The 72,089-nt window shown below is 34.6% G+C and overlaps 3 protein-coding genes and 1 non-coding gene across 6 annotated transcripts; 1 reads left to right on the top strand and 3 right to left on the bottom strand.

Moving 5' to 3' along the window:
- Positions 1–4,001: 4,001 nt before the first annotated feature.
- TRNAV-CAC (transfer RNA valine (anticodon CAC)) lies at positions 4,002–4,075 on the bottom strand. Its single transcript has one exon. It is a non-coding gene; the product is annotated as a tRNA-Val (tRNA).
- A 673-nt stretch (positions 4,076–4,748) lies between these two features.
- Positions 4,749–34,263, bottom strand: LOC129876032 (serine/threonine-protein kinase VIK-like). 3 transcript variants are annotated; one of them, XM_055951320.1, is made up of 19 exons: positions 33,923–34,263; positions 32,634–32,786; positions 27,260–27,331; positions 26,967–27,056; positions 25,191–25,316; positions 24,882–24,988; positions 24,286–24,660; positions 14,079–14,138; positions 11,726–11,962; positions 10,543–10,617; positions 8,413–8,490; positions 8,205–8,299; positions 7,924–8,044; positions 7,708–7,787; positions 6,956–7,018; positions 6,696–6,808; positions 6,525–6,610; positions 6,112–6,230; positions 4,749–5,162 (listed from the first exon to the last, which is right to left on the bottom strand). In XM_055951320.1, exons 7-19 carry the CDS (start codon positions 24,286–24,288, stop codon positions 5,024–5,026), a joined length of 1,269 nt encoding a protein of 422 aa, XP_055807295.1. In that variant the 5' UTR covers positions 24,289–24,660; positions 24,882–24,988; positions 25,191–25,316; positions 26,967–27,056; positions 27,260–27,331; positions 32,634–32,786; positions 33,923–34,263; the 3' UTR covers positions 4,749–5,023. The 3 variants fall into 3 exon arrangements, with proteins under 3 accessions (XP_055807295.1, XP_055807296.1, XP_055807294.1); XM_055951321.1 differs by lacking the exons at positions 25,191–25,316; positions 32,634–32,786; XM_055951319.1 differs by lacking the exons at positions 25,191–25,316; positions 27,260–27,331.
- On the top strand, positions 16,454–18,750 carry LOC129875983 (elicitor-responsive protein 3). The gene is made up of 5 exons (XM_055951253.1): positions 16,454–16,520; positions 16,750–16,815; positions 17,617–17,755; positions 17,958–18,096; positions 18,586–18,750. The coding sequence occupies exons 1-5, from the start codon at positions 16,454–16,456 to the stop codon at positions 18,748–18,750; spliced, it is 576 nt and encodes a 191-aa protein (XP_055807228.1).
- LOC129875800 (uncharacterized) lies at positions 24,514–28,454 on the bottom strand. Its single transcript, XM_055951036.1, has 4 exons — positions 28,326–28,454; positions 27,260–27,331; positions 26,967–27,056; positions 24,514–24,660 (listed from the first exon to the last, which is right to left on the bottom strand). Exons 1-4 carry the CDS (start codon positions 28,452–28,454, stop codon positions 24,514–24,516), a joined length of 438 nt encoding a protein of 145 aa, XP_055807011.1.
- Positions 34,264–72,089: the final 37,826 nt, after the last annotated feature.

The raw sequence follows: 72,089 nt of genomic DNA on the forward strand, positions 1-72,089 counted from the left end.
TCAACACCTAACAGATCAAGTGCCAACAACTTCACAAGAGTTGGCACTATGTTGGTGCATGAATTCTGAAAAAGAAGGTGTAAATCAAACCGCCCAAACAACAAAAATGTATGTGTGTATCTTAAATAGTTTGAATCTAAAATTTTACATTATTAAAAGACTCCAAATTGGATAATGAGTGTATAAAATCAAAGAGTAGCATGAGTTTACCTAGCTGAACATACTAGCCATAAACATCTCATATTTCGTCTTGAGACCAACTACTTGCCAGTTACATATCCTTGGAATCTGATCTCCCTCTCTAACCGCAATTTTGTGATCCACTATTGATGCATACTCATACATCCATGCATTTAGTGCGTAGGACATGCCTCCCAAATGATACAATTATTTAACAATTGTAAATTCTCATACTTTTTATCAATTTGGAGTACACCAGTTGACCCCATGAAAATTGTTTATATCGATCATCCTCAACCATTCTAAAACCACCAACTGGTATGGTTATACACCAAGTTGAGAAAAGAGAAACGTATGAATGAAGTATAGAATAACCATTTGAAATGAATTGCCCAACATAAAGCGCTGAACCAAATGAGATTTATTAATACTAGATTTGTTGTCGAAAAAATACTTCTCTAACAACCCGCTAGGAGGAGAGTGTAGATATGCAAAATCTGCGATATTATTCGTGCATCTCAAATTGATAATGATGGAAAATTCTTTGATAGAAAAATATAAAATGTTCCCCTGAATATGGCGAATGTCCAAATCATTAGGGTTATTGTGCTCCAATTGAAGAAGCAAGAGGTATTTTGTAATTTGGCCGTGGAAATTACTCTAAGGGATGTTGAGGTAGGGACAAAAGATGATTTGTCAAAATAACTCAATACCTTCTTCTCTTATCGACATCAGTCACAAAATCTGGGTTATAAGATGTACCAAACCTCATTGAGTGAGTGGAAATTTTTTTGATAACATATTTCATATCCTGCATTAATAACACAAAATCAATACTTAAAAGATTATAGATACATAACAGGGGGAAAACAGTGATGTCTAATAATTATATTAATTAAATATGATACACAGAAACAACATGATACACAAAAGTAGATGCCTGAAACATACAAGTTTATTGAGTAATGCGTACAATAAGAATGTATCAATATCAATTTCAATAAAATGTATAAGTATCAATTTTAATCAAATATATCAGTCTCAAGATACATATTCTTACCATTATAAAAAAAGGTGTTGATACATCTCAAACTATGATACATAATGAATGATACATGTGTAATTGAAATTAAATCTACTACAATGTAGTAAGAATGATACATTAGTTTGAGACTGATACATGTTATTAAAGTTGATACATTAGATACAGATTGGTATATTATTTGTAGACTGATACATTAATTTGATATTGATACAAAAGATTAATACTGATACATTATTTTTAGATTGATCCAAAGGATTAACACTGATACATTAATTTGATATTGAAACAAAAGATTAATACTGATACATTATTTGTAGATTGATCCAAAGGATTAACACTGATACATTAATTTGATATTGATACAAAAGATTAATACTGATATATTAGTTTGATATTGATACATTTGATCAAGACTGATAACAACAAATTAAAACTAATGTTCATGATACATTGTATTTAAAATCAAAATTAAGTAGATACATAATAATAAATTAAACTTTTGGTAATTTTGGGAGTGTAGTTACAAATTTCACTTTTTCCCCCTTTTTTGGAAGCTTTTTCAAAAGCTTCCTCAGCGTCAGACTCTGAACTCGAACATTCATCCTTCTTACTCTTCGCCATTTGCAGATTCTTCGTGACTAATGACTATTTTCCTTGATTGGACCTATTTTCATGAAATGCATAATCATCAACATCAGAAACACTAGGTATTAGAATTCGATTTTGAGAAATTAATTGGGTGAGTCCAATACTAAAGGATGGATCGATTTTCATATGAATCAGTAAATTTTGGACGAATTTGAAGCAAAAAAATTGAACATTAAACTACTAACTTGAAAAATATTGTTGAAAAAATATTTTCACCTCTTTAGTAACTAAAATCTATGAAGAATAGAAGGAGAAAGCAGTTGAAACTCGAAAATAGAATATTGGTTGTAACCTCTGATACGTGAGAGTGATTTGAGGCGAGAAATTGGGGATTTGATTCCTTTTTGTGTTGTGAATCCGGAAAAATGGTGAGAGAGGACGCGAGAAATAAGGGTTTTGGAAGAGAAAGAAGGATTTTAGGTTATATTTCAGGAATGTGAAGAGAGAGAAAGAATAGTAGAGATTTTGGTATAATTTTGAAATGGTTGAAACTTTTAGCAAATATGATAATAAAAGATGTGTACTTTGGTAATTATCCATTTAGTTGGACTCTAATAAATGAGTCCATTTTACTATATGATCCAAATAACTTAGTTCATCTTAAACTCGGGGCTTATGTCGCATGTCAAATGATACACCATGCAATATCATATAAATGAGCGAATGAAATTATGTTGTGTGTAAAGGGATGTAACATAATAAAACATATAATCATGCTAAGTGTACATATAACATGTTCTAATCAATCAAATTAAAGTGTCACCAAATCAAATATGATTGGTTGATAAGTAAAAAGGCGGTCAATCAATATATATAATCATAAATAGGGGTCCTCGTAGGGATTAAAATCCATAACAAGAAGTGTAAGAGAGCTAATTGATCAAAATCAAAAATTTCTTTTCAAGCATTCAAACATCCAAGATCAAGATTAATAACATAATAAATCAAGATTTAAAGTACGTTCAAGCCGAAAATTTATTTTCATTGCACAATGCAACCTTCCAAGTATTCTTTATGAGTAATTTAAATTCAAATTCAAGACTAAGTTATCAATCCCTTGAATCAAAATTGAAGTCAAACTCAAAGACAATTAATATGCTTATTGGGAAGATCAATGGGAGGAATATTATATGATAAAGATAAAAATATTCATTGTATATACCATTAAAGGATGTAGAGCAGTGAATGAGACTGTTTTTTTCTTAATTAGAGGTTTCGGATTCGAACACCGAATATGAAAAAATCTTTGATAGGAAGTGTTTTCCCTAGAATGGAACCCAACACAATGTGAATCCAGATTAGTAGAACTCTAAAGTGGGTACTACATATCGAATGGAAACCAAAAAAAAATATTTATTGTATATTAAAATCAGATACGACATTTTGTTACTCAATTTCAATCTTGATTATTTTCTTGACGCAAAATTTGTCGTCTACAAATGCAAGTTGAGGAAGCAAATTGGCATAGCAATCTTAAATTCAATACAACTTCCTCTTACTGAAAAGAAAATAAAAAATTCAACTTATGCAATAATCGAATTTGACCATCTTATGGTAGGGATTTTCGAGTTTTGGGGCAAAGTCAAGAATTTGAAATTAATGGGTTCTAAATTGTATTTTATAATTTTTTAATATTATTAAGTTTTAAATTAACAATTTTTGCAAATACAGTGTTTGGACCAAGATTACTTGGTTCAATCAAATCCGTACCCTATGCTTGTGTTTAATGTAATATACATTTTGTGGCAAAAACTTGAATACAAAATACAAGTGTCAAATATCTTACTGGTACTGTCTTAAAAGCCCCTAGTGCTAATACACCAATTAAAGAATGTTCCCCAAAAAATAATACAGTAATTGCAGAAAGTCAATTAAGAAAGAGATAAGGCATAAGTATCTTCTAAACTATGCTCAAAATCCCAGTGACATACCTTAGTTAAACTAAGTTCCTGTTACTCCCCTACCCCAAACTCATTCTTTCTGTATTTTCATACATTTTTTGTGTTGACTATGACATATTCAACCTGGTTAGTTGATTGCGTATCGCGGGATTTCGGTCATAAGCCCATTAAGAAACAATTTAAAGGGGAAAAGAAGAATGCAAAAAAAAAAAATTAAAAAAAAGGAATGTCTGAGCCCGGGTTCGAACCGGGGACCTCTAGTGTGTGAGACTAGCGTGATAACCGACTACACCACCCAGACCTACTTGTTTATAAAATGTCACTCATATGTATTATTATGATGATTCTCTTGTCTTGATATGCTAAGCGGCTCGACAAAGCCAATGGTCACAAATTGCATGATTTTAAAATTTTTTTGATTAAAAGCTTGGTAGTAGATTAAACATAAGTAAACAAAAACCAGATGGCAAATAAACCTAATAATTAATCACTTGACAATAGAGAGTTGCTCGGATGGTAAACACCCCTCACTTTCAACCCAAAGGTTGTGAGTTCAAGGGAGCAAAAAGGTGGGAACTCCATGGGAGAGGTATTTTTTAAAAAAAACAAATTATCACTTAAATACAACATTGATTCGTTATCTATCTTTCGCTTGAAAACGGGAGGACTATATATTTAAGTTTAAGGTTATCTATCTTCTATGTTGATTTTCCAACAATTGTGACCTGTCTCAGTAGAATGAAAATTTTATGTGATTTTCTGCAAAAGGACATATATTTGATAGATTTTCAATCATATATTACCAAGGACAGATACATCAGTCTGATAAATTAGATTTGTCTATCTCAACTAAAAAAGATGCCACAACTATATATTACATTGGCACAATAGTTCAAGTATAGTAATTATAAGATGAGTTTAATTGCTATAGGTTAAAATTGTGAAAAAGTTCTACACTGCTAGATCACTTAAAAGTGAATTACATGTAACTTTTCATGGCAAGCATGGGTTAGTAACCGGCAAAACATGATAAATAAGTTGTTATTAAAGGTAAAATAACATTAGTGTACCACTGCCGGTGTATACAAGTTAAACTCTGACAAAATTTGCTGCAAACTCACGTTATTTATGTATTCTTCAAATCTGAAAGGGCTATGCAGAAGCTCCTTCGTAACCAGAGAAATGAAATGAAATGAAATGAAATGCAATGCAATATGTGATACATCAGACCAGCTTCAGAAGATTCAACTTATAATATCGTACAGCTACAGAATGTTCCCAAGACTATCTTATCCTGCATAGACTCGTGGATTTTCTCAAGACGATCAATTATTTCTTGAAATGAGGGTCTACGATCAGGGTTCTTGTGCCAGCATTCACGAAGCAACCTGCACACAGTCATGTCAGTTTCCGTTATGTGTCTAGTTTTCGATGAATTTATTAAAGAAGTACCTAAGCACTCAATCTTATATATGCTATGAAGAACAATCAGCAATTAAAAAGCAAGTGGTTATAGAAATCAAAATGAGCACCATAGGATAGCATATAAAAGGAGGAACCAACTCTCCCGTGATTGGAGTGAGTGCCTAAGATTTTCCAGCACATAAAAGGAACTATCAGCTTGACACCCAGAAAAAACGGGGGAAAAAGAAACTTGATACTCCATTGTTTCTTATAGTTATAGCGTTTTATCACTTCTACAGGAGGCAAAAGCTAAGAACCAAACAGCCACATTTACGCCCTCTAATGTACTGACTTCCAGATTCTTGCCACAGAAACGAATCTGAGAATGCTACTGCATACTGCCGATAGGCTTGCAACATCTTTACCTTATTTTCTTAGAAGCAGAAAACAAGTTGCATACAGTTTTCTTTTCCCCGCTGTATAATTTAGACAATAAAAACAAAGAAGCAATAAGAAAAAGAGAGACTAGAACAAACTAGCATTTGTTTTTTTTTTCTTTCGAAAACTCATTCCTTTACAACAGAAAAAGGTGAGTCATTAATTTGATTCTTCTCACAAAATAGATTCTTTCACCTTTCAAAATCAGGAAACATTTCCAAGATTTTGCAATCCAAACAAGTTCAATATTAGCACACATTTTTGCAGCAAAAGTAATCAAAAAACACACAAATTTCAGTAAAAACCACCCAAAAATACTATATTTTTACTTTCCCCCAAACCTTCAAACGCAAAATGTACCCTGCATCATTTAGACACACATGAAATACAAACTATGACAGTTAGACTTTGATGATCACCACATAGGCATAGTTCTTGTTAGCAGAAACAGAAAAATGGTAAGGTTTGGAAATGCAGCAAAAATGAACAACATACGTCTTGATTTGCTCAGGAAATATGTATGACGCGAGATGTGGCCGATAATCCTCGTATGCTGTCTTATCTGCCACTTGCTCTGCAGATTCCTCCCTATTTGATGGTCCTCCTAGGAACATCTGTAGTGCAGAAGCATATGCCTAGCTTTTATTTTATACTTGAAAGAAATTAATGTTGCAAGGCCAAGAATATGCTGATATAAAAGATTATCAAAATGTATGTGGATTGTTTTCCTAGCTATATTACTCTTATGATCGGGGCCTAAATTCTCACAGCAAGATTTGAGAGCACAGAACCAAGTCAGCATCTAATAGGTGCAACACAATTTTTCCAAAATAAACTATGATGATAGGTAGAGGAAAGTTGTGTAGTCATGTATTCCGAGTAAATGTAAGCATATAAGCTCAACTCACCTCGTGGACGATTAGAGCAAATGAAAAAACATCAACACTCTTCCCATATGATTCTCGACGGTAAACTTCTGGAGCCATGTATCGATCTAAATAAACATGGACATAATTATGTTTTGGGAGTCGACTGACTAAGGAAAAGGAAATATAGATTAGCATAGTAATACACTGTACATGATCCAGTCCCTCCAGTCATTTTGTAACCATAAGAATCCTTCTGTTGTGCAATTTTACTGAGTCCAAAGTCTGTGACTTTAAGATGCCCTGCTTCACCCTGCAATACATTTCTGCAGGAGTAGAAAGTTGATATAATAGCCGCGCAGAATTACGTAATATGAATGATAAAAGTATTTTGTACTCCCTGGATTGACAAGTACCAATAGGTTTTGATGTGAATGAGCTGAGTTAAATGTAGCTAGTGAAACTGCCAGTACCTAGGAGTCAAATCCCTATGGATAATAGCATGAGGCTTATGCTGATGTAGATAATTCATTCCTCTGCAAACACAAACAGAGAACTTAGGATAAAGCTTCTTTAAAAAGTATGTATGACATAACCGCGAAAAATGAGGCTGACAACTATTTTCAATGTTTAAGAAGACACTTCCATAATGAGAAGTAACAAGCTGAAAATAACTAACCAAGAATTACTTCCACTATTATGTAAACGAGGTAAAGGACAAATAAAGCCAGCAAGGATGTCTACGAATTCTCATCCTTCTATCAATCTTTTTGGCAGTTGATACTTGCATTAAAAAGTTTGAGGATTGTACTTAGTTGTCTACACCTTTCAACATCCGAGGAAGTCTACCGATGGTCATGGCCGAATAATTTTTAAGGGGGATATTTGGTCATTGCTTGGTTCTGTTCAGATATAGTACAAACTCTATAATAAGCACATATTACATATATCAATTAAGAACTCGGGCTATAAAAGATCTGATCCATATGTCATCTGTGACTGATCAAATGTATCTTGGCATAAAATGCATAGTAAGGATAAAAGCACATTAATGCATGGAAGAGTGCTTCTTTTCCTCTTTTCCAGCTTAATAATTGCACATAGTAGATGAAAACTTAATGATTGCATTTATGGAAAAGAAATTACAAAATCATAAATTGAAAAAAGGTGCAAAGTGGAGGGAAAACACTTGAATTAGAGGCTAATTTATCATCGAACCTTATACCTTGCAATATCTAATGCATAAGCAACTGCTGTCAGTGGATCAAGTCTTCCTTTCTTTCTCAATTGGTCATACAAGCTTCCCTAGATTTCCAATTTGTAGAAATATCAGTGCGAGTTTTACTAAAAGCTCAGTTACTCGTATAATAACACCTATATTTCAAAGCTAAGGAGCAATATCACGTGATCAGAGTGCTCCTGAACATCATACAAGACTTACATTTCGAAGATACTCAGTGAGAAAGATCAATCGATCAGATTGCTTTAGAACCCCGAGAAACTGCACAATATTGGGATGGCGCAACTTTTGCCACAATGCTAATTCCTTCAAAAAAGCGTTCCTGTGAAGCTCTCAATTATGGATGTTATGAGTCCGAATGTTGAAGCCAAGTTGACCAAGTTATTGTTACTCTACATCATATTAATCCAAAATCTGGAAGAAAAAAGTATTGCTTATGTGAATTTTTAAATTACAGCTCTGTAAAAAATCAGTTAACTTACTTCACCATTGGGTTTGATGCAATGGAAGCGCGAATGGTTTTTGCGGCAACTTCTGTACCGCGCCACTTTACTAAATAAACTTCACCATATGCGCCCTGCTATTTGCAATCACAGTCATAAATAGCCAAAACAATGTAAAGTGAATTGAAACATTAAAAGAACATAGTCAAGTTGATATTTGCCTTGGCTTCTGGGTAAGAGAAATTACTTCTCCAATAAGAGTTGCATCCTTCATGTCCACTTCACTATGACCAATCATACAACATGGTGTATCAGAATCACCCAACTACGTCAAGCAAAAGGAAATGAAGGTAAAAAGAAATGTTGATATCATACAAGATTTCTGCCACAAAAATAACGACAACATTGTGGTAAAGAACATGCAGTTCTGACACGGATCCTATCCACATCAACTCATCCAGAAGGTATACCTATGAGCTGGGGATCATTGTTACTTAGCTTCCTTTATTTATTTCTCAAACTAATAAGTAAGCTGATCACAAGATTATACGACATGGATTAGGTTAAATGAGTTGGAATTCAAACTAGAATTCGTTCTGACAGAAAATGGATTATGCAGGGATCTCTTCCCTCAAGTTTTTCTTGCAAATTATTTCATACCAAAGACTTGGAGCAGCTGAAATACTTCTTGAGAGTGGAAGTAACAAAAAGAAAGAACTTTTTTTCCTATTTCTGAGAAAGTATGTGCTTGATCTAGTTGCAGAAACCAGAAAGATGGGAGCCAAGCCTTGTATCACACTGATGGTTCGTAATGTACATCTTACAAATGATAATGGTGATTCTTCTAATGATCCAGAAAAATACAAAAAATTAGTTGGGAGATTGAACTATCTCATAGTGACCCTTCCGGATATTTCCTATGTAGTTAACATTGTTATAGTTATGTCTGCACCTAGAGTCAAACACTAAGGCAGCCTTAGAACAAATCTCGTTAAAAGGAGCTCTTGGACTTGGCATATTATATAACAACCATAGGCATAATCGTATTGAGTGTTTCATAGATGTTGATTAGTGCTGGATCGAGACTAGACAGAAGATTCACCACAGGCTATTGTGTCTTTGTTGGTGGGAACCTCATGGAACAGTACAAAACAAAGTATTGTATTTCAATCCAGTGCAGAACCAAAGTACAAGGCTATGGCTCAGTCCACATGTTAAATAATGTGGATACATCACATTTTAGCTGAAATTGGTTTGTTCTTTGACACTAGCAAAACTCTGGTGCGATAATTGGGTGGCGCTAAACAATGCCACAAATCAAGTGTCTATGAAAGGACGAAACATATTGAGGTTGACTGTCACTTGATCTGTGAGAAGACTCAAGAGAACCTCATCTCTACTGGCTATGTGAAGACATGTGAGCAACTGGGTGATATATTACCAACACTTCAAATGGAACTCTGCGTGGATAATCTTTGTAACAAGCTGGACTAATTAACATCTATGCTCCAACTTGAGGGGGAATGTTACAGGATATACATAGATACCTAATGTAAATATGCTTTCTCATGTAATATACATAGCACAATTAAAGGTAGAGATTTCTAAGATTTTTTCTTATTTTGTTTCCTTGAATAGAATAACTTGTACATGTATCATAAATTACAGTAAACTCGAGTTATCATTTACTGGGAAGAAGCTCCAACCAAAGTCGCCTACTTTGGATGGATGGCAACACATGAAGCATGTTTTATGCAGGACAAATTGCAAAGAAGAGGATTTAGCTTATGTGGATGGTGTTATTTGTGAAAAGAAAATGGCGAGATAGTACATCATCTCCTATTACACTGCAAATTTGTTTGGCAGATTTGGTGTATATTTCTTAACTTGTATGGATCCAGTGGGTCATGCCAGCAAATGATCTCAAATGATTTTGATGTAATGCTAGATTTCATGGATTCCTTACATCCTTGGGGGATTCCTATCTAGTGACGTACTTTCTTGGTGCTGAGTTTATTATCAATAATACCTTTACATACAAAAAAAATTTACCTCTTATTGTTTGAATAATATTATAAGGAAATTCTCCACATTATTGTTTACTTACACCGGTAAAGTCACATCTAAAAAGTATTGTGTCCTGAAAAAGACCAAAGATGCTTAGAGTGACTGGCCAATATATAAGTTAGAAATATAAACCTGTTATTCTTGCATCAGCTTTCTAGTCAATCTTAATAGGATAGTTTCTTTTTGAAGCATGTATAGCAAGAAATGTAAATTACCCATTATGTTTCCAAGAAGTACTACACGACAAAATTATCATTCAGAGTATACTACGGCCCCGATCATATGGATGAGGAAAAAAGTTAAGACATACCGGATCATAACCATGATGGGCCTCTAGAATCTTGCAGACATCCTCATGACCAAAGTTACGGGCATCGGAGAGTGGCTGCACGATATTTCGATCAAAGCATACACTAACAATTTGTTGAAAAACAAGCTATAGTCCTACACTATAACCTTAATAAGATTGTTAGAATAAATATAGCATGGAGGCAATCAATACTACTACTCCTAGATTCAGATACTCCTCCTTCTAGCCATCTTACTATCTCATCTGTAATCATCTTTATTCCTTTTCTTTTTTTTTGAGTTTTGAATTGCTGACAAATCCAATACTTACAGTTCATCAGTTGTTGTATAGTAGTATAATACAGTCAAAGCAAATAAGAAAAGTGTTTTTAAATGACAACAAACAATATAGTCTATGTAAATATCATTTCAACAACAAAGTACAGTACAATAAAAACGATAAGAAACAACAATCAAAAACAGGCTGTAAAGGTAATTGTTGGTTTTTTTAAAAGATGCGGCAGCAAAAACGGGTTGAAAATGTCTCTCAATTTTCACCGACCAAATTTGATAGTTTTTGAAGGTGAAAATTTGTGAGGCATTGAAAGAGAAATTGTTGCTTGCCATGGTTGAAAATAGGTTCAAAATAGCCCTGGCGGATTAAAAATGGATTGAAAATTACCCTAGCGGGTTAAAAATGGATTGAAAATAGCCCTAGCAAGTAAAAAATGGGTTGAAAATAGCCATAGCAAACTGAAAATGGGTTAAAAATAGCCCTAGCGATTTAAAAATGGGTTGAAAATAACCCTGGTGGGTTAAAATGGATTGAAAATAGCCCCGGCGGTTTAAAAATGGGTTGAAAATAGGCCTGACGGGTTAAAAATGAATTTAAAATAGCCCTGACGGATTAAAAGTAGTTGTTTAGAAGAACTCATAGATCCCGTAAGATCAATTAGGTTCTGATACCACTGTTGGCCTTTTTAAAAGATGGGGCAGCAAAAAATGATCTCTCAATATTTTTCTTACAACAAAAAATCTCCATAGCTCAAAATTCAAAAACCTAAAATATCTCAACAAACTAAAACAACCTAATAAAATTTTAAAATCCAAATCATCCTAAATAATTAGGCTTAAAAAAATTACTGCAGTAACTTAAAGCAATTTTCAATGGTCATTAATCTTAATTGTAAGAAGTTGCAGCTTACAGTTCGACCCCAGCGATCTGTGGAGTTCACATCTGCTCCTTTCTTAAGAAGTAGAACAACAATCTCTTCACAACCTTCGGAGGCAGCTAAATGAAGTGCTGTTCTCTTATCATAGTCAACCAAATTGGGTTCCACTCCTTTCTCAAGCTCTTGCATCACTCCCTCTTTGTCACCAAGACCTGAACAGTGCAGAAGACGATAAGGACCTCCTGAGTCCATTCTTTGAGGTAGCATCTGCTGCTCAAAATGAACCATTAACCAAAGTGAGTCTATAGTGTCAGAAAAAACTTCACTAGGTAATCGAACAGAAGCAAGTGCAACATGTAGACAACATCCACTATAGCAAGCAGGGGTGGAGACACATTGGATCAATTCACCAAGAAATTTAATTAAATATATGTAGTTAAATATATTTTTTTACAAGAATAACATGTACAATACACTGTTTTAAAAAATAATGCAAGTAAATAACAATTTGGATTGAAAGTAAAGCCTTGGAACCCCCGAACTCAAGGCCCAATGCTGCATACAAGACAAATTGTGACAATAAGTTGACACCACTCACAAATTCTTTTGCATGCCCTAAGGCAAGTGTTTCCTAAAATATTGTTCTATTTGCAACTAATAATTTGCTAGCATAGTTGATTATTTGATTCATGTGATTACCATAACATAGTTTTGACTATTTAATTCACATGGTCATTGAACCATAGCTGACTTTTCAAGTTCATTATATTCTCTTATATTACATTTACTTCAGTATGTTTTAATTCACTTACTTGCAAATATAACCCTGTTTTTCAACTCTAAATAATTAACTCTATTATAAAATGAAAAACCCTATAAAACTAATATTTGTGAAGGATCTATAAAATATGGACAAGTTAAACGTATGAATCTGAAATAAAAGGGCATATCTTCAACTCAATCGTACTACAACATGGTTTGCTTTTACCTCCAAGAGGGGTATATATATATATATATATATATATATATATATAGTCATTTATTTTTTTCTCTTTTCTATCTTGACAACATGGAGATAGAGAGGCTATTTCCGGAAGACTCATATATATATGTTTGGTTGGTTTGGAAGGAGAATTAATCAACATATAAAATTCAGCTGAAATGTGGTCAGGCCCTTCCTCGGACCCCGCGCATAGCGGGAGCTTTAGTGCACCGAGCTGCCCTTTTTTATAAAATTCAGCTGAAAAGGGACGACACAGCCTTAAAGTACTATTCCATGTCCTAGAGATCTTCAAGCCTTGGCATTAGAATCCCATAGTTCTTACAAGGAGTGTCCACAGATTGGTTAAGAACCGATCCGAAGCGATTTTTATTTGGTTTTGGTTTTGGTTTTAATTTGGATTTAAGTTTTATAAGACCGATAATATTTGGTTTGATTTTATTTTATTCAAACAAACCGGATAAAAACAAGATAAGTTATAAACATAAACTTTTTAATTATATATATACAATATAGGGACAATTTCAAATATATACAATAAACTAATTAATTTACAACAAATATAGTCATTTTTTATTTACATAAAAAATAACCAAAATCATAGAAAATATACAGTGACTATACAATATAGATTACTTATACATGAGCTATACACTGAATATATATTTTGATACACTCAAAAAACTGAATATAACTTGACTATACATGAAATATGGCCATTTTTTAGTAATTATTTTGGCCGAATGGCCACTAGGTGTAATTTGCGCTACAATATATTGTTTTTATAATGATCTTAAATGTTTTGTATAATTTTATGAACTAACGCTAATTCAAACAAACAATTGAAACTAAGGGATTCTCAAAATAGAAACCATGGAAAAGGGTCAAAAATGCGGGACTATACTGAGAGCCCGTTTGGATGGGCTTTAAGTTGGTCAAACCAACTTATAAGCCTCTTTTTAGCTTTTGGACGTGTTTGCCTAATGCTAACTTTAATCCATAAAGTTCTTAAGTCAAAAATGAAAAGTTAGGATTTCTAACTTTTTTTTCTAAGTACTTAAAAGCCATTTTGTTTGACCATGAAAATTACTTTTATATCCCTTATATTTTTACTAAATTCCCAAACTACCATTTTTATTCTTTTAGCCCTAAAATTCAAATACTTATTTTCAACACAAGCACTTTTATCAAAACACTCAACTGCTTATTTATAAAAATAATTTTCAGCACTTCAAAGTTATAAAAGCACTGCATACGTAAAAGTTACCTTTTTTAAACTCATGGGCTCTAAATTGAAAAAAAGTGCACTCAATTAATAGTTTGGCCATTTTTGTTGAATTTCACATAGAAACAAAAATATTTGCTAGTCCAAAACACACCACTTACCTCGGGAGGAGACAAATGAAGCTCGTTGTCGTCCATGATGAGGAAACAGACTGTAGAACCCTAATATCAGAACCAGAAACAAACAAAAAAAGATTGTTGTACATGAGAAGTGAGCAAAGGAAAGAGAGGAGCTTATATAGCGGTTAATTTTGGGAACAAAATAGAAGAGGGTCAAAATCGGGTACGGAGATAACGAGGGAAATTGGGGCATTTTTGGGGTGTAAATTAATGGACACATTGTGTTCTTCGTCTAGGCTGATCGATGGAGACGAAAATTGTGGGAAATTCTTCGATTTTTTGTTGGTTTCCTGTAAAGCAATTCATTGGCTTATTATGCCGCTGAGCTCCCCACAAACAAGAACAAATTTAAAATCTTCTGTATTGGCGCTTTCCCCATCCTAATATTACACTCATCTCCCTCTGTATTTTAAAGGGAAAAGGCAAAGTAATCCAAATTTTGTGTCAAAATATAAAGAAATTTAAATTGTGAATAAGTCTGTGAGTGTCAATATGTAATATATACCTAAAAAGAAAATTATCCAGCTATAAGTGTAATTTTCCGATACAGACACCCCTCAAGTGTGATAGTAATATGGACAATTATAAAGATATAGTGCTTATTTAAATTAGTAAAACTCTAATATAAATAATGAATATCAAATAAGTAATTAAAAAGGAATAATAAAGATTTTATAGCAAATATCTCTCCCTCTCCAATTACTGATCAAAAATTTCTTGTAGGCTAGGGCACCTACCATTTCCCTGTGGGTGGATCCCATTAGTTTAAGACGAGAGAAAAGCGGAATTATACCATAATTGAAGTAAAATTTTGAAAATTTTGAAAACTAAGTGATGACTAAAATATACACAACAAAATACAATCCGCAAGAACTGATGACATAAGTACAAGTGCGATTAAAATTCAAAAACTATAAATCTGAACACTATAAAGCAAAAGTCGGTCCTATATTATCTTGTTCGATACTTACTCACAAATATTAGATCAACTATATAAAAGACAGAGACTATTAGCAACTAAAGACTATAACAATATATAGGCTCAACACAATATCCGTCTCTAGTTATGATCATCAAGGAAGCAATTAGCTAAAACCAATTTGAGCCAACAACCAAAATCAACTGTGGAGTATTCTACACAATACCTGACTCTGAGTCAATGTTAGATAAGTACGCAATTAACTTCTCCACATTTAAGCACATAATTTCAAGAATCTCAACAACAATGAAGTAATTAAAAGATAATGAATGATTGAATGCAATGCATATGTTATGTATACACCCACTGCCATAGTGTAGCTATCTGGGATCCATGAGGGACTCGTCAAGTCCATATATTGGTTGACGTGCTATTTCAATCATTATAATATTGTCCAGACATATAGCTTTGGTCCATATATGATATATCTATAATAGATAATGTATATGTGTATAACTTTGATATCAATAAAATGCATTGCATAATGCGCAGACGTACAACACCGATCCCAAACAATAAATACTTATATCAAAACAATAAGCTCATAGAGTAACTCAATTCTATTTTCATTTCAAGATCGTCATTTCAATCTTAAGAGTATGAAAACTCGTTATGGATAATTATAAATAAAATAATATATTTATGTTGATATTAGAAATACTATTTGAATAGTTTTATGTTTTGTTCAGAAACTATTTTGTTTAAGCGATTTATCAGTATAAATCGAAAGATGAATAACTTGAACCGAAACTTAAAATAAATCAAATTAAAATTCAAAATAGTGCAACAATCGATTTGTCTACATAACTCGAAAGACGAATAATTCATACCGAACTCAAAATAGTATTGTACTCAAAACCCAAAATTATTAATCTGCCACAAGACAAAATAAGTCTTTGGTCAGTTCACTTATTGACATCGTTTTGAATTTTAGTATTGTTGTAATAGGTGCTTATACATTCAGTTATTTGACAGATCAGAGGTGCTAGTAAATATTTATTAGAATAAAGTTCTCAAATATTTATTCTTTTTTTTTTCATTTGTGGATGATTTTTTTATTGAATTTTCAATATTTAGAATTTTGATAATGTTGGAAGAGTTTAGATTGTGATTTCCATAACTAAAAGCAATAGAGTAACATAACTTGTTCGTTATTAATTGTTTCCCCTTTAAAGAAGTTAATTAAGTATAATTTAATTCTGGATAAATGTCTGTTGTCATTTATTTATAGTGTATATATATACATGCACTAGTAACGTATTATTTAATATATGTTTGCGTAATTTAATTAATTAAAAAAATTAAAAGCTTTTATAATCCTTAAACTTATAAAAGGAGAATTAGAAATGACAAAAAGAAAAGAAATCCTTGTGATAAAATGAAGGGAGGACTTCTTGAAGTTTTTGTTGTAAGTGCTCGAGGCATTACCCACTCAAACATTATTGGTAAGGATTTTAATTATAGTTTAAAAGAATGAATTTTTATATTATCAAGTACTCATATTTTATTATTATTATTATTATACCTAAAAATAGATGTTTATTTTTATTTGTTTTTTTTTAAAAAAAAAAGAGATAATTTATTATTGTATACCTTCTTATGCTTCTTTTTATTGTTGTTTTATCACCCTTTAAAGTCTTTATGTTTACGGTGTATGTTACTTATATTTGTTAGGGAAACCATCCTACTATGTGATTGTTGAATGTGGATCTCAATCCTACACAACAAAAATTTCCTCAGGTTTGTTTTTCGATTCTTTGTTCGATTTGTATTGGAGTTTGACTAATTTAAATTTGTGTCAATAGGGCTCATTCGGAAGTAGCGTTTCTTATCAAGAACTTTTTAATCTTCAAAACTCGAACGCGAGTTTTTTAATTAAGGGAGGAGTAGTGATCCATGATCCGCTGCACAACATCCTTTGATGATAGTACTATGCTAATATTGTGCTGATAAAAAATAATAGATATCCTGTATAATTAGTTGAAGTCCGTACAAATTAATTCTCCCTCTATTTCAACTTGTATTTCATCTTTTCTCTTTTGAATGATTTTCAAAAAAAATTGACAATTTTTATGCAACTTTCACAAATTTGTAAAAGTTTAAATTTATTCAAATATTCAACATTTATACTTCCATGTGATATCAGACAAAACTTGCCAACCCTCTATTTACGAGGCTTAATACATAGATTACCCCAAAGTTTATATTAAAATTTCTTTTACACATTTGTTGATTATCAAAACTTTCACTAGATATATCGTTATTAAATTTATTTATAGTGTAGATTTTAACCATTATTTTTGTGTTCGACTGCTTCAGAAAAAGTAATGTATGTCATACGCCAATATTATCACGATACATGTTATTAGTATTTTTTTTAAAAAAAAAGAAAATAAATATTTAAAATTACAAATATACCCATGTCATTAAAAAGTTTGGTGTGTAAAAAGTTTTATGCGTGTATAAAGGAGATTTGGTTACAAACTTAGAGGAATAATCTTATACAATTAGTAATATAATTTAATTGTTATAATAATGCAGGTAATTCAAAGGAAATCTTATGGAATGAAAAGTTTAAGTTTGAATTGCCAACTAACAAATTAGAAGAATGTGAGTACCTTAAATTAAAAATTATGGATGAAGAATTCTTCACATCTGATGGATTTGCTGGTGAAACCATGTAAGTACTTTCCTTTTTTTTTTAAATAAATATTTTCCTTATATTTAGTTTAAGACCACAAAATTTAATTTTTTTTTTAATTTCTTAAATTCTGTGCTAAGTTAAAACTAGAAAAATAAATTGAAACGAAAGGTGAGTACATAGTTCACAATCTTCATGATTTTCTGTTTTAATTGAAAAGTGTTTTTTTTTTTTGCTTCAGAATAAATTTGAAAGGGATAATTATGGAGGGGAATGAAAAAAGATTTATTGAAGTGATACCAGTAGCTTATAATGTGGTGCTTGAAGATGACACATACAAAGGGCAGATAAAAGTTGGACTCAGATTCACTCCTAGCAATGTATGTATCTTTAATTAATTTGGTATACTATTATTTTTTGTCCCAATTTATGTGCTATCGTTCGATTTCAAAAGTCATTTTTTAAAATTTTGACCATAAATTTCAATATGGAAATTTTAAGTTTCTGAAATAAAATTTATATAGTTTATTTTAAAGAAAAAAAAATGGGGTAGGAGAACTGGGTGAGGGAATTAGAAGGTGAAAAATTAAACCCTTATCTCTCAGACAATTAATCAACTACAACTACTAAGATTCCACAAAACTTACATATTTGAATACTGCGCAAAAAGTAATATTAGAAGTCACGATAATTGACTATTCAAAATGCTTAAAAGACATATGAAAAAATTACGAACAATGAAAAAAGTTATTTGACTCTCGAAATCCAAAAAATACTACATAAATTAAAATGAAGGGAGTAATTATTTTTATTGCTATATATTTTCACTTTCTCCTAGTTTATAAAATATTCTCTCTTTTTTTTCGCAGAAAATTGTACAAACAGTGGGAAAAGAAAATGCTCCAAAGGAAAATGAAAATGGAATTGGGCAAATTATATATAGCAAAATTATTAATCTCTGGCCAAACACCTGGAGAAGCTTTTTAGCTTGTGAGAATGCTAATAGTACTATTGACAAGAATAAGCCAAATTAGAGTTATTTCTTTTTTCTTTATAATAATGTTTAGATAAAAATGATTTCCTTCATATTTTTGACATGGTACTTGTGATATTTTTACAATCAACTCATTTTTTGGGTAGTTTTTTAGATGTTACTTATCATCTAAAAGAGATTGAATAAAGCACAAATTTACCAATTTCAATATGCTAAGGGACTAAAGGGACAAATTCAGGGTCGTCTCAACAAGATTGGGAGCCTAAAGTCAAACATCATCAAAAGACCCTAATTTTTTTTAAGTGATATATATAAATTGAATGACAATACATATCCTGTATAATCCTACAAGTGAGATCTGCCGAAGGTAGGATGTATACAGATTTATGAAGTAAGAAGGTAAACAATGCAACTTGTCAATGAAAAAATATAATATAAAGTTAAAACAATAAAATCTAGCTTGAGAATTTTATAAATTGATATAGCCATATCAAAATAGAATCGCACTAAATCTGATAAATTGATATAATGATATCGAAATAGTGTTGTGTTACTTTGATATAATGATAACTTGTTGCAATGCTTGAAATTTGAAGAAGACATTAAAAAGCAAATTTGGTATTTTTCAAACCAGGCAACAATAGATTTTGCGTAATGTAAAAGGTTTAACCTTTGAGAAACTTCAGAATGTTAAATAATAAAAAAATTGCTCGGGATGATAAGCACCCCTCACTTCCAACCCTAAAGTTGTGAGTTCGAGTTATCAAGGGAGCAAAAAGGGCGGGAGCTAAGATAAAAGAAAATGAAGGATAAGAAAGGTAAATATAGGTAAATATTATTATATCTTCTACCCAAAAAGTTCTTTACAAATTTAATAGTACATGATAAATTTTTTTAAATATATATATATATATATAATACATCTTTAGAAAAAGTTTGGGGCCCATAAAAATTGGAGCCCCAAGCGATTGCTTTAGTGGTCTTATGGTCGAGACGGTCCTGGACAAATTCCCTTTTGGATCAGCAATTATTTGTAAATTCATTATTTTCATGCAATCTAGGTTTATATTAGTTACAAATTTACGATAGTTATTGAAGCAGATGACCCAAATCATATTCAAAACACAAAAAGCAATTGAATAAGGTTCAAATGAGATTCACATATCTTCATATTTGATGCAAGCTAAGCTTCACTTTCGATGTCGTATTCGTATTGTGTATTTTTGGAGAATTCGACAAGCACCTACTGACATTTTTGAAGACTCCGAGCAACATAGGATACAAGAGATCATAGTAAAATTGAATTTATTAATGTGATATAAGAACACGTGATCTATATTCATTGGTCCGGTCTTGGGATGTTGTTCATTGCTTCTTAACCTGTTAACCAAATCGTTATGATAAGTCATGCTTGTCATGTGTTGCCACTTTATTTATCCATTTTGATAGACCGATTTTACTTTACAGTAAAGTGCATTTTCTTTTGTGTGTCATCCTTATTTGTGGTATCCATATTAACCCTCCGATGGGAGAACCAACTTACTACTATTACATAATCTATTAATCAATCAAAATAACTAGTTTTCAATTCAAAGACAAACTTCCATAATTTCAAAACCAAGTTTGCATAAATCACAAGTCATTATCATCAAACATTCGCGAAAATAACCCCCTAGAAATTGAAAGTCATGTACCAAAATATCTATTAGCCTAGAATACGAGGATGCAACTCCAAAATAAAGAACTAAAGAGAGTCTCAGTCCAAAAAATGGACTAAAAAAAATAAAACGAATTCATGGCAGCCCGGCAGAAGTAGCTCATCCTTGGATTCACTTAATGCTAGGATTACAGCTAAGGTCGCGATGTAGCCGATAAAATATGACATGTATTTAACAAAGAAAGAACAAGTGCAGTATCATAACACAAAATCCACAGTGTACTAATAATATCATCGGTATACAATTTTTGTTTTCCCAGGATACCCAGAACAATGCGAAAGTGTTCTGCATGCTCTTCCTTACTCTTGGAGTAGATCAAAATATCATCTACAAAACACAATCACAAAGGAATCCAGAAATGGCTTAAAGACACCATTCATCAAGATCATGAAGGTCGTCGGCGCATTGGTTAACCCAAACGACATCACTAAAAACTCATAATGACCATACAGAGTCCTGAATGTAGTCTTAGGTATATCCTTCAGCCTAATCATCAATCGATGGTACCCTAATCTCAAGTCAATCTTCGAAAACACCGAAGCACCCTGCAACTGGTCAAATAGATCATCTATGCAAGGTAGATGATACTTATTTCAAACAGTAACCTTATTCAACTGCATATAGTCTATACAGATCTTCATACTACCGTCTTTCTTTTTCACAAACAAGACTGGAGCACCCCAAGACGAGGAAGAATAAATCTCTTATTTAGAATTTCCTAGAGATGAGTTTTAAATTCTCTCAACTCCATCGGAGCCATACGATAAGAAGTAATAAAGATTGAGTGGGTGCTCAGATTCAAATTTATGCAAAAGTAAATATTTTTATCCGGAGGCATACCAGGTAGGTCAGTAGGGAATACCTCAGAAAATTCCAAAACCACTAGATTGACTCAATGGAAGAGGACTCCGCACTAACATTCCAAAGATAAGCTAAGTAGGCTAAACAACTCGTTCCCACTAGTCTTCTAGCCTAAATAAATGATATGGTCTTTACTGACTTAGGTCTGTACACACCTTCCACTCTAGACTATTCCTACCCAAAATCTCTAGAGTTATTGCCTTAGAGTTAGAATTTAACACAATATGATAAGGAGACATCCAAGTAATACCAAATATCACATCAAAATCTAGCATAGCAAGTATGAAGACCCGTAAACACCATAGAGCATGAACGATACAAGGGTCAACTTCAAATGTCCATATCTCTCATCACATAAATAATTAGGTAGCCCACCATTGCGACAGGACAGGAGGGGGCTTGCACATCAGCCTACTTTGCCATGATCTACCAAATTAAAAGTCTATGAGTCTTTTTTCCAACGCCACCAAGTTTGCATCAATCAAAGTTTGAAGTAAAAAATTATGATCATGTTATCAGAGACTCTCAGTAGAGTTTTCAGAACCTGATTTTTACGAGTCCCATTTACGAGTCATAAATTGAAGTACGGACCATAAATGGAGCTTGTAAAATCAAAGTTCAAAGATTTGTCTGAATTTCACGGATCCAGTTATGAGTCGTAAACCCAACTACGGACCGTAATTTGGGCCCATAAAGTGAACTTCAGAAACTCATTTTCCAGCTCGTCTTTCCCGAATTCAACCATGGGTCATAAATCAATCTACGACATCACTTGAGCTCATAGAATGAACTTCTAAAACTCAATTGAATTTCAAGGATGGAATCTATGATCCATAGATCAAACCACGAATCGTAGATGACCCTCATGGATTGTTCCATCAGTTTTTAAATAAGGGTTGTTTCGGTCTTTTTCCATCCTTCCAAAGCCTAAGCCACAATATTTTAACTTATTAGGGAATATATTTCATCAAGTACTCGGTTTTCTTTCTCTTATACACTCTCAATTCCCCAAATTCAGAAAAACAAACCGTAAAAAAAGCAAAGCTAGGGTTTCAAGGCTTTCAAACAAGTTCTTCCTTCAAATCTCAATCTTTCAAGTGTGTGAGGTTTCAATGAGAGTATTCTTCCACCCTCGTGCCTAATTTGTGTTTACTTTCAAAGGTCTTACTAAATAAGTTAGAACCCAAGTTAGGATTTTAACGTAGTTCACAACTTTCTTCATAAGCCTGTGTTCTTGATTTGGTTTACTTCAATTTTAAATCTTATTAAAGTAGTTTAACATGACTTCTATGATTTCTTGAATTTTGATGGCTTTTAAGCATGAAATTAGCATGATACAAATTTCAATTTCAATATGGACTACTCGAGATATGATTTTTTTTTAGCTTAGCCTCACACTTGATTCATACAGATAGATAGTTTAGCAATTTATGAACATTAGTATATGAACATTAATTTGGGAGGATTATTTAGCACCGAAAGCACGCGGAATTAGAAAATCCAAATCTCATAACTACGTGCCATCGTAGGATTTGAGTATGCCGCCTTGTCGGTCAACTTCTTTATCCCTTTTTCTTTTTTTTACTGAACAAGGATTATATAATGTAGAAAGGATTTATGATGTTATATGTTTTATCTATTTAAGTGTCGATAATTTAGCCAATAAAATTTTTCTATTTAGAGTTGATATACCTCATTATAAAAGTGAATTATATATATCCCTTGTGTTATACAAATGGCTCACATATACTATTTTCTTCACTAACGAAATAAAAAAAGTTAATTTAGCCAATAAAATTTCTCTATTTAGAGTAGGTATACCCTTATTATGTTATATATAAATGGTAAACATATATCATTTTTCTCTAACGGGAGTAAAAAAGTTAATTTTACATTAATTTTTTATTAACTTTTAAAAAAAAAATCCATAGGAGGTATATTTGATGTTTGTCACACATTTTTTTAAACCTTTTTATTTCAACGGCGAATTTGAATTTATTATTTTGATGGTCAAATTTATTTATGTTTCATAATTTTCTTATGTAATTTATTATAGAAGCCCCAATATTTTTTACAGATACAAATGTTAAACTAAAATATAACCGCAAAAAATAATTTTAAATTATAATATAGCCGCAAAAATATTAGTTTTAAATTTTTTTTCTTAATTTTTTCTCCTTTTCACTCTTATTTCTTTCTTTTTATAATTCATATTTTTACAATAAAGAATAAATGGAAAAAATAAAATAAAAATAAGAAATTCAAATAATGATAATCAAAAAAATAATTAGTGTGAAAAAGATTAAATACACTTCTACCTGGATTTCTTAATGAAGGAAAACAGTTTCTGAAAAGTGTTTTTCAATTTTTTATTTTTTATGTTTGGTTGGTCAAATTTTTAGAAAAATACATTCTTTAAAAAGTCAAGATTCTTAAAAATGAAGAAAATGAGTTTTCATCAAACAAGGATAAAAAGTTACATAGGAGACATTGCAAATTTATTATCTTTTCCAAAGATCCGCCACCCCCGAACCACAACTCCCCACACTATCCCGCTCAAAGAGTGTTTTGCTAGAATACATATAAATGATTTTGGGATAATATTTTTTCCCTTACTTACCGAACACTGAAAAATAAATACGAAACTTACTTATTTTCTAACAAAACATTCTTCAGGAAATATTTTCCTTCATTCCAAACACAGAGTTGAAAGTGAAGAGTATCTTGCATCCTTACCAAGAAGGCTCGAATAGTACGAATACGGATTTAACTGGACCCCAATTTTCATACCGGAACCCGAGTGGAAAACCAAAATAGAAAGACTTAGTAAAGGTCCAATAATATTCTTAATCTCCTAATACAATAATTCACATAATGCACTACATAAATAAATGAGTGCAGAAATGCATTCCCAAGTATGCGCCTTAAATACTCCCAACAAATTCCATGTCCTATGAGTATAGAAATGCATTCCTAAATGAGTACAGAAAACTTACCATGGATCATCTGATAAACGAAGATAGCACCTGATTATGTGTTTCAGCAATCTTGATGAAGGTTGTTCAGCTAAAGCACCAACCATATTCCCTAAAACATGGGCTACTTCAAAAAACCTTTCTGATGTGTTACAGATGTAATCCAGACCCACATCATCTAGAAGGATTTTTTACAAAATGAAAGTTGCAACCTGTCAGCATGAATTAATTAGATGCACGAAAATCTAATCAACTCAAGGGAGGATGTAATTGGAAAATGGCTTTGGGGAACCACAAACTGTTTTTTGATAGTTCACTCCCCATCTCCATCGTGCACAAGCAATGCGGAATTATCTCCGTCGAAACAAGAAAACTAATAACTTCAGTGTCATCTACCTGCGCAGAGAATATCAAAAGGAACAAAATGCATTTAAGCTTTAGAATCACAGTTTATTAAGATAGGTTTTGAATACCATAACTAGCATCATGAGCTCCTGAAATTATAACTAAGCATGGTTTCCTTCTCATGTCATTCCCAGTAGATATGATCATGAATGAAATATTTATACTAACAATGGAAGTAGAAGAAGAGATGTGAAATACAGTAGACATATTACCTTCACGAGGGCACCAATGACACCTAAACTTGTAAGCCTCAAATATTGAAGAGGTGTTGACTTGCTTGTTGTATTAAGAAAGGGGTACAGATACAAAGGAATATATGCTGCAAAGTAGAAAATGTCAGAAGGATTTATTCGAGGGAAACCAACTATCACAACTATGATGGATCACAATTACAATATTTATCATCACACAAAAGTCTATCCAGATCTGTTGAACACATCATTGATTATTGTGTCCATTTCTTTGGTTCTTTTTTTATTAAAGATGTACTTATAAGTTATTGAAGGTTACAAAGCATTTACATGAATAATATGGGGCTGGAGTAGTTATCTAAGACAACATTCTTGTGTTGCACCAGCCAGCGCTTCAATGAACCTAACGCCACAAACAAGTAATCTTCATTTCTTCCACTTTATGGACATCATTGACTGCCAGTGATGAACGGTCATTATTACTTGACGGCTGTGAATTCCAAGGAAAAGAAAAGCTAAGTATAATTTTCTTTTTTCTACAAGTAATGGATTAGATAAATCCAAGTATAATGTCTTCATATGTAAATCAAATTCCAATTCTCCTCCAAAGATTTATCAGACGAATGCAGAGTGGCATTAATTTGATATTACTTGGATCTTATTTTTTAACTTGTGTCTGTGGAATTCTTTTTGACGAGTAAATAAGAGTTGTATTTAAGTGAAAAATGATACTAAGCAAGTGCCTGTGGTATAAGACTAAAGAGAGATAACTATGAGGAGTGTTGAGATTTTTGTGTCCGTTTCATTGTTATGGAAAAGAATTTGCATCCACAAGCAACTGCAAATCAACATAAGCAACAGTTTTTTCGTTTTCCAACGACATTCCACCTAAAAGTATGAGTCAGAAAAGGACAAAAAAAGGGCCAAGCTTATTGCCATGGAAAAACAGATAAAAGAACTTTAAAATAAAAGGAAGAGAATCTTCACCATTTAGTAACAATCTGGTCTCAGGGTGAGACGCTACACACTGCTAAATAGAAAGCAATGAAAAACTATTTCAATAGGTACGAATATATAAGATTTGACCTTGACCAGCAAAAACTAAAACACAAAGGCATAGTGGGAATACAATTACATCTTAAAGCATTTATACTATAATAAGTGTAGATATTTGGAAGTAATACTTGTCATGCTCCAAGAAAGAAATAAACTTAAAAGTTAAACCATTTCACTACTAACAAGTATTTTTTTATAAGGAAAATAACAACATACCCAATGAAATTCCACAAGTGGGGTTTAGGAAGGGTAGGATGTACGCAGACCTTACCACTACCTCATAGAGATAGAGAGGTTGTTTCTGAAAGACCCTCGGCTCAAAAGTCACAGTTCCAAGTAAAAGAGAAATATAATATATATAGCATAATGGCACAAAAAACCGAAAAGCGATGCAAATTTTACGGGACAAGAACAATAATAATAGCAAAGTAATGTGATAAAGTGATGATCAAAGGCAATAACAACACAACTATAAAAGCACGCCTAGACCTACAACCACCCTAAACCGGCACAAGGCCAGACACCATTCTATCCCTACTCGCCTTCTACCCTAATCCACGACCTCCACTCCTTTCTTTCTAATTTCATGTCCTCAGTGATATGGAGTAGCATCATATATTGTCTAATCACCTCCCTCCAATACTTTTTTCGGTCTACCCCTACCCCTCCGCATAACCCCAAAATCCAACCACTCGCACCTCCTAATTGGGGCGTCGACACCCCTCCTCTGCACATGCCCAAACCATCTCAGTCTCGCTTCTCTCATCTTGTCTACCACAGATGTCACTCCCACCTTTTCCCGAATAACCTCATTCCTGATCTTATTTTTATTTTTTACAAGGAAAATAAAAATAAAAATTTGAACACCTTCCAGTCTGTTGCATTCACCATCCACCTCTCTTGATACATATAACACAACCCCAAACATATCCAGTTTTCTATACCTCTTTTGACAATAACTCATTACATTAAGATCACCAACAAGAATGTAATAGAAGCAGTATCAAGAATCACAGAGAAAAAGTCCACAAGGAAAAGAAGTTAATATACCTGAAGAAGTGCTAGTACATTACAAACTCCATTGGATTGTGCAGGAGTCGGGATTGGTGGCGAAAAAACAGGGTAGATAGAAACTTTCTTCTGCAAATATGCAAATTAACATTTACAAACTTTTAGAAATAGCTAGTGACTTCCACACTATAGAAATAAGAATCAAATAGTTGACAGAAAATGTCTACAATATAAGTTCAAGAAATACGAATGAAATATTAGAGAGAATAGGATTCATGTGCATTTGAGAGACGAATAAACTTTAGAATTATAATGAAACCCTTCTAAAATACCTGTAGGAATGCAGAGATACTACCAAATGAGTGCCACAATAACGGGGCCAAATCCTGGAAAAGTTCCCTCTTCTGGAAAAGGAAAACAAAGGCAATAAGTGTTTTGAGAAAAATATTAACACTATTTAGCAGAACAACAAAATGATACCCAACCAAAAATGCCAAATTATTTGGTGTTCTACATAAACACAAATATGAGCACATTGCTAAAGAGGAGCCAACAGAAAAATAGGAGTATTAAGGCAGACACCAACTGATTAACCATTGCTCAAAACGAAGAAATTATAATTATGCATCCCGAGGGAGACGCCGGAGTTAAAAAGTCTTGTTTCATCAAGTAGAATACCAATGCTGCTCTAGTTAATCAGTTATGCAACCTTAGTTAGAACACTAGAGTTGAAAACCAGGAACTAACCTCTCTGCTAAGATTCATCAACACATAACAATAGCAAAGAAAGAATATTGTCTTTTTAAGCACGTGTGCATAACTATTCACTAGAATTGAGATGGTAGAAGTAACAATACATTCATAGTTTATTTACTATACAACAGTCAGAAAATTTCTACTTGCTAACTATGAAGCTATAATTTCACATTGATTGGTTTTTCTCTCTCCAAGAATTGAAGCTTCTTCATAATGAAATAGAACGATCCCAGATGAGATTACTTGAACCATTCAGATTATGATAGGTACATGGAATTGAACCTCTGAATCTCTTTTTTCTCCTACTATTCTCAACAAGTATCTAATAGGTAAATTCGTCAGTGAATTTATCCAGTTGAGGCATTCTTGATTGATTGAGACAAAGCGATTCCCTCAATACAGCTTAACTCTGTCAAGCCGATAGCATCACTTTCCATCTCAATTTTTGGCGAATTCAATTACAATTCAACTCTCTCAAGTGACAAGCATTAAACAGACATCAAAACCCTCAATTTTATAGAACTTCACCATAATCAAGGATTGAAATTATAAAAAATCATGCCTGAGGAATTGATAGATTGCATAAAAAGATAGGACAGTAAACTATATATGAAAGTAAACATCTAAATGAGAAGAATAAACCTTGGAAAATTCAATAAGAGCATTTTTACGAAGATTAGGGTTGCGGAGATCAAGTACAAGGTTTTCAGCAGATTGCATTTTTCGATCCTTATTGGCCGGTGCTCTGGCACTGGAAGACGATGACGACATACCTCCTACTCCTCCGAAATTGCCGACACCGACTTAGAGAGACTGAGGTAAGTTTGCCATTCTAAAGCCTCAATCGAATGCTTTTATCGTTTTCTTCCTTTCGCTTTCCTTAATTTATTTTCTCCCCTCTTTCTTCTGTTCCCGAATTGAACAAAGAAAAAATTCACTATTTGATTTAATATTGCGGCACCATCAATGAAGAAAAAATGTGTCATTCACGTGCTTATGCCATCTAGGATTATTTCATAGTAGCAATAAGTTCTTTTCGAGATTGATTTGGTCTTTAGTTTTTTCGGGATAAAACCTAATTAAAGTAAATAATAGTTTTCGTATTATTTTTCTATTAATTGTGATTAGATTTAATCTTTGATCTATTCTAAGGAAATTATACTTTTTTGATAATGGAATTTGTAGATAATCAATGAAGACGATCATTAATGAAATTTATAAGTCATTTTCTGATGTAATTGAAGACAAAAAAGGAAGATTTGTGAGATTGTGTTGAATGATATCTTCTTCATTTTTTTGTGATCGACTTAGTGTTTAAATTCTTTGGGATAAAATCTAATTAAAATGGTAGTTTTTCCTATTGCTTTCTATTAACCTGATTAGATTTGATATAAAAAATGAGGGCAATCATAGTAAATTTCATAATAAAATTTACTAGTCATTTTTTGATGTAATTTGTACATATCATCATATCAATGATAGCCCCACCTGTGTTTGTATTCATGCACCTTAAGACAATTTGCTTGGAATACTCTAGTCATATTTCTCTAGGGTATGGTACACTTTTTCATGGCATGTATGACTAATGCAAGCATTAGTTATACAATCTATTGTGTGTTAAGGCTTGCATTACTAATACCATGGATTTCTAGATATTAGTAATGCAAGGGGATTTAATGCTTGCAATATTATGGTTAAAGACTCAATTACCCCTCAAAACCCCTTTTACATCTTTTCCATCATAATTGTTGAGGATATTTTTGTAATTAAATATTTTTATGCAATGCATGTTAGTTTTTAATACACTAAACCAAACAATGCATAAGAAATATTCTATGTATAATTAATGCAAGCATTACTAATGCAAGCATTACTAATACACTCTATTTAGCATTATTTTAATACACTCTACCAAACGACTCATTATTGCTACTATCAAATGTTCATTTATGGCATAAGCATGTGAATGACACATTCATGGTGTCGTGATTTTAAATCAAACGGTGAATTTTGTCTTTGTTCAGTTCGTTAATAGAAGAAATAGGAGAGATAATAAATTAGGCAAAGCGAAAGTAAATAAACGATAAAAGCATTCAATTGAGGCTTTAGAATGGCAAACTTACCTCAGTCTCTCTCAATCGGTGTTGGCAATTTCGGAGGAGTAGGAGGTATGTCATCGACTTCTTCTAGTGCCGGAGCACCGGCCAATAAGGATAGAAAAATGCAATCTGCTGAACAACTTGTACTTGATCTCCGAAACCCTAATCTTTGTGAAAACGCTCTTCTAGAACTTTCAAAGTTTATTTTTCTCATTTAGAGGCTTGCTTTCAAGTTTCGTTTACTGTCATATCGTTTTATGCTTTCTATCGATTCCTCAGGGCGTGATTTTGTATAATTTCAATTCTTGATCACCGTGAATCTATATATTGAGGGTTTTGATGACTTTTAAACGCTTGCCACTTGAGAGAGTTGAATTTTAATTGGACTCAACGAAAATTGAGATGGAAATGATGTTTTCGACTGCCGAATTTACCTATTATATGCTTGTTGAGAATAGTAGAAGAAAAAGAAATTCAAAGGTTCAATTCCATATGCCTATTATAATCTGAATGGTTTAAGTTATCTCATCTACGATCAATCTGACTGTTGTATAGTAAATAAACTGTGAATTGCCATCATACTTCTACCATCCTACTTATAGGAAAAAATAGCAACACACAAGTGCTTACTAAGACAACATTTTTCTTTGCTACTGCTATGTATTGATGAATCCTAGCAAACAACATTAGTTCTTGGTTTTTAATCCAGTGTTCTATCTAAGGTTGCATACCTAATTAACTAGAGCAGCAGTGGTATTCTACTTGATAAAACTGGACTGATGGGCTTCGCGTGTCCCTCAGGCTGCATAATTATAATTTCTTCTTTTTGAGCAATGGTTGAACAGTTGGTGTCTGCCCTGATACTCCTATTTTGTTGCTGACCCCTCTTTAGCAATGTGCTCATATTTGTGTTCATTTGGAACACCAAATAATTTGGCATTTTGGGTTAGGTATCATTTTGTCGTTCCACTAAATAGTATTAAGATTTTCCTAAAAATACTTATTGCCTATATTTTCCTTTTTTAGAAGAGGGAACTTTTCAAGGATTTATCCCTCTTATAGTGGCACTCATTTGGTACTATCGCTGCATTCCTACAGGTATTTTGAGAAGTGTTTCAGTATAATTCTAGAGTTTATTCGTCTCTCATATGCACATGAATGCTAAAGTACCATTCCGCACTCTGATTCCAGCATTTCTTCTATCTATTCATAAACACATTTCTTCAGTGATTACTGATTACCCATGCTTCACACTGCACCATTAAAAGCTAGGAATAAAAGGAAGCATCTGAGCGACCTTTTACAGCAAAGCTATTAAGAAAACGTTCTTAATGGCCTTTCGGGGTTACTGGGGAATTCAAATGGTAAAAATTGAAAATGTCTTGTAGAGTCCTAGTTTTTTTCCTTGACATCTTGTAGAGTCTTGACTGATAAAAGGTTTGTGAAATTTCTGGCTGGGGAGGGAGTTGGAGTTTGGCCCATGGGTTGCAGGTTGCTTCCCTTGTTGAAATTTGTATTCAGTTCATTGCAAGACTGTTTTTCCAATAATGGAAACAAGACAATTTATGATATTTCATTGGATATGATGGATTGCTTTACCAAAGGCTGGAAGAAACAATTGAATAAAATGATTTGGGGTAAAAATTGGAAAGAATATACAGGAAAAGTCACAAAATAGAATCCCAATGTGCTTTTCAGTAGTTGTTGTATGTTGATGGAACATTATGGAGCCAAAACACCACTTCGAGGAGACGTTAACCCCCAAAAAAGAAAATATCACCACTAGAAAGGACAAACTATTTTGTCATTTGAATCGAATCTCAAATTAATTGTTTCTGTGCCTTGGTCCAACATAGATTGTAAACAGAAGTTACTATAAATAGGTGGTTGTATGATTTATCAGAACCAATATTATTGGATCAATTAAAGTAACTCTTTCTACGATGATGATGAGATTCTGGACTTCATCATTTCTTCCCTTCCCAATTTTATTTTCAATGAAACGAAACCCAAATATGAATTCTTCTTCATGTAGAAGAAATACAAATTTCAAATTGTAACCTTCTCTCACACATACACAACTTTTTTCCGTAATGGCAAATATTATAAAAGGATTGTGGAAGCACTAACCTAGTGTGTCAAAATTAAAATTGTGCGAACCCCTAAAAATGTCCAGCATGGAATCTATTACATAGATCAGGTTGCGCCGAAAAAGCTAGCAAAAATTACATGTGCTTAAAAGTGACAATCTTAGGAAAAGCTTAAAATTTAATTGCAAGAAGAGTTTCAGTAAAATACCAAAAAGAATCACAACTGAAATTTTTTGTTTTAGGAATACATCTTAATCATTTCTTTCAACAATTGGAGAATAACACATTAAAACATTACTAGAGGAAAAAAGTTTTGCCTCTGAACATTATCAAGCATACATAATGACAACTCAAACATCACTCGGCTTGCAGCAAAAGTCACAAAAACATTAAATAGGGGTATGGCTTGAATCAGTTTGATGCAAAGTTTACAAGGATAACTAGCTTACATGAAAACAGGTTCGATAAATAATAATTAAAACCCCTTGTATACTAAGGCTGAGGCTGTAAATTATAAGCACTTACTAAAAGCCAATAAGCCTGCGAGACTCAACTCTTTGATTCCATATAATCACATTTTCATGTTATAATAGAAATCCAGAGGAATATATATAGAGAATTCGTATAGCCAACCTAACTAATTGGGATTGAGGTGTAGTTGATTGATACATTTGTACTCGAAATCAAGAGAGGATAAGGAAAATAGAGTTTTTATAAGATCCCTGGCCAGCACAAACTTAAATAGTAAAAAAGAAACTGACCACCCAGACAGAATTCACATCAAAGTCACAATCCAAATATACAACCCCCAGTACCGACTCCACAATGTCTGCAAGAACCTTTGGCGCTTTTATCATTCCTCCATAGAACTCCATCTCCTCCTCCTATTGCACTGTTATCACGAATTCCTTCACCTACGTGCAAAATCAAAGTCTCCTCTATGAAAATTCCACGTAGGAACTATTGTAATCAGTTTGACAATCTTATGCCAATGAAATGAGCAATGATACACTGTTACCAAAGGCAAATGAAGTGTCATATGCAATGGCTAGCTGGAATCTTCACTATCTGAAACAAGTACGACCTTAGAAGTTTGAAGACTTACAGAAGGAAACAAAATGGACATACATATTGGATAAGATGCAACTGTCAAACTAGACAAGCCAAACCAAAGGACTTTTTCGATTAATATGTTTTGTAATTTTTGGGAACTTGCTTATATGAGCAATCCATATAGTAATTGGGAGGAGTTCTCCCAAGTTCATATTTTCTTCTTAGTTTACTTTTATAAAGCTAGTTACTCTCTAACATGGAGGAGTCCTCCACAACTTAGATGGTCAAACTGTCCTTTGAGCATTCATCTAGTTATATACACATATTTAAAGGCCTTAAAGTGAAAGGGATGGCATGTCTCCCTTCTTTTATGATTTCAAAAGATCAAATTGTCACTTCCCTTCCTTCATGTATTTAATATTTGAAGGTAAAATACACAAATTACCCTCGCAAACTTATCCGGAAAAGCCTATTACACGCTTTAACTTTACGGCATTCCTTTACACCCTATTCTTGAGGGGTTATTTATTCTTTTAACCATTTTTTGTACATTAACATACGAGGCAGAGGTCAATATCTGACCAGTGCCATCACTAGGGGGGATTTATCTTAATTTATTAAAATTTTTACTTGTATAGACTCTCTATTATATGCTTAAATAGATACCTCTTTGTTTGATAGTTACTCCCTCCACCCCCGAAATACTTGTCACTATCTGCTTCTCGATTGTTAAATTATATGAACTTTAACAAACATTTTATGATGTATCTTTTCACCACATTGATATGGGATGAATTGCAACATATAGTACTGTATATATATCTTATGAATATCTAAATTTCAATTTCAAAACTATAAATTAATACAATTCAATTTAGCTCCGAAGATTAGTCAAATTGACTCGAAAAGCCAAAAGCCACAACTATTTTGGGAGGAGGGAGAAACTACACAATAACAATGTGAAGTAGATGCATATAAGTTAAATACTATTATGTACCTTTTCATCCAGGATTGCCGAACCGCGGCGGAGGTACCTTTAGAGGCCGTGCCAGACGGCAACTCTAGCAAGGTCAGTTAGCTTACCACAATCAACGTCAGGGTAAGTCACGAAGAAATAACTGAAAATAGCTATGCCGAGAACGGCGTCGCCGATGAACGCCAGCCACTGGTAATTAGAAGCTGAATTAGGACAGGAAGAGTGAGTAAGGTGTTCTTCTAGAAGCTTCGTGTTGTTAAATCTATACTTCAATAACTCTTTCTCTGCCATGTTTGTAATTTCTTCCTCCGGCGGCGCACGGAGAGACTTCTTTCCGCCGAGGAGGGAGGTGTATCAGGAAAAAGGTGCAACGACAAATTTACGTTTTCTTTTTTACTGAACAAGGATTATATATTGTACGGAAAAGGGTCTCCAAACCCCTCCAACTATTGAAGAATAAAAATATTTTATTGGGCCTAAAATGTATTTTAAGTCCAAAAATGATCTATATTTTTATGGGAAAATTACTCATTTACACATGTTATATTATCATATTTGCTAATACTCTCAACTAGTTGAAAAAATATCAAAAATCTCTATTTTTTTAACTCTCTCACTCTTTCACTGATACATCACTTTTACCTTATATCAGTTATCCTAAATTCACGCCTATTCTTTCATCGGCGGTTTTTTTTTTCCAATTTTAGTCCATCTATTACTCAATTTCAAGCTTCTAAGTAAGGTATATTCAAGTTTTTCCTTTACTGGTATCTCACTTCATTCTCACCTCCTTCGATTTTCTCTGTTTTCTTCTGTAATTTTTTTTACTCATATTGTTCAATGATACACATGGAATTCGCTCCATCTTTTAGTGTTGGTCTCACTCAGTTGAATAAAAATCAAGAAATTCTTATTTCACCGGACGAGGTTAGATCCAAACGTCGTAACGATCCATCAGTGATGGATAAGCTACGTGAGAAATTGAAGTCGAAATTTCAAGTTCAACATTCACCCAAAGAAGCCGACAAGAAGATTGAAGAGATTTCAACATGCCCTAATCTCCCAAAGGTATGAGTTCATCTAAGATATTTTTTTAATATCGTTTTTATGAAGATTTACTGTTTCTGATACATATAATTTTATGTATTAGATTCGTATGTATCAACCTTTAATGATTCTGATACATCGAGTTTTTGTATCAAATGCTCATGTATCAGGATTTACTACTTCTGATACATCTTATTTATGTATCAGGTTCTCATGTATCAAGCTTACATGAGAATCTGATACATCCTGTTTATATTATTATTATTTTTAAATGTCATTTTTCTGAAGATTTACTGATTCATGATATATCTAGTTTATGTATCAAATTCTTATATATCAAGCTTTAATGTTTCTGAGTCAAAGACATTCCATAGTCCGAGCTAAATACTTTACACCGTCTAAGACAAAGACGTTATATGATTTGTGGCAAAGACTTTATATGATTTGTGGCAAAGACTTTACACCATATGAGTCAAAGGCATTTCATAGTCCAAGCTAAAGACTTTACACCGTCTAAGGCAAAGACTTTATAGGATTTGTGGCAAAGACTTTACACCGTCTGAGTCAAAGACATTCCATAGTCCGAGCTAAAGACTTTACACCGTCTAAGGCAAAGACTTTACTTAATTTGTGGCAAAGATTTTACACCGTCTGAGTCGAAGGCATTCCGTAGTCCAAGCTAAAGACCTTATACCGTCTAAGGCAAAGACTTTACATGATTTGTGGCAAAGACTTTACACCGTCTGAGTCAAAGGCATTCCGTAGTCCAAGCTAAAGACTTTACACCGTCTAAGGCAAAGACTTTACATAATTTGTGGCAAAGACTTCACACCGTCTGAGTTAAAGGCATTCCATAGTCCGAGCTAAAGACTTTATACCGTCTAAGGCAAAGACTTTACAAAATTTGTGGCAAAGACTTTACACCATCTGAGTCAAAGGCATTCCGTAGTCCAAGCTAAAAACTTTACACCATCTAAGACAAAGGCATTCCATAGTCCAAGCTAAAGACTTTACACCGTCTAAGACAAAGACTTTACATGATTTGTGGCAAAGACTTTATATCGTCTGAGTCAAAGGCATTTCATAGTCCAAGCTAAATACTTTACACCGTCTAAGGCAAAGACTTTACATGATTTGTGGCAAAGACTTTACACCATTTGAGACAAAGACATTCCGTAGTCCAAGCTAAAGACTTTACACCGTCTAAGGAAAAGACTTTACATGATTTGTGGCAAAGACTTTACACCATCTGAGTCAAAGGCATTCCGTAGTCTAAGCTAAAGACTTTACACCGTCTAAGGCAAAGGCTTTACATGATTTGTGGCAAAGATTTTACACCGTTTGAGACAAAGACATTCCGTAGTCCAAGCTAAAGACTTTACACCATCTAAGGAAAAGACTTTACATGATTTGTGGCAAAGACTTTACACCATCTGAGTCAAAGGCATTCCGTAGTCTAAGCTAAAGACTTTACACCGTCTAAGACAAAGGCTTTACATGATTTGTGGCAAAGACTTTACACCGTCTGAGTCAAAGGCATTCTATAGTCCGAACTAAAGACTTTACACCATCTAAGGCAAAGACTTTACATAATTTATGGCAAAGACTTTACACCGTCTAAGTCAAAGGCATTCCGTAGTCCAAGCTAAAGACTTTACACCGTCTAAGGCAAAAACTTTACACAATTTGTGGTGAAGACTTTACATCATCTGAGTCAAAGGCATTCCATAGTCCGAGCCAAAGACTTTATACCGTCTAAGGCAAAGACTTTACATGATTTGTTAAGACTTTCCACCATCTAGATTAGGCATAGGTCTTCCTCAAAGAATATAATCGTTCATTATTAAGATTCATGATCATGATTATTGAATTACTAATTTAAGTGCTAATAAAATACTTTTTTTTACAGATTGAATCATGATTTACTTTAGAGATTTGACTTCCTCTTCTTCAGAGTTGCGACACCTTGTGTGTTTTGATAGTACAAGAGATATATCATTGTATGAGAGCACCAAATTTAGGAGAGACTTAATTTATCAGAAATCAACCTTCTTAATCTAAAACATATCCAAAATGTATAGCTCAAGTCCCTCAGGATCGTTCTGAACAAACTTCAAAAATGAACTTCACTTGTAGAAAAGCTGACAGATTCATATTCGCATGATCTTATTAAAAAAAGCACTCATATCTCAGCGTAGAGAAGCTGAAAAGAAGGTTCATAGAACTACACTGTGTATAATAATCACAGCTAATAGCTTTATGGATTTGTATAAATACTTCTTTGAAGTTAATTCAAATTATGTCTTGATTGACCTTCTCTAATTTACACGTTATATATGATAATCTACAAGAACATTGTGATGCTCAAATAATAGCGTATCTCATTTCTTTTGAACTTATGAGACTAAATTTAGAATGTAACTGATGGATTACAGTGAAGAGGGTCAAGAGAGACTATGAGTTCTTTGGATACTCATGCGACTGAACACAAAATGTAATTCAAGTGCCTACGTACTTCAATGAAGAGGATCAAGTCATAACGTAGTTCTAAAAGAGTAATTTTTATTTTTTTTTTGTGTCCTAATTTTTACCTAGACCGCCTCTTTCGAGATTTTCAACCTAGTGGACATTTTTATTTTTTTTACAATGATGATGCCATGCACAGTTTATACTCTTGCGGGCCAGGAGAAACATGCAGTTTATACTCGTACCTTAAGGAGTGTGTTTCTTTTCTTCAGGGATAGTATCTCTTTATGAACTTTTCGTTAATGGGATCAATGCGCAATCCTTCTGAGTCAACCTGTTTGTAAGTGCCACTTGAGTATATTTCTTGTACCACATATGGTCCATCCCATTTAGCGAAGAACTTGCTTCCAGATCGACGAGAAGTAATAATGGGCCTTCTTACAACCAGAACTTGATCACCCATTTGGAAGCATCTAAGACGAACCTTCTTATTAAAAGATCGAGCTAGACGTGCTTGATAACATTCCAGAATTTGTTGGGCCTCTAGTCTTTTTTCATCAAGAGCCTCCAATTCTTCAAGGAGTAACCGAGCATTTTCTTCATCAGTGAGTCCTTCTTGAATAGCAATGCGCAATGACAGGATTTGACGCTCAAGTGGAAGAACTGCTTCAACTCTATAAATAAGAGAATAGGGAGTCGCTTGTGTTGGCGTGCGGTACGTAGTCCTATATGCCCAAAGAGCCTCTTCCATTCATTCATGCCAATCTCTCTTAGACTTGGAAACAACTTTTTTCAACAAGTTGTAGAGTGTCTTGTTAAATACTTCAGCGAGACCATTAGCAGCTGCATAATACATAGAGGAATTGCGTTGCTTGAACCTAAAAAGATTACATATCTTCGTCATTAACTTGTTATCAAATGGCTTGCCATTATCTGTCAATATGTATTGAGGAATACCAAAAAGGTAGATAATATTGACTCGAATGAAGTTGACGACATTCTCTTTCTTTACTTCTCTAAGAGAAACAACTTCTGCCTATTTTGAGAAGTAGTCAGTTGCAGCCAGGATGTACAAATGTCCACTAGAGGACTTAGGTAATGGTCCAACAACATCCAAACCCCAAGCTTCAAATGGCCATGAGGCAATAGTTGGGTGCAATACTTCTAGGGGTTGATGTATAAAATTCGCATGGAATTGGCAAGCTTTACATCTTCGGATGTAATCCAGACAATCTTTCACCATGCTTTACCAGTAATATCCCATCCTTTTTATGTGAAAATGAAGTTTTGGCCCAGATTGATGCGCTCCACATACTCTAGAATGTGCTTTTTGCATAGCTTGAGTAGATTCATCTGCCCCCAAACATTATAAGAGAACTCTATCGAACGACCGCCTATAAAGTATATTTTTATAATAAAGAAAATGAGGGGCTCGTCGTTGGATTTTTGTTCTTTTTCAAAGGTTTTCTGGCAATATTCCATAACACAAATAATATATTATTGGTTATTGCCAATCGTCAATTTCAGCTTCCGAAGTGGCGATAACTTGTCGAAATTCTTCTTCATGTTCATCTGGAGGCGGAGTTATCCATCTTTGGCAAACCACAACTTGCATTTCATCAGGAGATACTAATGCAGAAGCTAAAGCTGCTAATGCATCAACCTTTTTATTTTCCTTTCTTGGGACATGTTGAATAGTTACCTCTCCAAGCCACCCTATCATCTTTTGAGCGTAATTGCAGTATGGGATTAACTCAAGCTTCTTTACTTCATAATTACCCAAGACTTGATTGATCACCAACTTGGAATCCCCAAAAACTTATAGTTGCAATTGTTTCATATCAATGGTCATCTCAAGTCCAAGAGTGCTTGATTTCAGCAACATTATTGGAGCAGTGTTGTGTTAGAGTGAAGGAGTACGGTAAAACTTCTCCATGGGAAGTAATAAATACCACTCCAGCCCTGGCTCCTTCACGATGTGCAGCACTATTAAAATACATCTTCCAAGGTGGCTGAATTTCCACTAGCATTGCGTCTTCATCAGGTAATTCATCAGATAACTCCCAATTATTCGAAATTGGATGATTGGCCAAGAAATCTACTAGCACTTGTCCTTTTACTGCCTTCTGAGATATATACACAATTTCAAATTATTGAAATTGGAGGTACCACCTTGCTAGTCTATCACTTAAGACAAGCTTGAACATGACAAACTTGATAGGATTCGCTTTAGAGACAAGTTGCACAATATGAGCTTGGAAGTAATGCTTCATCTTTTGAATCGTGAATACGAGAGCCAGACATAACTTCTCAATAGGTGAATACTTGATCTCGTTTTGTGTCATCATCCTACTCAAGTAATATAGGGCATTTTCTTTCCCTTTATTATTTTCTTGTACGAGAAGTTCTCCTACTGACCTTTCTTGTGCTGCAATATATAAAATCAATGGTTTTCCAGGTATAGGAGCTATAAGTACTGGAGGTTTTATCAGATAAGACTTTATGTTCTCAAAAGCATTGGTACAAGCTTGGTCCTATTCAAAAAGAACATCTTTCTTCAAAAGGCGACTGAATGATTGACATCTCCCAGCCAGATTTGAGATAAACCTCCTAAGATATACTAATTTTCCTTATAAGCTTTTCAACTCATGAATATTTTTTGGCTCAGGCATTTTCAAAATAGCATTTATCTTATCTTGGTCAATATAGATTCCTCGATGTCGAACAATAAAATCGAGAAACTTTCTCGAAGTAACTCCAAAGGCATATTTTAAAGGGTTCATTTTGAGTTGGTATCTTCGAAGTCGTTCAAATACCATTCTCAAATCTTGCAAGTGGTCATCACTCTTCTTTGATTTCACCACTAAGTCATCGACATAACACTCAATATTTTTATGAAGTATGTCATCACAAATATTCTGCATGGCTCGTTGATAAATGGATCCAGTATTTTTTAAACCAAAAGTCATTACTTTGTAGCAATATATACCTTTAGGAGAGTGAAATGCAGTAAGTTCTTCATCCCTTGGTGCCATGCAAATTTGATTGTATCCAGATGAACCATCCATGAAAGACATTGCCTCATATCCAGTTGTAGAATCAATCATAGGCTGAGGGATTGGAAGAGGAAATTCACCCTTAAGGCATGCATTATTAATATCTCTAAAGTCAACACAAACTCGTATTTGGCTATTCTTCTATCTTATAGGTACAATGCTTGAAATCCATGTAGGATATTTGACTTCACGAATGAAACCTGCTTCAATGAGCTTATTATCTTTAGTTTCGATCAAAGGAACTAGTTCAGGTCTAAAGCGACATTGCGCTTGTTTAATAGGATGAGTGCCTCATTTCACAGCAAGACAATGAACTGCAACTTTAGGGTCTAATCCTGGCATCTCTTTGTAACTCCAAGCAAATACATCCCTAAATTTCATAAGCAGCTCAATATATTTCTTCTCTTCATCGTTATCCAATGAAGCACTTACATATGTAGGTCTTATATCATCATCAACCCCAAGATTTACTTCCTTCAATGCATTAACAATATTCTTTATCCCTTCCTCGAGTTCAGGTGGTGCATCTTCAACATCCTCATCTTTTTGAGGATCACCATCATTAAAAGATATGTGATGGCATGCATGAATATCAACAAACCCGTCCTCAATTTTTGCATATAGTGGAGTACTTTCTTCATCACAAATTATGATGTGATTTGATGATCCCATACTTTCTTCATCTTCATCTCGCTCCCTAGTGTGAACTATGGTATGAGTTCTTGCTCTTAGGATATCTCCACATAAAACTACAAGTTTTGTTTCTCACCTCATTCTAGAAGGGATTAAACTGGGCTAATTCTTGGGTGAATTATGCTCCAGAGCATGTACCCGTTCTTCCATTGTTCTATAATTTCCTTGGCGCTTGTATTTCTTCTTCATTGGTCCCAATCAATCAAACACTGAAGTTTTTGAAGTTGATTCTATTAGCCGATCAGATGCAGAAATGTTAGGAGTCATGCTACTAAGTCGATCAAACACAGAAGGCTTCTTGTTGAACATTATCAGTTCTTCCATAGGGGTAGTGTAATTGATGCTCATCCTTTTTATAGAGATTCAGACTGGTGACGGTTGTTTGTAACCCAAACCTTCACGTGATTGCTTAACATCATACCCTCTCTCTATCATCATCCTTTGAGTTAGATTTAGGCCATGATTTGCCCTTTCAATAACTTTATTTGGAAGCTTCCCTACTTTAGAAGCTTCATTGGGATTGTATCCTACTTTTACCAACAACTTATATACATTCGGGTCAAAACCCTTATTTGTACGCTTTTTAGGAAGTGATTCATGTGAATCATGATTTGATGGTCTGACAAATCCTTGTATCATTTTTTAAGGTGATTTGATTGCATCAATTTGCTTGATAAGGAATGTCAACTTGCTACTCTACAACTCAAGAGGTGGTATCTTGACTTTGTTTATCTTTGGGACATAGTGAGAAATAGGAATCATTCTCTTACTTGAAGATGCCTCACTTATCTTAAGTACTTTACTCATATTTGAAAGCGTTTTACTCTTTTCAATCATGACCCTCGCATTATCAGGTGCTACATCAACCTTTTTTATAATGTCAGCAGGTATCGCATTATCAACTTTGACTTTTTTTGAAGGATGATTCTTTAAGTAGAATTTTGCATCAGCAAAGTACGCTTCTGTCTCGGTGAAAGGTTCATCATCAGCAACTACCTTCTTTTGAACCCTATCTTCAAAGTATTTGAAACATTGATGGTAGATGGACGGAACCACTTTGTTCTCATGTATCCATGGCCTTCCTAACAAGATATTATACGAGGTCTTTGAGTCAATAACATGCATCCATGCACTCGAACGCATATCTCCCATCGTTATATCTAATTTGATAGCACCAATGGCTCTCTGCCCCTCTTGGTTAAATCCTTGAATCATTAGACGACTTTCAGACAGTTCATTTATCGAGATTCCAAGTTCTTTTACAGTACGAATAAGGAGAATATTGACCCCAGATCCATCATCCACCATGATCCTATTTACTTTATGTCCACGTACAAAACCTTCCATATATAAAGGACGATTATGCAACATTTCACCCAATAAAAGATCATCGTTAGTGAATGTAAACTTCGCATCACAAGTGTCCACTTCTTCAGACTGAAGCTTTATAGGGCCTTCATGTGATGGAGGTAATGATGGCGATGAGCTTTCTCCTATTGTCTCTTCTTTATCAATATAACAACACGAGGCCTTGGTGTTACAATGAGAAATCTTTTCACGAAACCAACTTGGCAAGAATTCCTCTAATGTCACCGGAGGACGTTGCTTTTGATAGTAATTTCCCCCAACTCTTGACTTCTTCACATTCTTCTTTACCCGTTGAGTTTTAGGTAGTTTCTTCACCTTTGCTCTTGTCACTTGCTTACTTGGTTCTCTTTGCAAGCTCGTTTTACAACGTCTTCGTCGTGTCACTAAAATTCATCCTTCATCATCAGTATAAGCACCGCAAGATTGGTTTTTCTCTAGAGGTTTATCTTCCCTTATTACTTCATTCATCAAAGGAACAAGCGATGATGCGTTAACATCTATTGGTTTGAAGTCATCAAATTTAATCATTTTTGGTGGTGAGGTGGCTAGGTCATCACCACTATCATGTATTTCGACAAAGTTGCAAAGAACTATGGGGTCGAGTGAACCAAAAGTGACAGAGACTTGATTTAAACTCTCCTTCTCGTCTTCAAGTAATATCTTTCCTTCATGGGCCAAGTCCATGATCTTTTCCTTAAAGATAAAACACTTTTCGATAGGATGGCCCATCAAAAGGTGATATTTGCAGTAATTTGGTTCATTAGTCTTCCCAACCTCATCTGGACGCTTCATTTCAGGTAGCTCAAAAAGTTTTAATACCAGAAGCTCTTCAAAAATTGCCGGAACATCTGAGTCCAAGAAAGGATACTCTTTTGCCTGCATTTCCTTCAAAGTCAGCTTTCTACCAGCGTTATTCTGAAAAGTTGTGGTCTCACCCTTTGATTCTTGCTTAGATTTGTAGCCACTTTCAAAGGTACGGCATTAACATTCATCGACTCCTTATTTCCAAACTTAGGTGCCGATTTTCCTTCTTTCTTTACCTCTATTTTGTCTTTTCCCTTGTGAGGCCCATAAATAAGTGGTCCTTCAATCCTACTTATAGACATGCTCAACTCCATATCATGAGCACGTGTGGCTAGTTCCTCGAATGATTTGGATTTAATATCCTGTAGGATATAACGAAATCCCCAATGCATTCCTTGGATACATATTTTTATTCCAAAAGTTTCACTAAGCCTATCCTTACAATTGAGTCTTGCATTTCTCCATCGGTTTATAAACTCAACGACAGGTTCATCTTCCCATTGACATGTATTTATGAGTTAAACCATGCTCACAGTACGCATTGTGCTATAGAAACGATTGAGAAATTCATGCTCAAGTTCTTCCCAACTATCTATAGAGCCAGCCTTGAGATCCGTATACCAGTCAAAGGCATTTCTTTGTAAGGAGCGCACAAATTGCTTGACCAGATAATCTCCATATATTCCAGCATTATTGCAAGTTACGAAAAAATAGGCAATGTGTTGCTTTAGATTTCCCTTTCTGTCAAATTGTTGAAATTTTGGAGGTTGATAACCTGCAGGCATTTTCAAAACATCGATTCTTGAAGTGTATGGCTTTGCATACGTAAATGATGACTTTGAAGACACATCATACTTATCCGTGATAGTTCCCACAATGAAGTCCTTCAATTGATGAATGGGGATTCCTCCTTCAGCAGATACTTGCAGCTCATCACCCACATTTATTTGCTTTGTACCTGAATCTCCCTTTTCTTGTATCATCTGATATTTTCCAGGTGCATGACTTGAGTCTCCCTCCATAATATTTTCAACTCTATCCGTCAACTTGACAATTCGATTATCTTAATCTTGCACATATTTTTTTAGACCTTCAATTGCCTTTGTCAAACTCGCCAGTTGTTCTTCAATAGTTGAGGCGTTAGTCATCATCGCTTGGATGGCTGTTATGGATGATGGAGCAAAGCATGGATTTTCCCTCAAACTAAAATTTGTCTGAAATAAGTTACGTGGAGTGACTGGGACAGATCTAGTGATCAAGAAATCATCTTCATCTTGAATAGTGAAATTCCTTGTGTTAAAAGGACTAAGTCGAGACAGCGTCTTTTCAACAATATCAGCTATATTCTTTCCTTCTTTCAATTCATTCGGAAAGAATCTTGCCCCCTTTGAAGATGAAGGATCAAAAATAGGAACCAATGCGGACGACACTTAGAGTGCTTGTTGTCCTAGCAAGTTTGCCCGGTTTCTAGTGATGGGTCCCAAACTCCCCATAGTTGCATCAAGTATGTTGTCCACCTCAGAGGAAAACTTAAAATCAGTAGCCTTAGCAATAATAGTTTTGGAGTCAAACTTCTTAGATGCCATTTAAGTATTCTTGAAGTTTGATGATCAATGTAAAGAGATGAGAGGTAGAGATCATCCCATTGGGCGTGCCAAAATTTATAAATAACAAATTTTCGAGCCGAGAAAAATAAATAATCAAGACCGGAAAATTGGAGTAACAAAGTGTAATATTTGATTTTAAAATGTAGTGCGTGTTACAATCTCTGTGATAATCCTCTGATTCTTCAAATAATATGGAACACGTTGAACTTGAATTTGATTTAGAGTCAAGGGATTGAATAGCTTGATCTTGAATCTTCGACTTCAAACTTGTTCTTGAATTTGCGGTCTTTGATCCACAAGCTCTCTTTTTGCTTCTTGTTCTTGAAAACCCCCTCTCTCAGAATAATGAGGACCCCTATTTATAGTTGTAGGGAGTTGTATGAGGGTGTGATTTGATTGGTTGGTTTGAACTGACCAATCAGATTTCTTTGGTGAAGAGTTTAATTTGATTGGTCAGAACATGTCACATATAGACGTGACATTATTCTAGTAGCTCATTTAATTTGACTTAGATTGTCAGATAACTTCGACACGTTGTATGATTTTAGTGGCTTATTTAATTTGACTTAGATTGCCACATAACTTCGATACCTGGCATGATTTTAGTGGTTTATTTAATTTGACTTGGATTACCACATAATTTTGGCATATAGCATGATTCTAACGGCTCATTTAATTTGACTTGGATTGCCATATAAATTTGACACGTGGTGTAATTTTAGTGGCTCATTTAATTTGATTTGGATTGCCACATAACTTTAACACATGGTGTTGTTATATCCCGTATTTTATACCGTTGGATATTTTAAGGTAGCCATGGTGAAGTTAAGAGAATGACCATCTTCCAAAATTTATTTTAATATACAAGGGTGCTATGAACATTAATAGTGTGAAAATATTGGAAAAGGCAAAGGGCAAAAAGGAAAATTCACAAAGTAGCCTATATATATATATATATATATATATATATATGTTGATGACTTTTAAGTCATCTTTATCCATACACTTCATCTACATTCAAGAATGATCTAGAGAAAAAAAAAAAGAAGAAACCTTAAGCTAGAAGAAAGAGGGCTACAAATTGGGAGAAAAAAAGGTAAGTCCTCCGGTTTCGTTTCGTGAATTAATTATCTAGGGTGCACCTCGATAATATGAAGGTGTTACTAATGAAAATTTATGGTTTGGAGCAGACCAAAATGTTACCAAATAGCCCCGAAGTTTCAGCTGTGCTAAAAGAAATTCTGAGGCGAGTTCCAGTAAGTTTTGGCGAGTTTCGAATAAGGTAAAGTTTCTCTTTCGAACTGGAGTTTATGATGATTTTATGGGGTATATGACATGTATTAAATAAGGATGGAAGTAGAAAAATCACACAAGGATGCTTGACGATAGAAACAAACTAGATTAAAGTCATAGTAGCTAAATCAAAATCGCGTGTTGTGTTGCCGTTGTGGTGCTGCAGGTGCAGCTGGTGGGGTTGCGTGTTGTAGGGCTTTAAAGTGATTTAAAAAGGGTGTGGGTGCTTCTGGTTGCAGCCACACGACCCTCCATTTGGTATGGTTAAAGATTTTGCAAAATAAAGATTAAAAACTCTATTTTTGTATCGTAGTTGGGAGCTAGTTGTTTGGAGCTTATATTGTGTAAAGTTGAAGTGAATTACTTGTAAATATGCTGCTGGTTTTTGTTGTTGGTATGGTTGTTGATATTGTGTCCAAGTTAAAATCTCGGGGATATTGAAGTTATAGGAGAAATGCTGCCCGATTTTCGGTAGCATCGAAACTAGTAACAAACTAGTCGGGGGTAATGGATAAGGAAATGACTCCTATTAGTACTTGGTTGTCAAGTGGAATATTGGAAAGTGAAAGACTATTAATCTTAGTATTACTTTCATATCAATAGGTTAACGCAAGCCGGATTTCAATTAATCCCGAAAAAGGTATGTGAAGCCCTTTCTTCTCTCGGCATGTCTTTTGCATGAGTAAATAGAGCTACCCTTCTTCCCTCTTGATATACCCTTAACGTAAGTTATGATGTTATGTTTATGGTACCGAGTCTCTTGATAGGCCAAGTATGATATATGTTACTACCTAAGGATCGGGCCGTACGTTCCACGTCACATATGTATATAATGACTCTATGAGGGAAAGTAGAGGGTATATAAAGCTTATTCTCTTTCTTCTTTTGGCATGACCCATAGAAACCCACGGACGAAGAATGAACAAAGTCTACAAGAAGCTCTTATTCTTAAGTACACTAAGATGGCTAACGTTTTTAATTTCCTAGAACTTATGTCCTTTTGCCTCGATTCATGTGAAAGTGTCCAACCATCCTAAGTTGGTATAATTTAGGTTGTGGTATAAAGCATGACCCTTATTCACTCCTTTAAGCTAGAACCCTTCTAATAATTGAACTATGGCTTCTCAAGTTTTTCTATACCTTAGGAAGTAGTAAGTAGGTAAAGTTAATCTTCTTTTTTTTTTGGTATGAACTTTGTGAAACAAATAGACGAAGTATGGATGGTCCCAAGGAAGCCCCATTCTCAAGGCCACTAAGATGGCCATTTTCTTGACTTCCAAAAGATATTTTATTACGCCTTGATACGAGTAGATGACTCCAAAAGTGCTACTTTGATGCAAACCATAAGGACACTCCAAAGGTACTTGTTATGGCTATTGTCTTAATTTTTGAGTGATAGTTCATTTTGATTATTTCATCAAGTCTCCAATGATGGTTTAAATTGCATATGGTTACTCACTACTCCACTCATGTATATCGTGATACATCTTTCACCGAGTCTCGATCCGGCTATAATATAATTATATGATAAATGAATCGGGCCGAACGCTCCTCGGTATTATTATATGGTATATGGATCAGGTCGAACATTCCTCGGCATTACTATATGATATATGGATCGGATCAAACGTTCCTCGGCATTACTATATGATAAATGGATCGGGCCATATGTTCCTCGGGATTATTATATGAGATAGCACTAATAACACATAGATGCTTATGATAACAGAGTGATGTGGTTGTTACACCGGGTCCCCGAACGGGCCGAATACTGTATGTGATGATAGTATGTACAACTTTATTTTATGAGATGCAGGTACAGTGGTTTGTTGAATGTTATACTTGGCCCCTGCATCCCTATGTTAGCGGTGCCCTCCTTTTGATGTTTTATACTTTACATACTCAGTACATATGTCGTACTGACCCCCTCTTTCTTGGGGGGCTGAGTTTCATGCCCGCAAGTATAGGCGCGCGCTTTGGGGATCTGCCAGCTTAGGATTCCACTTAGAAAATTTGGAAGAAGCTCCATTGAATCGGAGCCGAGTTTTGGTACTAAACCTTCTATGTATATATATTTATTTGATTACGGGTACTGTGGGGGCCCTGTCCTGCCTTATGTTACTGTTCTTACTCTTAGAGGTCGGTGGACATGTACGTGGGTTGTATATACATGTATGTGGGTTGTGTATACATGTATGTGGGTTGTGTATATATGTATGTGAGTTGTGTATATATGTATATGGGTTATAAATGTATGTGTGAACAGTTGTGCCTATATGTTACGATAGCCTCGTCGGCTTATATATTGTCTTGCCTGTTGGTACACTATAACTCAAATAGGAGACAGGTTTAATTGTAGTTAGCAGGGGTATATGCGAGTGTCCAGTTCGAGCACCCGTCACGGTCCGCGGGGTTAGGTCGTGACAAAAATGCTTTTAGTGGATCATTTATTTGACTTGAATTGCCATATCATTTGGACTATTTTCTTGAATTTAATATAGTCTAAATTAATTTACGGATTTAAATCCACTATAATTCTAATGTTTACAAGATGATAGTCAAATAAATATTGATACATTACATAATTGTTTATAGAATATCAATACAAGATTATACATATTTATACATTATCAATATATTACATATGCACTACATAATTATCTGTACATTATTTATACATGTTTATATATCATTTATACTATATTGATACATACTTATACAATATCAATACATTACATATACACCACATAATTATTTATGCAATATCGATACATTACATATACACTATATAATGATTTATACAATATCGATACATTGTATATATACTACATAACTATTTATAAAATATCGATACATTACATAAATATTTATTAAATATCGATACATTACATATACATTATATAATTATTTATATATTATATATACATATTTTACACCATTTATACAATATTGATAAATGAAAAAAAATTCCATGCCAAAAGTTTTGAAAAATAAGATATATTTATTTAAAACAACAAAGTTAAAAAGAACAACAAAATAAGGTTTTTTATATTTAAAAAAAACTCTGCAAAGAAAGGAAAAGGAAAGGAAGCCGAAAAAGGTCTAATGGCCTTGGGCCGATTTTGACCTCTGGTATTGGGCGATTTGGACCCATGGCCTCTTATTGACTATTTTTTGTGTAAATAAAAATATGAATATATTTATTGTAAATTAATTACTTTATGAAAAAAATATTTGGATGAACACTTTTTAATAAATAGTTACTGATTTTAGCGATACTTTTTATTTATTATCATTTATAGCAATACAATGATAAATCTGTTACGTATTAAAAGTGAATTATGCATGCAATATAAATATATTATGAGTGTTTTAAAATAGGCATAATACAAAAATATGCCCTTTAACTAGGTCTCATTTCACATTTATGCTCTTCAACTTTGGGTGTGCACAAGTAGGTATTTAAATTTTGTATAAAATTGAATAAGTAGAGACACATGTCCTACGTGGTATAATAAATGTAGGACGTCACGTATAACACAAAATTGCCATGTAGGATAAAATAAAGGACGAATGTGTTTATTTTTTTAAGTTTTGGATAATTAGTAAAGTTAAAGGTCATAGTTGACAGCTGAAACAAAGCTAAAGGTCATATTTATGTAGTATGCTCTTTAAAATATATCATGCATGTTTGGTAAGAAATTGACACAATATATTATAAGTGTATAAAAGTGTGTGATAAATGTATTATCCATAATAAAACTTGTATTATATGTGTTTCATAAATTATTTATCAAAATTGTATTATAAATGTATTATAAGTAATCAGTGAAAAATATATTATTGTTATAAATGGTAAATATTTTCTAAATATAGTATATCTATATAAATTTCCCTTACTTTATTACATATATTTGAAATTAGCCTCTTTTTTAATCCGGACCCAACCCATTATATTAAACAAAATCCATAGCAAACTAAGAGCCCGTTTGGATGGACTTTAAGTTGGTCAAAACCAACTTAAAACCCCTTTTTAGCTTTGAACATGTTTGCCTAATGCTAACTTTAAGCCATAAAGTTCTTAAAGTCTTTCAAAAATGAAAAGTTAGGATTTCTAATTTTTTTTCTAAGTGCTTAAAGTCATTTTCTTTGACCGTGGAAATTACTTTTATATCCCTTATATTTTAACTAAATTCCAAACTACCCTTTTTAATTTTTTAACCCTAAAATTCATATCATTTTCCTCATTTAAGCATTTTTATCCAAACACTCAACTGCTTATTTATAAAAATAATTTTCAGCACTTCAAAGTACTAAAAACACTTCATATATAAAAATTACTTTTTTAAGACCTTCCAAACGGGCTCTAAAACCCATTTTCATTTCCTTCAACCATGAAAGCTTTATCATTGTCTCTATCTCCACCACCATCTTCTCAAATCTTGAATTCAATGATCTTACCGATGCCTCTCTCAATTCCAACATCTCCACCATTAATTTTCTACTTATCATTTTTGCCCCTGCTGTCTCCTTCCTCCTCACTTGCCCTTCCTGCTCCCTTCCCCTTCTTCTCAGAGAAATTTTTTATTGTTGTAATTTTCATGATTTGAAGAGCGAATGTTATTAATGTGGAACTTTAACTGAAAGATTGAATTTTTTAAGCAGCTTCATTTTGTTGGAGATTGAGTATCCAAAATATCTTTTTTGTGTTAATTGTTGATTGCTTTATGAGTTGAAACGATGCTTATAAAGATGCACAGATGGAGGCAAGCTCTTGGTTAATAGCCTATTTGGATTGACTTATAAGCTACTTATAACCTATTTTTAATTTTTTTGAGTGTTTGACTAGTCAACTTAAAGTTATTTTGTGCTTAAACTAAGCCTCAATTTATAATTAAGTTTATTTGGATGGACATATTTTAAGCAACTTATAAGTTGAAAATAACTTATAAGTCAAAAAAAATAAGTTGATATCATGATTCGGAATCGGATGTGATGACACTCGCCTAACCCACCAAGGCGAGTCAACCTAAGAATCTAAACAATTCAAAGTAAGGGAAAATAAAAGCGTAAATGTAAAGTCTAATGTGATATAGATAAGGAAAAATGAAAAATAGGTTTTAAACTACCCAAGACTTGATGTCACATGTACAAGCCACTACTTTAACAGAAATGAAAAGAGTATAATTCTATATGTCTCAGTCCTCAAACAAAACAAGGCATAAGGTAAATGACGGGGAGAGTCTGCCAAAGAAGACAAGCTGCTACCTCTCACACGTCAAAATCTCGGTCCAATCAACAAGGAAGCAATGAACAAGAGGAACCGGGCTCAGATCCTACACATGTGTAGAAATAAGGGGTGAGTACCAATAACACGGTACTCAGCAAAATGGAAATTAAACCCTAAGTAAAGCAATGCGGAATACGAGTAGTCCTGACATCCCAACCACAATCCTCCACAACTACACACATGTATTTGACAACCCAATCTATACAGTTTATATCACAATTATACCAGTACACTAGACAGATCACCACTATAATCAGGTAAACACATGACATCTCAAACCATAGTCAATCACATGAATAAGTAGATACATATGCAATGCCAAATATCGTGATACATGTCTTCCTACGATACACATCCGTTGATCACCTCAGATCGGAACCCATGAGGGCCTCACATAGATCATGTATCCTCTGAAAAAGACTTCGACCAATATCTGTCGGAGGATACCTCGGCCATAATATCCACCGGAAGAGACCTCGGTCGTCGAAAGAAACCTCGGCAATCACCTCTATCGGTAGAAACCTTGATTCCAATATCGAGTACCTCACTCATATCATTTCTCAGCCATCACAAATATAACATATGCACAAGTAATTAGTGAAATATGATAAATATTCACATAAGATTCTATATAATTCAGAATCACACAATAGACCAATGTCCCATAGTTCACAACACTTAGACAATTAACCCTATTCGAATTTCCACCATCACCCTTCAACTCATATAATTCAATTCAATCTAACGACCCAACACATCCTAATCCCCTCACATAGGAAAATACAAGGTTTAACATACTTAACAAAGGTAAGAATTCCATTTACCTTAGCCAAAAGTCATGAACAATCCAAAATCACTGGTTTTCCCCTCTGATAATACTCCAAATCACCACAATCTACTCAACTATAGACTCACAATCACATTTGTAAGCTATTGACACTAAAATCAAGAAATTCAGATAAAAATGGTAAAATAGTCAAAAATCTCATATCAAAAATTGAACTCAGAATTTGATTATTTTTGGATGAAAACATTCTCCAAGTAATAAGGAATCTAATGGTGAAATTTGTTTTAAAATGGAGTTAAAATGAGTTAAAAATCATTAGAAAACTAAACTTGTATTGTTCTTGAAAAAAACAAATTCCTCCAACTCAAAATCACCAATTTTATGTCTAAAAATCCAAATAAGTAATGGGTAATCAAGAAAATGGGTTAGAATAGTTTACCCAATATTTTCCCCGCAAGAAACCCATTCCAAATCACCCCTCCAAAGCTTGGAAACTCAAAAAAAGGTGAAAAATGGCTTAAACATCGACTAAACACTGTTCAGGACACTTTTGTTCTCTACAAACGCCGATAACTTACTCTGCGAACGCAAATAAGAAAAATGTTACCCTTCGTGAACGCGGAGAAGATGTCGCGAATGCGGAGAAGGAATGACCATGCACTAGATAGTGGATTTTGGTAAGTCTCAAAGTCACAGAATAGACCTTCGGGATTCGTTTGGAATTCCTGTACACAAACCATACATGCAACCTTACAAAATTCAACGTTTCAGACTCAATGAAATCATTATAATTCAAATTCGAAGTCTCCTTGACCCGAAATCCGATAAATCGCAATTAAACTAGTTTTGATACTTGAAATAACCAAAATACCCTCGGGGCCTATAAAAATTATAACAAAGTCATTTATAGCGTTAGAATCACCTTCCGAAACCATTAGAACCATCAGAAATCGAATTCGAGCACCCTAACCTCAAATGTTGACCAAAGTCAAACTTGGATCAAACTTTAATTCAATTTTCAACTTCAGATCTAAATTCCATGTTTTAGTCCAAATTTGATTCAGACAATTCTCCTAGACTAATTTTAGCAATTCGGAACTAAATAAGGTGACGGAATTCCATTCCGAAACTCGAAACTCAAAATTTGACAACTTAAGCCTTTAAAACTCATTTCTCAAGCAAAACCTCAACTTTTCACAAGAATTCCAAAAACTAATTTTTAGACTCAACCAAAAGTGATTCGGGGAAACTAATAGGAGGGGTAAAATGGTAATTTTATCAAAAATATCAAAAATGACCTTTAGAGTCATTACATCATCCAATACTTAAAACTATGTTCGTCCTCGAACATAAAACAAGGGACATACTTGAAGTCTCAAAAAGATAGGGGTAACGGGACCGCATGTCTGACTCTAACCCCAAGTAGCCTCCCCCACAGACCAATACCGCCATGAGATCTTCATCGAAGATATCTCTTTAGTTCTCAACTTCCTGACCTGCCTGTCCAAAATAGCCACAGGTTCCTCCTCATATGCTAAATCTGGGCTCAACTCCACTGAATCATAGAAAATCACATGAGAATTATACGGAATGTAGCGATGTAGCATCGAGACATGAAATACTAGATGTATAGAGGATGGACTAGGTGGTAAGGCAAGTTTGTAGACCACCTCTCCCACTCGACCTAAGATCTCAAAAGGACCAATAAACCTAGGGTTGAGCTTTCTCTTCTTCCCAAATCTCATGACACCCTTCAAGAGCGAGACTCTCAACTATACTTGGTCACCAACCATGAACACTAAAGGTCGAACCCGCCTGTTAGCATAACTCTTCTGGCAACTCTGAGTTGTCAAAAACCTACCCTGAATTAGTTGAACCCGCTCCATGTCATCTCGAACAAAATCGGTGTCTAGGCTATCCACTGCCACAAAATCAATTGATCCAATAGGTGATTTATATCTCCGGCCATACAAGGCCTCAAAAGGAGTAATTTGGATGCTGGAATAGTAATTATTATTGTAAGCGAACTCCGCCACGGGCAAGTGCTGATCCTACTGAGCACCAAAATCAATCACACATGCCTGTAGCATATCCTCAAATAACTGAATAGTCCTCTCAGACTGCCCATCCGTCTGAGGGTGAAATATGGTACTCAGATCCAATCGAGTACCCAATCCACGCAACATGGCCTCCCAAAAGTGAGATGTGAACAATGAGCCCCGATTCGATATGATGGAAATAAAAACCCATAAAGTCTAAAAATCTGGCTGATATAAAGTTGAGCCAACCTATCCATCGTGAAATTAACCTTAACTAGAATGAAATGAGCCGATTTGGTCAATCGATCAACCACAACCCAAATAGAATCAAAACCTCCCATGGTAGTGGGCAAACCTATAATAAAATCCATTATAATCCTCTCCCACTTTCAATTAGGAATGGGCATCCTCTGAAACTCAACCCCAGGCCTCTGGTGGTCACACTTAACTTGTTGGCATTTCAATTAGTTGGACACAAACTCGGCGATATCCTTTTCCATACCACACCACCAATAGTGCTGACTCAAGTCATGGTACATCTTTCCTGCCCCCGTATGAATAGAATATCGAGTGCAATGGGCCTCCTCAAGTATCAATCCGGCCAAATCAACCACCTTGGGCATACAAATGCGACTCTTGATCCTTAAAACACCCTTAGAATCAATCACTATTTCCTTAGCTTTACCTCTGGCTACCTTATCTTGAATAAGGCACAACTTCTCATCCTTAAACTACTTTTCTCGGATTTGATCCATCAAAGAAGAGCGGGCCTCTATGAAAGCAAGCACTCGACCCTCATCAGAAAGCTGCAATATCACTAACCCATTGGCCAATCTCTGAAGATCTCTAGCGAAGGGTTGCTCCTCAGCTCGAATAGGTGCAAGTCTTCCCATATTGGAAGTCTTCCTACTCAATGCATTGGCTACCACATTGGCCTTTTCGGAGTGATATAGAATAGTTAAATCATAATCCTTTAGAAGCTCAACCCACCTCTTTTGCCTCAAATTCAAGTCCCGCTGGTTGAAGTTGTATTATGGATTTTGGTGATCGATGAATATCTCACAATGAACTCCATACAAATAATGCCGCCATAACTTCAAAATAAAGATAATCGCCTCCAACTCTAAATTATGGGTGGGATTGTTCTTTTCATAAGTCTTTAATTGCCTCGAAGCATAGACATTCACCTTCCCCTTATGCATCAACACTCCATCTAAGCCCACCCCTGATACATCACAATACATGGTTAAGTCAACACCCTCCTGAGGCAACGTCAACACAGGCGCAGTAGTCAATAATACCTTGAGCTTTTGGAAACTCACACTCATCCGACCAATAAAATACCACATTCTTCTGAGTGAGCCTAGTTAATGGAGCTGCTATCGTAGAGAAGCTCTGAACAAAATGATATTAGTACCCTGCCAAACCCATAAAGTTATGAATCTCTATAGCTGAGGTGGGTCAAGCCCATCATCGGACTGCCTTGATCATAGCCGAATCAACTCTAATTCCCTCATTGGACACCACATGCCCTACGAATGCCACTGAACTCAACCAAAACTCACACTTGGAGAACTTATCATAAAGCTTCTTCTCTCTAAGCCTCTACAGCACAATACTCAAGTATTGCACATGATCTACCTCAGTCTTGGAGTAAACCAAGATATCATCAATGAAGACAATTATAAATGAGTCCAGATATGGATGAAACACCCCATTCATCAGCTCCATAAATGTTACTAGGGCATTAGTTAGCCTAAAAGACATAACAAGAAACTCATAGTCGCCATATCTGGTTCGAAAGGTTGTCTTAGGAATATCTAAAGGCCGGATCCTCAACTGATGATATTCGAATCTCAAATAGATCTTAGAGAATAAGGCCGCTAGTTGGAGATGATCAAACAAATCATCTATATGGGGAAGAGGGTACTTGTTCTTGACAGTCACCTTGTTCAACTGTCTACAATCGATACACATCCTCATAAACCCGTCCTTCTTCTTCACAAATAACACTGGGGAACCTCACAGTGAAATACTAGGACAAATAAACCCCTTACTCAATAGATCTTGAAGCTGCTCTTTTAGCTCTTTCAACTTTATTGGGGACATACGATAAGGAGAAATAGAAATGGGCTTGGTGCCCAGTTCGAGGTCAATAGCAAAGTCAATATCCATATCAGGTGGAACCCATAGAAGATCAATAAGAAATACATCCATAAACTCTCAAACCACAAGAATAGACTTTATAGAATGCGGCTCAACATCAGTATCACAAATAAATGCCAAATAAGCCAAACAACCCCTATCGATCAATCGCTAGGCCAGAATATAAGAAATAACCCTATTAGGGTAGGAACCACTCGAACCCTTCTACTTTATCTGTGGCCTACCAGGAATAGCTAATGTCACCATCTTGGTAAAACAATCAAGAATGGCACAATACGGAGTTAACCAATCCATACCTAAAATGATGTTGAAGTCTACCATATCAAGGATAATCATGTCAACTCACATCTTATAACCTGCCAAAGACATAAGACATGATCGATACACCCAATACACTACTAAGGGTTCTCCTACTGGGTAGAAACACACACGAGCACGAGCATATAATCACATAGCAATTCAAACCCAGAAGAGAAATATGCTGACACATATAAATAAGTGGAGTCAGGATCAAATAACACAGATGTAGGGTGATCTCAAACCAGAATAATACCTGTGATGAATGCATCGGAGGCCTCAGCCTCGGGTCTACCAAAAAAAGCATAGCAATGAGCTCCTCATCTACCACATGTCTAGGCAACTTCTCTACTACCCTGTCGTACTAGGGCATCACCTACTCATCTATCTTTGATATGACCACATCTATCGATCTGACCCCTACCACGACCCTGAGTCTGTGGGGATGAACCTCTGACTGGTGGCACCGAACCTTTGACTGGCGCTACTGTGTAAGTATGATGTGGACCTGAATAAGTCTCATAGAGTACTATCGAACCATATGGTTCAGGGATCTACACCCAAAACACGATCTTGGAACAGACGGTTGATGCGGAGAAATATGAGGGATATTATAACCACCTCGACCTGCAGGCCTATGTTGTGAATCGGATGAACCTTGGCCCAAACTGAATGAACCACGATAACCCCGTCCTCCCTTAGATACTCACATAGAGTCATAAACCACCCCTCTACGCTGAAAGGAGCCACCTCTTCTATAAGAACCTCTACCTCCAAATGAGGTGCCCTAAAACTGTCTAGAAGCACGAGCCCTCTTGGGTCCCCGAACTCTTCTTTCTCCATCAACTCCGCCTCATTAACGATACTAACCACCGACTGAAAGGAGGCTCTATCTCTAGATACCCAAAATACCGACTGCCTAATAGAATAAGTCAAACCCCTCACAAAACAGCAAACCTTCTCAGTCTCATCGGGGATGATAGCAGTGTCATGTATGGATAGTTGACAGAAGCGAACCTCATACTCAAAAACGGACAGCCCATCCTGCCTAAGGCTCTATAATTTGAGTCGACTCTCCTCCTTCACACTTAAAGGGATGAAACAATCATAAAAGCACTACCGAATGACTCCCAAGTCTTTTGAGAGGATCCAACAGGTAAGGATCCAGAATATGTCTTCCATTACTCTCTAGCCAGCCCACGAAGCTGAAGAGTAATATATCGAACACCGTGGGACTCAGCCAACCCAACTGTCTTAAGCAACTCCCTGCAAGTGGTCAAGAAATCATATGCATCCCCGGTCTTCCCATCTTGGAACTGAGGTAGGTCCATCTTTCTGAACTTCTCATAATGATGTTTTTTATCCTCAGTCAATGCAGCTACTGGTGCATCCTAAATCTCGACTACTGGGGCTGGAAGAACCTTATCTATAGTGACTACGAGTAGCTGTCCCACCTATCCTTGTGCCTTAGGAGCCTGCCGCGGGTTTGGACCCTTACTCGGGTATGTGATATACCAGGTGTGCCTATTGCACTATCAGTCTGTGCCATAGTCTTGAGCATGCCTAACACCCTCAATAAGGTATCTTGTAGTAATGGTGCTGCCGCATACTCAGAAAGAACCTGTTCCCCTTTGGCCTCTATCACTAGCTCAAGGGAAATGCCCCTCTCATAATCCCTAGCTGGTGCCACTCCATGGTCCCGGCCTCTTGTTCTACCTCTACCTTTACCCCGATAAAGGGTCTCAGTAGCAACCTTGGGGGTTGGCTCCCAACGTCCAATAGAATATGATGCTTAAGTCCTAGCCATCTGTCGAAAAAACACGCGATAACTCAGCACTTATACAAGAACCCATGCTCAACAGAATTGAAAGAAGTAAAAAGAGAATTTCCTAACAGCCTTTATAGCCCCTCGAAGATAACTAACAAACGTCTCCGCACCGATCCTCAATGCTCTACTAGACTGGGCTTCTTCATATGTGATACTTATGAACCCGGGGCTCTAATACTAATTTGTCATGACCTGAAATCGGGTGTGATGAAGCTCATCTAACTCACCAAGATGAGTCAGCCTAAGAGTCTAAATAATTCAAAGTAAGCAGAAATAATATCATAAATGTAAAGTCTAATATGATATAGATAAGGAAAAACGTAAAATAGGTTTTAAACTACCCAAGACTCAGTGTCACGTGTACAAACCACTACTTTAATAGAAATGAAAAGAGTATAATTCTATATGTCTCAGTCTTCAAACAAAACAAGGCATAAGGTAACTGACGGAGAGAGTCTGCCAAAGAAGATAAGCTGCTACCTCTCACACGTCAGAATCTCGATCCAATCAACAAGGAAGCAATGAACAAGAGGAACCGAGCTCAGATCCTACACATGTGTAGAAATAAGGGGTGAGCACCAATAATACGGTACTCAGCAAAATAAAAATTAAACCCTAAGTAAAGCAATGCGGAATACGAGTAGTCCTGACATCCCAACCACAATCCTCCACAACTACACACCTGCATTCAGACAACCCAATCTATATAGTTTATATCACAATTATACCAGTACACTAGACAGTTCATAAATAGAAAGTACAAATACATTCTCATCCATCATAGATATAACATATGCACCAATAATGAGTGAAATAAGTTTAATATTCACATAAGATGCTATACAATTCAGAATCACACAATAGACCAATGTCCTATAGTTCACAACACTTGGACAATTAACCCTATATAAATTTTCACTATCACCCTTCAAATCATATAATTCAATTCAATCTAATGACCCAATACACCCTAATCCCCTCACATAAGAAAATACAAGGTTCAACATACTTAACAAAGGTAAGAATTCCATTTGCTTTAGCCAAAAGTTATGAACAATCCAAAATCACCGATTTTACCCTCTGATAATACTCCAAATCACCATAATTTACTCAACTATAGACTCACAATCACATTTGTAAGCTATTGACACACTAAAATCAAGAAATTCAGATAAAAATGATAAAATAGTCAAAAATCTCATATCCAAAATTGAACTCAGAATTTGATTATTTTTGGATGAAAACATTCTCCAAGTAATAAGGAATCTAATGGTGAAATCTGTTTCAAAAATGGAGTTAAAATGAGTTGAAAATAATTAGAAAACTAAACTTGCATTGTTCTTGAAAAACCCCAATTCCTCAAACTCAAAATCACCAATTTTATGTCTAAAAATCCAAATAAGTAATGGGTAATCAAGAAAATAGATTAGAATAGTTTGTCCAATGTTTTCCCCGCAAGAAACTCATTCCAAATCGCCCCTCCAAAGCTTAGAAACTCAGAAATGGTGGAAAATAGCTTAAACCCCGACTAAACACTGTTCAGGCCACTTTTGTTCTCCATGAACGTGGATAACTTATTTCGCGAACATGGAGACAGCATAGGCTTCACTCCGTGTAATATCCCCTAAAAACGTTGTATACGATGTTTCAATTTTTGCCTAAACATGATACAGTCTCTGTATTTTGGTCATAACTTTTCATAGAAATATCCATATTGAGTGATTCAAATTTCTGAGTAACCACAAGATCATTACCTACAACTTTTATGAAGACCATATTTTAAGATTCGGAGGTTAAGTAGGTCAAATAAATTAATCTTTGTAAGGTAGGATGCTGTTACGGAAATGAGTGTTTATAGAAGAAAAATCATATCTCACTGTAGGTTTATCCAAATTGGTTGATTCTTGAACGATATGAAACTAGACTTCCATATCTACAATTCTTATGAAGACACCAAATCCTAATAAGGAATTTATCTTATTCAAACGCAGCTCCCAAAAAGCGTATTCTGTCAAAGATAACTCATTTCACCTACCATAGAAAGATCTAGATACATTTGACATCACTCATGACATAAATTGTCCTCCATTTAACATCATCCATGACATCAATATATTCCACTAAATTTTCAGATTTTTATTTATAATTATTTTATTTATTGTTAGGTCATCTTTCCCACCTATAAATACCCACCTTATTTCCTCATTTTATTCATCAAGCTTTCTCAAGCAAATCTTCTCTCTATACACATTCTCAAATATAGTTTTAGTTCTTAGTAGTGAAGAAATATTATTCCGGTGATTCATATATTCCTGGTAGTACACAAAACGTTCCGGCAAGGAGAGAAGCTAGGACTCAAGAGTGTTCATTAAGTCTTCCGGTACCAACTAAAGCTTCGGTTTCCAGGTATGTAAGGCTTCAATGAGAGTATTCCTTCCACTCTCATGTCTAAATTATTTTGATTATATGATAAATTATAGTTATTTTCTTTAAGCTTTACTCTAAGTTATGTTGGTGTTTATCCATGAGTTATTCTATTCATATAGTCCAAAAACTCTTTCAATTAAGTCTCTTGATTTCAAGTAGTATTTTCTTATAGTAATTCTTATTTTTACTTAATAGTATGAATTATGGTTAAATTAATGATTATTGATCTATTTTGATGCAACATAATTTCATATATATAAATTGATAGTTTGCAAGTAATTCCTCTATTTATCTATTTAAAGGTTCTTGAAATTCATGGTGGGTTGTTTAAAGCATGATTTTTAATTAATGAATTTTAAAGTATTTATGTATATTTAATTACATACATATTTGCAAGTTGAAGTGATTTGATCCCACCTAGTTTTACTATATTTTTAACAAAGTTTGACTTGAAAGTTTTGACTCCAAATAAATGTTTATGAAAGCAATATCTATGATAAAAAAAGGGAGTCTTATGAAATGAAAGAATGATGAAATGATATGAATGATGGATTCTTTATGCAATAAGGACAATTCTTGCATATTTGAATTATCAAATGTTTTAATGAGCTATTCTACCGAATATGATGTTTGAATTCTCAAGTTATATGCTATGAATATTTTGAAGTATTAAACTATTCCGTGGGATTGACTTAGCACCGAATGAGGCATTGAGGTGGGATTCGGTAAGGGAATCCTAGTAGCAACCCCTTGTCTCATTAACTATGTGCCAACATAGGAGCCATTGTAGGCTTAGGCTAATGGATCCATAAATAGCCCTTAAAGTTAAAGTTAAAGAAATGAATGAAGTTGACGGAGTTCTACCTGGCAAGTAGTCTCCCCAGCCAACGTAGGGGGTTATGTTGGATTCCATGTAATAGCTCGCATGGTCTTAAATGTCGGTTATGGTTAATTTCCCACAAAATAAATGTTTTAAAGGATATATATATGATTTATTATGCATACATTAAATTATGTTCCATATTACATAAATGTTTTAATGTTTTCTCAATGTTCATGCATCCTTACATACTTAGTACATTCAAAGTACTAACGCATACTCTTTTGCCTACATGATATCACCATGTAGGGATCAGTGCTCCTCCTCATTCTCCTCCACGTGGCTAGTTGATATTCCATTGAAGACTACTTTTGGTGAGTTCCCATGTTCCGGGAATAATACTCCTTTATCTTTCTAGTTTATGATATGTTAAGATATTTTACTATGGAATTTCTTCTATTATGATTGAGGGTGAGCTAGGGACTTGTCTTAGCCCCGTTAAATCTAATAGTTAGAGGTATTGTTGGACATATGTAAGTTGAAGATTTATTATGATTTCCGCTTGTTTATTTATCATCATTACCTATGAAAGGCTAAAAGAATGCTAAAAGGCTTGTTTGAGGTACTTTCGGGTTCCTCATTCGCCATGTCACGTTTAGGCCCTAGGCTTAGGTCGTGACACTCCGCGAACGCGGCCTGTCATTCGCGAATGTGGAGAAGGAAATTAGTACACTCCGCGAACACGACCCTTCCTCCGCGAACGTTGAGAAGGAAAATGTTACCCTCCACAAATGCAGAAAAGGAAAATGTTACCCTCCGCGAATGTGGAGAAAGAATGTCCATGCACCAGATAGCAGATTTTCGCAAGTCTCAAAGTCATGGAATAGACTTTGAGAATTCGTTCGGAATCCCGGGTACACAAACCATATATCCAATCCTATTAAATTTGATATTCCGAATTCAGTGGAATCATCAGAATTCGAATTCAAGATCTTCTTGACCCTTAATTTAATAAGTCGCAACTAAACTAGTTTCGACACTTCAAATACCCAAAATACCCTCAGGGGATCTAATGTCACGACTCAACCCCGTAGGTCATGACTGGGTCCAAACTGGACCCCCGTATACATGTTTATTAGTTGTGGCCAATTCGAATTATACATAACACAATACTATGCAATATAACCCTATTGGGTGATAATATTTTAATAAACCTATAGCCTCTTTAATTTATATCACATCATGAAAGGACACGCAAGCCGACAAAGCTTCTATAACATAATAACATATACCATATATCATGTAGACCTAGCTAAACCAAACTGACATATACAACCCACATATACATGTCTGCAGACCTCTAAAAATATTAACGACAACATATGGCAGGGCAGGGCCCCCATCGTACCCCTGAATAGACAAAACAATTTTATACATCAGTGGTCAGTACCAAAAACTAGGCTCCGATACAATAGAGCCTCTACCAGCTGAGCTGAGCGGGATCCTAAGCTGACGGACTCCCAAAACCTGTATCTGTACCTACGGACATGAAATATAGCCCCCTCGAAGAAAGGGGAGTCAGTACGACATATTTACTGAGTATGTAAAACATAACATAGCATACATGGATAGGGAAGCAGGGGACAAATATATCGTAAAAGAAACCTCGATATTTGTACTCTGTAAATCATAAAAATATGCATGTTCAAATTATACCATATAGCTGACCCTATTAGGGATCCGGTGAATACATCTGTAAAACCATCATAGACCCAGTGCCATCACCACATTATTACAATACATCATCATAAATATACATACATAACCCAGCCCTCTAGTGAGGGGCGGTGGACAATGCAATGGAATTGAGCACGAATCTGATAACCGGCCTTGGACTCAGAGAAGAAGTGTTACAGTATACACGAGTAGAGTAGTGAGTAACCATATACAATTTAAATCATTATCAGAGACTCGACAGAATAAGAAAGTTAAGATTTTGCCTGAGGACCCGAGTAGTAGTGTAGTCATCTCGAGTGTCCTCCAAATGCCATTATGGGCTATATCAATTATAATCTCGGGGACCCTAGACATGTATTGAGTAGAGTAGTGAGTAACCATATGCAATTTAAATCATTATCAGAGACTCGACAGAATAAAAAAGTTAAGCTTTTGCCTGAGGACTCGAGTAGTAGTGTAGTCATCATGAGTAGAGTAGTGAGTAACCATATGCAATTTAAATCATTATCAGAGACTCGACAAAATAAGAAAGTTAAGCTTTTGCCTGAGGACCCGAGGAGTAGTGTAGTCATCTCGAGTGTCCTCCAAATGTCATAATGGGCTATATCAATTGTAATCTCGGGGACCTTAGACAAGTATTAACATAGGGCCAAGTCGTTTATGGAATCAAAAACACTTAGTACCATATAGTCTTTAAGGCTTGGAACCCGTACATTCGTTATCTCCTTAATACATAGAAGTTTCCAGGGAGATAGCTGAACTACTATAAGAGTTCAGTATTCAGAAGTAAATAAGAGATGCTTAAGAATGGAATCACCCCGGAGCTCATATCATATCTAACCTACAACTAAGACATGCCAAAAAGAAAGAGAATAAGCTCTGTGTAGTCTGTACTTTCCTTCAAGTGATCATCACACACATATTTTGTATCCGACCCATCATGGGGCTCGGTGAATAATTATGGCATCATAATCTTATTTTCATACGAAGTACCTATCAAGAGAAATGAGAGGTAGCTTTCCATACAATACTTTTTAACACGTAGAAGCCCTAACAGGCAATACTCAATTCTTGTAGGAGTTTCAATACTAAGCAGTGGACAGGGATTATAAGGCGTACTTGGAGTTCTGGGAATGAAATTATCCCCTCAGTTCACATACAATTCACTTAAGGCTAAGACATGCCAAAAGGAATGAAAAATAGCTTTACATACTTATTTCAAAACATGCCAAAAGGAAGCTTTACATACCTCGTATGGACTTCTCTTAATCACATCCACGTCGTCTTCCTCCAAACCTATTTAACATGGAAGCAATGCGAGTATCAACAACCTTAAACTTTTCAGTGCCTTCAGTTGCATCTTGGTATTCATGGAACCTATGTCCTGCTTTGTCTCATCGACTAGGTCTTTAATTAGTTAAGACGTTAATGAAAATTGGGCAGCACCTCCCCTATAATATGTCCTATCCAAATTTCCAATTACATCCCTAATCACTACAGCCAACCAACAACAACATCCTGCAGCATATATACACCTAAAACATGGCAACATTACACAACACAAGCTCCAAACCACTTGCTGAAAATTACGAAATCAAAATAGAGTTTTTAGTCTTTATTTTGCAAAGACTTTAATTATACAAAATGAGAGGTCATGTGGATGCAACCAGAAGAACCCACACTCCTATTATAACACATTTAGGACCTGCAACAAATCCCCCTACCCACATACAACAACACACCACAAGTACAACACTTTACTTCGACGATAATTTAACTATAAGGACTCCAATTTAGATTGTCTTCGACGTCAAGCATTTCTATGACATTTTCACATTTCCAGCCACCTATAGGGCGTGTAACACACTCCATAAAAACACCATAAAGTCCAAATTTAAAGGAGAAACCTTACCTTACCCGAAATTGGCCAAAACTCGCCAAAACTGCATCTCAAAAACTTCTTGATGTGCTGAAATGGGGCGGACTGTTTATGTCCCTTTTCTGCTGCCCCAAATTGGAATTTTATGTTATAAAACACCATTATATCACCGCGGGATACCTTAAATAATTAATTCGCAGAATGAAATCGGGCCTTACCTTTTTATTGCTCCAAACCCGTAGCCCCTCTAGCTTGTACCCCTAGCGATTTTCTCTTCTCCTTACTCACTTTTCTAGGCATAAAACTGAAGAAATGATTCTGTAGACGTCATAGGATACATATATACATATCCACATGGTTGAGGAACACCGTAGATAATTAATTTACGGAGAAAAAGTGGAGGCTTACCTTTCTCTTTCTTGTTGCCACCATAACACTCTCTCTTAGTCTTAGGTTTCTTTTCCTTTGTTTTCTCTAAGTTTCAGCTCAAATGAATTAAGAAATGACTTAGTAGTCATCCAAACACATATATATACACCTCATTAGAAGGTGACACGTGTCATTCCCATAGGGTGACATGTGTCTAGCCCCTATTGGGCCATGTATCTATGCTATGGCTCCTAGGCTGCCACGTGTCCTCAGTAGGGCCCACCCCTAAGTAGGTGGGTCACCTACTTGACCCCAAGCAGGTGGGTCACCTGCTGCCATGTGGAACTTTCCTAGGCTGCCACATGGCACCTACTCTTGCTGCCACATGTCGTTCTCTCCTCCTCCGCATAAGTTCGTAATCTCGTCTTATTTTAAGAACCCGTGTAATCCTTACTACGTAAGCTTGGTATGTACTCAAGTGGCTTAAGTATGCCAAACTTCTAAGTTGGTAGCTTACGTAGGTAAATCGAGTTCTACGACTCGTTACTTGACCTCCAACTCCTTTCGGATTCTTATAACCGTATTTCCAACCTTCCCTACCATGGGGTACCACACTCTCCCTTCCTTAGAGTCATTTGATAGTGTGGTAGATTATTCGACTCACTTGATGACTTCTAAGAAGTTTAAGAGACATTCTAAGCTCAATAGTGTGGGGTGTAACATCTAAAAATTATAACGAAGTCATTTCTAGCGTTAGAATCTATCACGACCCGAATCCGGGTGTGATGACACTCATCTCAACCCATCGAGATAAGTCAGCCTAAAACCCAATGGAAAGTAGATGTGGAAGAAAATGAGATAAATCAAATTTAACTTAATCAAAACACGTAAGATAAATTCAAATCCCCAAGGTTGGTTGTCACGTATACAAACCACTAAAGTATTACCGAAGTACAAAAAGAAATACAGTCACAATGTCTTCGTCTCTAGAATAGGACTAAAACATAATAAAAGAGTAAGAGGTATCCGCTAGATGGATATAACAACTAATTCAACACTCGAAATTGATAACCTCGGCTGTAGTGGAAAACAGTAGAAGATCAAGCAGGTCCGGGCTCACAACCTACATAAGTGTGGAAGCAAAGGGTGAATACCAAACAACACGGTACTCAGCAAGTGGATAGCTAAAACTAAGCAAAGCTTAATAGATACAAGTACTCTTGTCCTCCCAACCGAACCTCCTTAACTACAACCTACATAAAATCAGCTCAACTCTACACTTGTACAATAACAACAGTAATATAGTCCACAAATACTCATCAATAGTCTCGTCAATGAATCATACCAAGTCAAGTTCAGCACACACAGAGCAATATGGGGGTAAACACAAATTCACAAATATCAGAAAGGTGCAATGCAGTGCAATGCAATGATTCATGCCTGTCCTATCGGTACACATCCGCTGAATCAAGTCCAAAACCCATGGGGATATTTCTATCCATGTAACCTGCCACGGAGCGTGTGGCCCGTCCTCTCAATATATATATATATCCCACCACGGAGCGTGTGGCCCGACCTCTTTGTTTCATAATACCTGCCACGGAGCGTGTGACCCGACCCCTTTTGTTTCATATCATTTCCAGTCTCAACACAATATGTCAGAACCAATGCAATCAATTCATGTTCATATAATTCACGATAATAACATGACAACAACAATAATATTTCCTATCTCACATCAACATAGTCATTTCACATGTCCAAAATCACAACATAGCAATTCCACCAATACATGTCATTAGATCATCATTTTATACCCCTCATCTCCATTTTTAAGGTCAATCATACAGTCAATAACCCATTCCAATTCTCATTACTCCCTAGTATATATGACACAGAAATACAAGCATCTATAAGCTTAAACTGAGGTTTAGAAATTCACTTACCTTAATTAATCAAGCAATTACTCCGGTACTTGAGCCTTTCTTTTTCGTTGGGCCTCCAAATAAGTATAATCTAATCAAATAAATAACAACAATAAGATTTTGAAACTAACAACACCCATATTATTATATGTCTAGGCTAGACCCAAAACCTACCCAAATCTATAATCAAGTTCCTAATGTTGATGTCAAATAACATGTCAACTCTCATATTTCCAAATTTTAAGCCTAGGGTTAGGTTCTAATGTCCCCAATATCATAAATTTAATAGAATTCATAAAATATAATATACCTAATATTTAATTATCTATCTCAATATATCAAAATTCGGAAACTAACTCATTCTATGTCATTGAAGTCAAATCTGAAATTTTCTTTCCGATTATGTTCGCTCATGATAAAATAAACTCACATGTCAAATTTCAGCTAAAACGGATCGTTATTCGACTCTCAAATCAAGATTTTATGTGAAGAACCCTAGGGTCATATTTTCTTATCTTAGCATTATTCCTCCACCAATATACCCTAAAAATATGTTCATAATCGCATAAAAATTTAATAGAAAGGATGAGAATAATTACCTTGATGCTTTGGAATGAAAATCTCTATTTTTCTCTTCTCCTTTATTTTTCTTTTCCCCTTTCTTTTCTTTCTTCCTCCGTATTTTTTTTTCCAATTTTTTTTCTTTTCGTCGGCATTCTTGTTTTTCTTCTCATTACATCTGATGGCATTAGGCCATCAGATTTTATATATATATATATATATATATATATATATATAATTCTTTTTTTTTCTTTTCTTTTATTATTTATTTTATTTTATTTTATTTTATTTTTTTCCTTTTCCAAACTAATTATGTATTAAAATTTACAAAGCCTACTAACCTATTTTAATAAATATAAGAAAAATGATATAGGGTATTAAATAAGTTAAAATTTTAGCCCATCAATTAAATTAATTCTCTAAAATTATCCCTCAACTAATTAACCGAAGTTACCGAATAGTCCAAAATTCTCTATTCAAATATACGAAAAGGGTCTTTTATGGAAAAGGAAGGGCTCGTTTTTGAAATTACCTAACGGGTCATTACAGAATCACCTTCCAAAACCATTGGATACATCATAAATCCAATCCGAGCACCCGAACCTCAAATGTTAACCAAAGTCAAGCTTGAATCAAACTTTAACTCAATTTCCAACTTCGGATCTAAATTTCACGTTTTAACTCCAAATATGATTCCAACAACTCTCTTAGTCCGGAACTGATGGAAGTGACGAAATTTTATTTCGAGACTCGAAACTCCAAATGACTCCGAAATTCAAAATTTGACAACATAAGCCTTTAAAACCCATTTTTCAAGCAAAATCTCAACTTTTCACAAGAATTTCAAAAACTAAATTTCAGACTCAACCAAAAGTTACTCGGGAAAAATATCGGGGGGGGGGGGTAAAATTGTAATTTTATCGAAAATGCCAAAAATGACTTTTATAGTCATTACAGTTGGATTGCACCTACTTAAGTACATTTTAGTTCCTTCTCTGTTATAATAATACTTAATATAATTTGGGTTCTAATAATAAATTAAAAATAAAAAAAGTTAGTACTCTACTCCCAACACTCAACTCCCCCTCTCCCTTCCCCTTCACTTCCTCTCCTTTTCATTTTTTTTCTTCTTAAATCTTTGTGCACTATTTTAAATTTTAGGTTTTTTTCAACTTATGACAAACAAGGAAGAAAAAAAAGAAAAATAACAGTGATATTTATATATAAATAATTAGTTCGATGGAAGATGATTTAATTAAGCAACTATATATGTATACTGCCTTTTTTTGTATGTATCAAAAATTTAAAATAAAAAAAATGAAAAGAACTTTTTCTCATACTTCCACCCCAACCATGATAATAATAAAATTAAAAGAATATGACATGTAAGTTTATTTCAAGTTTGAGTTTATGATATCCTAATAGATTAAAAAAAGGGAATGAACAAGACAATTGTATAATTTATAGAAAAAATTATACTAATAAAAAATATTAATGTTTTGTATAGATGGACAATCAGACGAGGTGAGTATGAGTTTTAATTGGATGCTTATATGAGTTGGGTTATAATGAAGTTGGATTGACTTAAAATAGGCCAACGACACTTGTTGGTTTCGAATGAAGAATGAAAAGTGCCCAATGTGTCAGGAGAAATTAGTACAAGAAGCCGTGGATACAATTCTTGATAGGAGGGGACACCAAAGGCTTTTGCCCTTCCAAAAGATATCATGAAATTAATAATTTTTTAATATTATTTTCAAGCGTATCGGGTCAAACATCAAAATATAAATCATATGTGATTTTTATTATTTATTTGAGGAAGGGTTAAAATTTTGACCAATCAAATTAAGCAACATAATAAATAAATATTTAAAGATATGTTAAAAAAGGGCAAATATGAGCCAAAGAGTTAATATCGAAGGTATTTTTGAACTAACGTTAGGAGTATTAAGAAGCGAAAGGTGGATAAAGGATAGTTTTATACCAATTCAAATAGTTGAAGAAGATTTTAAGCTCTTTTGCCTTTGAAAAGTGAACCTCTCTTTTAGATCGTGGCCTTAGTAGAATTTGTCTTTATGGGAATTTCGATGGAAAACATGTTAGGCCTGTTACTCATGTGTCTAATTAAGAAGTCAAAAAACTGGCAATGAGGTGACAAAGTGGGGTTCAAGTATTATATATATATGTTCTGAAATTCGTGTATTGCATGCAGGCTGAGCAATGGGTTAGCAGCCAGGGCAACTCACTAAATGATGCTAAATCAAATAAAGTTGTTCTCGTTAGTCAACCACCTAGATCAGTACCTTCAACAACATGTTTATTACTCATTTCATTATCCTGGACTAACTTTCCAAGTCAGGCTTGGAATTGGTATTGTAATTCCACGTCAATCAGAAACTGTATTCTCTAATGATCCAATTAAAAGAAAATTATGATGGAAAGAAGTGATAGAAGAGAATGTTATGAACACACGACAAGGACACACCTTAAGCAATTGATATTAGAGGATCCACTTTGGCTGAGAAAATGAATTGTCATCTATATATGTGGTCATTGACATCAATTGTAACCTTCCTAAAAATAATATTATGAACTAGCTAGCTTTCCGAGTTTAGTATCTAAACTTTGCATCTTGTCTTTGTCAGTTTATGACTGAATGAACTGTTGGGAAAAAGGACCGACTAATTTCCGTCCCTTTCGAACCATCTTCAAGCAAAAAATAACAGAATAATTTAAAGAGAATAAAAATACAAAAATTTAACGTGGAAAACTCCCCAACTAGAGAAAAACCACAGGTCTTCCAGAAATATATATGAAAATTATTACACTATATAATACACAATATTTTTTCTCACACATTCCAATTTCTAAAATACTATTCCCATAGAGATTTTCAAGAAAATTATCTCTAAACCCCTCCTCTAATATACAAGAAATTGAATTTTTTGTGGCATTATAAACCAAGGAGATAAGCTCCTTTTATAACTACAAAAGTAATTGCCCATTCTTTTTCCTTCGATGTGGGAAAAACTTTTTTCTTTTTCTTTTTTTTCAAAACTAACATCAACAAATCTCCACCTTTTGAAGAGAAGAAAATGCAATCTGTTGGCCTTTTACAGTTGTTCAGTTACACATAATAGAGTCAATTCTCCACCCGACTCTAACCTAGGCCAACCATGCATATCTATAACTTTCACATTGTCTGCTACTGACAATCATAATTCTAAATTCAAGAATTATTATACCCTCACCATAAAGAGTATATCCACTCAAATTGAAGAACCAATACAAGAATTTTTATTTGAAACCACTTCCCAATTTCAAGAATTTCAATTTCGGCTCATTACAAAAAACTTACTAATAACTTATGGTGCAACCCTTTTATTGATTTCTTGAGAGTTAATTAGCCATCGACAACCTTTCCACCACACACCTTGCATCATCAATAAATCAATGCTCATGTACAAATTATGGACACACTAGAATTATTCCATCCTTTATCATGACAACCTTGGAGAACATGTCATAAGGATACCTATCCCAGCGTACAATTGGAGCCTTTACCGAACAACTTCTTACAATTCTACCTTGTCCGAGTTTACTAGCTATTGATCAAAATTTTTAGTCCACAAAGATTCCAAAATTTCACTAGTCAAATGCTCAATTTTATTTTTACCATTTTAGCTCAACACTAACAATAAAATAGAAAAAAGTACGTTTTTGACATAA

The sequence above is a fragment of the Solanum dulcamara genome, chromosome 12 (genome assembly GCF_947179165.1).
Source record: "Solanum dulcamara chromosome 12, daSolDulc1.2, whole genome shotgun sequence".
NCBI lineage: Eukaryota > Viridiplantae > Streptophyta > Magnoliopsida > Solanales > Solanaceae > Solanum > Solanum dulcamara.

Bases quoted from the DNA above. Each gene is read 5' to 3' on its own strand.
- LOC129875800 (XM_055951036.1), bottom strand. From the start codon at position 28,454: ATGTCGTCATCGTCTTCCAGTGCCAGAGCACCGGCCAATAAGGATCGA. The intron at 27,332-28,325 runs GTTTATTCTTCT...TTCCTTTTCCAG, and splicing joins CTCTTATTGAATTTTCCAAG to AAGAGGGAACTTTTCCAGGA. The intron at 27,057-27,259 runs GTATTTTAGAAG...GCATATTTGCAG, and splicing joins GTATCTCTGCATTCCTACAG to AAGAAAGTTTCTATCTACCC.
- LOC129875983 (XM_055951253.1), top strand. From the start codon at position 16,454: ATGAAGGGAGGACTTCTTGAAGTTTTTGTTGTAAGTGCTCGAGGCATT. The intron at 16,816-17,616 runs GTTTGTTTTTCG...ATAATAATGCAG, and splicing joins CACAACAAAAATTTCCTCAG to GTAATTCAAAGGAAATCTTA. The intron at 17,756-17,957 runs GTAAGTACTTTC...TTTTTGCTTCAG, and splicing joins GGATTTGCTGGTGAAACCAT to AATAAATTTGAAAGGGATAA.
- LOC129876032 (XM_055951321.1), bottom strand. The intron at 8,491-10,542 runs GTATGTCTTAAC...TGCTTGACGTAG, and splicing joins CCCATCATGGTTATGATCCG to TTGGGTGATTCTGATACACC. The intron at 8,045-8,204 runs GTAAGTTAACTG...AGAGCTTCACAG, and splicing joins GCATCAAACCCAATGGTGAA to GAACGCTTTTTTGAAGGAAT.